General features: G+C 29.5%; 5 protein-coding genes and 1 pseudogene across 5 annotated transcripts in view; 3 read left to right on the top strand and 3 right to left on the bottom strand.

The window, feature by feature from the left end:
• Positions 1–5,370: 5,370 nt before the first annotated feature.
• On the bottom strand, positions 5,371–8,818 carry LOC100785125 (WUSCHEL-related homeobox 9). Its single transcript, XM_006594144.4, has 5 exons — positions 8,280–8,818; positions 7,699–8,078; positions 6,441–7,304; positions 5,713–5,915; positions 5,371–5,609 (listed from the first exon to the last, which is right to left on the bottom strand). The coding sequence occupies exons 2-5, from the start codon at positions 7,826–7,828 to the stop codon at positions 5,604–5,606; spliced, it is 1,203 nt and encodes a 400-aa protein (XP_006594207.1). The 5' UTR covers positions 7,829–8,078; positions 8,280–8,818; the 3' UTR covers positions 5,371–5,603.
• An 8,539-nt stretch (positions 8,819–17,357) lies between these two features.
• LOC100785660 (lysine--tRNA ligase, cytoplasmic) lies at positions 17,358–23,806 on the bottom strand. The gene is made up of 17 exons (XM_014764199.3): positions 23,646–23,806; positions 23,483–23,558; positions 23,255–23,332; positions 22,993–23,158; positions 22,817–22,910; positions 21,971–22,056; positions 21,356–21,474; positions 21,218–21,277; positions 19,995–20,120; positions 19,630–19,912; positions 19,425–19,524; positions 19,180–19,336; positions 18,542–18,685; positions 18,397–18,465; positions 18,151–18,294; positions 17,927–18,027; positions 17,358–17,600 (listed from the first exon to the last, which is right to left on the bottom strand). The coding sequence occupies exons 1-16, from the start codon at positions 23,702–23,704 to the stop codon at positions 17,989–17,991; spliced, it is 1,800 nt and encodes a 599-aa protein (XP_014619685.1). The 5' UTR covers positions 23,705–23,806; the 3' UTR covers positions 17,358–17,600; positions 17,927–17,988.
• A 3,969-nt stretch (positions 23,807–27,775) lies between these two features.
• LOC100786688 (probable pectate lyase 16) lies at positions 27,776–29,138 on the bottom strand (annotated as a pseudogene).
• Positions 29,139–35,439: 6,301 nt separating this feature from the next.
• Positions 35,440–45,629, top strand: PT11C (prenyltransferase family protein PT11c). The gene is made up of 13 exons (XM_003541408.5): positions 35,440–35,565; positions 35,697–35,747; positions 37,047–37,324; positions 37,477–37,560; positions 37,663–37,737; positions 38,108–38,191; positions 38,292–38,381; positions 40,304–40,405; positions 40,940–41,035; positions 41,140–41,211; positions 41,297–41,392; positions 43,999–44,103; positions 45,271–45,629. Exons 1-13 carry the CDS (start codon positions 35,514–35,516, stop codon positions 45,310–45,312), a joined length of 1,227 nt encoding a protein of 408 aa, XP_003541456.1. The 5' UTR covers positions 35,440–35,513; the 3' UTR covers positions 45,313–45,629.
• Positions 45,630–48,163: 2,534 nt separating this feature from the next.
• Positions 48,164–48,709, top strand: LOC102664269 (uncharacterized). Its single transcript, XM_006595301.1, has one exon. The coding sequence runs from the start codon at positions 48,164–48,166 to the stop codon at positions 48,707–48,709; it is 546 nt and encodes a 181-aa protein (XP_006595364.1).
• Positions 48,710–63,209: 14,500 nt separating this feature from the next.
• PT11B (prenyltransferase family protein PT11b) overlaps positions 63,210–72,089 on the top strand; it is a 13,064-nt gene continuing 4,184 nt past the window's right edge. The window contains exons 1-11 of the mRNA XM_003541409.4: positions 63,210–63,376; positions 63,466–63,522; positions 65,833–66,110; positions 66,263–66,346; positions 66,449–66,523; positions 66,894–66,977; positions 67,078–67,167; positions 68,518–68,619; positions 69,130–69,225; positions 69,327–69,398; positions 69,484–69,579. Of these exons, the coding sequence (XP_003541457.1) occupies positions 63,325–63,376; positions 63,466–63,522; positions 65,833–66,110; positions 66,263–66,346; positions 66,449–66,523; positions 66,894–66,977; positions 67,078–67,167; positions 68,518–68,619; positions 69,130–69,225; positions 69,327–69,398; positions 69,484–69,579 (1,086 nt within the window). The 5' untranslated portion in view covers positions 63,210–63,324. The remainder of the gene's footprint in view (positions 63,377–63,465; positions 63,523–65,832; positions 66,111–66,262; positions 66,347–66,448; positions 66,524–66,893; positions 66,978–67,077; positions 67,168–68,517; positions 68,620–69,129; positions 69,226–69,326; positions 69,399–69,483; positions 69,580–72,089) is intronic.

Raw genomic sequence — 72,089 nt, forward strand, 5'->3', positions numbered from 1 at the left:
AAGTAAAACTAAAACAAGTATCTTTTGAAACTCAATTTTAAATAAAAACAAAGAGAAAGTTATTTTTACAAACTCAATTTCCAAAATGATTTAGGTACGAATTCAAGTTTATAAACTTTGACCCATGCTTTTTCCATCTATAACTTTTATGTAGCAAAAAAAATTCAACATGATATTTATCCTAGCCACAAGTGTGTATATATATATATATATATATATATATATATATATATATATATATATATATATATAATTTAAAGCAAAGGAATCCAATTTAACAATGTAAGCTCCAGATATTTGGTAATGTGTATGTGCAGGATGTGATAAAGAGGTGGTAACCTGACTCACTGTATGCCATTTAAAAGCGCATCTTAGCTTGTTTACACGAATTGAATCAGAAAGGTCTGACCCGAAACGGAATGGTACCAACGTTTTCACACAAACTGCCAAATTCAAGTTTTGTCTTGAGTTAGCTAGCTAGCTAGCTGTAGCTGGTGCCTGATGGTGAGGAAGAAGAAAAATTAAGGACACTGCAAAAAAAGTGTTCCCAAAACACACTTACTGTTCCTATTTTTTTTTTTCCTATAAATTCATCAACCACATCAAACAGGAGAGTGGTTGTTGACGAGAGGTCACAACATAACTCAGATTACTGGTTTACGTGTTCCTCCATAACAACAGTGTTTCCTCTCCATCATGTTTTGATGCCTCGATTTGACACCACCGATTTCGATATGTCGCTGCTAGCTGCACACTCTTTATATATGCTTATGTCACACCCCAACATTATATTATATCACCCCTGTTCTTTGCCTCCAATCTTTTTGTGCTATGCTATATATGTCATCCCCCAACACCCATCTATTAATTTAATTCTTCTGCATGCAATGAACTATCACGTACACATGTATGGTATATACAATCACAAATTTATAATCATTACCATGACAACTTCAATTCTGGCTAGCTAGCTCTTTGCGAACTCGTATGATGTGAATGGTATTAATTAATTTCTCATTTCATTCTCTCTCTCTCTCTTTAATTTGTTTAGGAGAGGAATTGAAGCATGGTTGTGTTGGAAATAGGAAGAAGCATGTGTGTGTCTCAAACTTTTTGTGTGCCAGAGAGTTTCTTCTGACTTTGTTTGTGGTCACATTATTAGATGTGATGTTTGGTTTGGATTGTACTACAATTGATATGAGCATATTGCTAATATATAAAAAGGGTGACTTTATTTTGTACTTGCTGCTGTAGCTATATCCCTCCCCAACCAGGACGAGGGTGTTAGGTAAACAAACAGTCTCCTTGCTTGACTTTGATTCGATTCTTCTTGTCCATTAATTGGATTCAGTTCTTCAACTCACTTCGTTTTTTTCGGATAAAATTAATTAAACTTGTTCGTTCGGACTAGCTAGCAAGAGGTTGGAAATTCGTATCACTCTTTAACTTTCTTTTTTTCATGTTAAGGAATAAAAGACAAATATTAAAAATTTACAACAATTCATACTTATTATTTGTCCAATTAAGCTAAAACTCCTTGGTGTCACTGTTTAATTTGATCTCTAATAATAGTGTCATGCAAAAGCAAATTATAGGCTCTAATTTGAATATTTTTAAATTATTTTAGTATTTAAACTACCATTGGCTAAGGGGATTTTGTGACACGTACATTTGGTTGAGTCTTCACATTAACTGTGATTTGAAATTGTTTATCAGATTTCTTGGGTTGGTATGTGATATATAAATTCATTATACTATAAATTCTTGCTGAGGTTGGTAGTCTTCCCTGCTATGCAAAGGAATGCCTTCTTAAATAAACTTTTAACTAAAAAAAACTATCATTATTGGTCCTTAATATTACTCTTCTGAGGTCTTTACATGACAAGCAAATAAGTAGTGATTATGTTTAATATACAAAATTTGAAGAATAATTTTTTTCCACCAATAAATATGACTTATATTATCATTAGGTCACTAAATGCATCAATTTTACATGAGTAATGAATGGGTGTCATCCAACCTCATTTTTTATTTATGCAAAAGTTTATCATAACATATTTCACTTTCAATTAAAAAACATTGTTTTCTTTTATAAGGAAAAAGATTGGATCCAAATTCCTGCAGTTGAAAAAGAACTATAGGGAGTGCAGTTAAATCTTATACCACACACTTATTTTATTTTATTTTTTATTAATATTTTATTTAATTATTAATGAAAATTTTGTCGTGAGATATAAAAATACCCTCTTGCAGTTATTTTTTTAACTGCAGGGTATCCAAATCTGAAAAGAATATATCAATACTGGGTGTGCTAGTGGTAAAAAGATAAAACAACCGATTTATACGCACACACAATAAAAAAAAAAAAAGAAGATAAAACAACCAATTGATATGTTACAAAATCAATATGCAAAATTCAGAGTCATCCCTCCCATAGCTGTCGACCAAACCAATAGCCTTGCTTTGTTCCAGACTCTCAAATGACAAAATGACATTGAAACTTGGAATTTTTAGAGTTTAGCCTAGTTTAAAACACCAATGATAAAACAACAAAAATATAAGATTTAAGTCTATCGCAATTACTATTAATAATTCTAAAGTAAAAAAAGTCACATGTATTAACAAAAAGATCAAATAAATTGGTTGTTTAAGGTCCAACCTATTAGAAAAAAATTCAGCATATTTAAAATAAAAAAAATTAAAATTTATTTTAGGTCTCACTCATCATTGGGTTGGCTTTGCAAAACCTCAACCTTATCAACTTCATAGTTTTAGATTTAGGCCCCATTTGGGGAAGTTTTGAAATTTTAAAAAATGAAACTAGTTTTGATTTTCAATTTATTTTTTAGTTTTTAAAAAAATGTTACAAATTGAAGATAAATAAAATGAGTCAATCATTTCATCATATCTCATTCCATTATGAAATAATGGTGACAGTAAAGGTAGTGAGAGTGACAACAATAACAATGGTGGAAATAGTGGTGGTGACAATGTGACTATGATAGTTGTGATGGAATGAGAGTGACAGCAATAGTGGGAGTAAAATAATGATAACAACCATGGTGGTGATGACAATAATAACAGTGGAATATGGTAGCGGTTGTAACGCCCTTAATTGCAATAACAACTTGCAATAAAAATACTTTAAAAAGTTTGTAAAATCAGAATTTAGAAATTTCAATGGTTCAAAATACTTCAAAATATTATGATAAATGAGTCCTTACATAAATAAAAATTTTATTCTCAAATATGAACATCTAAAAATATTAACCAAACTAAAATAAAGTTTAACTAATAATGAATTAAGTCTTTCATATTCATGTAATAGTGTTTCACTGTTTTTTCATCATAGAGGTAGTCAAAATTTCTTTCCCATCTAAGATGAAGATATCTCATCATGCATATTCAATTATCAAAATAAAATATGCACTACCACCACTTCCCCGGAGATAATAACCAATTCACATATAATTAAAACATCATTCTAGATAATTACCAAATAAATATTCTAATTCCATACACACTAAAAACTCACAAAGTCATATATCAAATTATAACATCATATGAGTCAATTAATAATTATATTCTAATTCCATAGACACTAATAACTCACACGTATTAAAATATATTTTAGTTGATATATATGATAGTTAAACATAAAACTCGAGCAAGCAGATTTATGAATTTTTAAATAAATTTTAAGATTTAATATGCAAACAATAAAGATTTATACATAACAATACCCCTTTTTATAAAATTAAATTAAACCTCATTCATAGTAAAAACTACATGTTTTATTATTATATCAAATACTTAAATAATTTCATGCAAAAATACTATAAAACCTAATCTTTTTTTAATCATCACAAGGATTAATTCACATAAGAATCAATGTATCAATAGCCAGTAAATCCAAGAAGATGCGTTTAGTTCAACAGAAAAAATTATTTTACTTTTGGAGTGAAGTAATATAATTAGTGCTCTTCATTTGTTTTTCTTCTCTATCAGTTTCATCAACAAATTTTTTTCATTTTTTTCATTCATCTCAATTCTTGAACAGTTCACTAATTTTTTATTTGCTTAAAGAGACTATCCATGTGATTCTAAGAAAATGAATTAATTGTCTAACCTTATATAAATAGTATGCATAATTTAAGATTAGATTACTAGATTGTATAAGATTTAAGATTAAATCTTAATGGGATTTTTTTTCAACAGGTTTAGCTTGTCAAATCTTTCTCAATTACTTTATATCTAAAGCTTATCTCATTATTTATTATTTTACTTTAATTTGAATTTAATTAAAGACGTAAACCTCAACCTTCTCTTTTTATTCAATTAAAGTTGTGTAGTAAAATATCAATTAATTTTTAAACTGTATAAAACTTTATAAACTTGATCTATTTTAAGTTCATTTAATGTTGAATTTATATAATTTAATATTTATTAAAATTTCCATGTATGCATGTGTACTTTAAATATTTGTCTGACTTCCAATTATTTCTCAAGATTTGCTAATGATATATACTTTTCTATAATTAAAGAGTATTTTATATAACAAATTATATATCAAGTGTATTTTTTATAAACTAAATAAAGTTATAACTTCTAAACACATTTTTTCCTAAAAAAATAAGAGGTGCATGTTAGCAATCACGATACACTCATTTATTTTAATAAAAAAAAACATATTAACAAGTTTTTTCTTTAGGTACATTTTAAGAATTTTTTTTATAACTTACTAATATATACTCGTGAAACCAAAACATGCTTATGTGAAAATAATAAATCTCTCATCTTACAACTTACTTATATTTAAATTGAATTGGATTGAATTTTGATTTTTTTTATATATATATAGATCACATCTATTTTCCATAAGATACAATTTTGTTCAACTTGATAAGGTGATAAAACTCAACCTTTAACTATTTTTGGATAAAAAAACATAATAGTGTAATTTTAAATAAGTACTTTCTTCCACTTCAATTTTAGTGCTTCTTTTCATTCGTTATAAAATTTCAATGTATATTAATATGGCGATAATTAATACCGAACTAACTCAAGTTTACAATTTCACTGAGATGTAACATTGGCAGTGCCGTAGGTGACTTGAATAAAGCAGCGTCGTGAAGTAATTAATCATACGCAACCCAAAAGCAACGTATATGAGAAATAGTACTTCAAATTCTAAATTACTGTACGTACGTATCGTCGGTGCAAATTAAAATATAATAATATTTTTAACTACATTTTCAAATTACCAATTAAATTTTTTCCAATTGACAATACTATTAAAATGAATAAACACATCCATAATAACCCACACACACATCATATCATATAGGTATGTCATAATACGATCATTAATTTGCTTTAAACTAATTTAAGGAGAAAAGTTGGATATGATCTGGTCAACAAAGTCATAATATCCCATACTATTACTTGAACAACACAGAGCATATCTTAAGTCATTCTCATAATTAGCGGTGTCTACAAACCCCTATCTAATAACCCTAATAGTAAACATACGTAGATATAGATAAGGAGAAAAAAAAGACAGAGAACCTCGCATTCATCATCATTCTTCAGCTTTATACTTCCTATATCTGCAAAATGATGAAATAATAATAATAATAAGAAGTTATGATCAGAAAAATGAAAGAAAAAGAAAAAATTATATTAAACGAGGGATAGGGCTATCTTGCGCACCAAATAATAACAAGCGCCATGCTGGAGTGAATGAAGAGTGAGACCCCATTGGTTTGTTAGCACAGGTTGACCAGTGCTGGCATGGATGAGCACAGCATCATCTCCAAAGGCTTCACGCACATTGAAGGGCCCCAAAGCCACCTCGAATGCCACATCGTTAATGAACACCATTGATCTCGCCGCACCACCTGGATCTCCAATACCTGAGATACACCAGAACAACATCTCTCATGTGCAATTAAAGCCATGCACACGTGACCCAAAATCCCATGGTACCCTCCTATAAATTCAACCTAAATTTTCTTCAACTTATTATAGTCTTTCTTTTTCCTCATCTCTATCATAGAAAGTGTTACAAAAATAAAAACTATTTTTATTAAATAATATCCTACACTCTTCTCGTAACACTGGTAATTAAAGGTAAGGAAAAAAAATGCACTATGGATGACATTTCTGCAGATCATCATGCAAAACCATAGTCAATGCTAGATAGTAATGGATATTTTATAATCTCTTCAGACAACTTATTTTGTTAATCCTCCATTCATATATGTTAGATAAAAAAGTATTAGTATCATAAGTTATTTTTTTTTTATCTCAAATACTGTCATGCAAAACCATAGTCAATAATAAACTAACTAACTAGCTAGTAATTAATGTTTTTATAATATCTTCTGCAACTTATTTATTTTGTTAATCCTCAATTCATATGTTAGATAAAATTATACCTTGAAGTTGATGCATGAGGGGGGATGGAACAGTAGTAGAGGAGGTAGTAGTGATGGGAGGTACAACAACAGTGGTTGTAGTAGAAGGAGCTGTTGTTGTTGGAGTGGTGACACAGAAATTAAGCAGTGAGGGCTGGTGCATTATTTTCACCTGAGACTTGTCTTTCTTTGAGGCAGAAGCAGAAGCAACACCATGGCCTACGATCTCACTAAGCAAGAGGCTAGTGCAAGGACCAACGCTGTTGTGTTGATGAACAACATTGGACAGCTCAGAGAAGCAAAACCCTTGTGATGATGATGTTACTCCATGATGTTGTTGTTGCACTGGGAAGAAGAAAGCCTCAACTGGTGGTGGTGGTGACGGAAGCATAATGGACTCATTAATTCGGGTCTGAAAATAGGTCTGGTTCACAGAAGCAGTGGGAGAATTAGGCATCACATCGGAGAATCCAATGGAGAACACCTTGGTGGTAGGTATTATAAGCTCTTTTGGGGAAGATTTCTCAGACGATGAAGATGATGAGGATGAGGGTGCAGTAGTAGCGGTTTGAGGGAGAGAAGTGGGAGTATGATGATTTTGATCAACAAGGTGGTGATGGTGGTTCAGGTTCTTTGATGATGAGTTTTGGAGATGGCGAAGCTTGTGCTTGCTCCTGGACTTGCGGTTCTGGAACCAATAGAAGACATTGGCATCACCCACTTGCCCATACTCTTGCAACTGTGCCCTTATCTTCCTTATCTCATCCCTCGGAGGATTCACCATTCCAGAGTTGAATATAGCCTCCAGTATTCGGATTTGCTCAGGTTTTGGGTTCCACCTTGGCTTTGGCTCTGGACTTCTCTCCTCACAACCACCACCTCCTCCTGTAAAGTTTAAAACCAACATTAGAAAAAAAGACACATATATTTGTACATATAAATAACAATTTATTAGAAATTACAAGACATTAAAGTGTTACTTACAAATTTTCATGTGACTGTTGATAATTTTTGTCATTAATACTTGGGTCACTAAAATTTCATCCACAATTTTTTAAAAATTATATGTAAATTACTTTGTCATTATTGTTAAGGTTTTTTTTTTAATAAACCATGCATGATGTCTAGCTAGCTATTAATATTTTTTGTATGTATGTAAGAAAGTCAATTGCCAAAGTTAGGGTTAGAATATTGGAAAGGGTTTTGTTATCAAGTTGTGTGAATAGAAGGTGAGTGTGATGAGAGAGACTTTTGATGAGTGTGTGAGAAATAAACTAACCGGAAGAGTAAGGGCTTCTGTGGCAGCTAGTGGAGATGAGGGAGGAGTTGATGTCATGCTGCCATTGGTGGTGAGGGTTGCAGGGCTTGGACTTGAACATGCTTGGCCAGTGTCTATTAGAAGAAGCCATGATGGTGATAATGGGAAATTACTCAACTGAAAGTTGGATAGATATCAAAAACAATAATCCAGAAGCTAGAATGCAGAACTTTTTGTCGCTCTTGTCTTGCTTTTCGGTCTGAACTGAACCAACATAACTTGTGCCTTCTTATATAGCCTCTTCAGCTTCACCTACCCTACTACTACCCCCTCTGTGTAAGTAACTGTGCATCTCACCCATCTTATCGATCATAATGTAAATACTAGTAACATCTTGGCATCTGGTACCAAAAAAAAAAAAAGAAAATTATTCATACACATTAGAAACTCAACATAATAATAAAATGAAAGATAATAAATAAAAGGGTTATTAAGTTAAAATCAAATACATAAAAATGGAGGAAAGGGCAACAGGAATCGCCTGTGTGAAAGATGAACTAAAAAGGAAAGGGGAATTGAAATAAATAAAAAGAGAAGAGTACCATATGTCTCCCATCCCCTGCTATGTTGTAGCTATAGCTTTTGCATATATACACACAACTTTTGCATTAATAGTGTGAAGAAAAAAAGGGTTAGGTTGTGTTATGTGTGTGTGTGTGTGTGGAGAGAGAGGTTCTTTAAAGTACAAGGAAATTCCCCCCGGACGAGAAGCAAATGGAACATGGAAAGGAATACATGCTGGGGACTTAATTAGGAATCTTGTTGTCTCAGAGATGGCACAGGGAAGAGAAGAAAAAAAGGCTCTTAATGCTAGGGAAAAGGGGAAGGGGTGGGGCTCTGATCACTTTGTCTCTTTCTTTTAGCACAATTTCTTTGTGAGAAAGAAAGGGCTTTTTTTGTTTGTTTATCTTCCTCACTTGGGAGTGCTAGCAGTGTTTTAATAATGGGGGTGAGTGAAGAGTGGGGGAGAAATAAGTGTAGGATTATTCTAATGGAAGAGGTTGTTGAAGAAATAAATAAGGGTTGGGGTTGGGAGGATAGGATATGGGGTGATTCAATTTCAAAGTCAAGAAGTGTTTGGATTGGAAAGCGGTGGTGGTGGGCTAGTAATTGCAAGTATTTTTGGCTTATTATTTTGGGCAAAGAAAGGAGGATGAAGAGGTTTGGATTGACTCGAGGGAGCATATTTATTATCTACTATACTACTACACTTGTATTTTTGCCTCAATTAAATCCCTTTAAACAGACTCTTCCACAACTACAATTAAATTCAAATAGATTGGTTCACAAACCTCTTAGTGGTTGTAGATTTGGTTTCTTTAAACAAATTTTCAAGTTGAAGTCTGGTATATGAAATGAAAAAAATATGATTAAGAATAGAAATTTCATCAAAAGTGATCATCTAATTTTTTTTTGATTAATTATTTGATATAATCAACAAATACTTTACATTTATGGCATCATTAAAATTAAAAAAATTAGTTCATAAACTGAGAAGATGGAAACCAAATATCATGACAAATGAAATGGTTTGTAAATATTGATATAGGTTTAGTTCATGAATTATGAGTTGTTGTGTGAACTAATTGGTTTGTATTTATTTAATTACTTTATAATTAATACTTTTGGAAATAAGTACCACGTCAGTTGGATAGAAATTAACAAAAACATATTAAGGATTTCTATTTCTATTTTTTACATCCCTTTTTTTAAACTGTTAATTCTAAATTACTCCTATTTACTGAAAATATTCGGGAAGTGATTTGTCACTTCCATAAATTTAATTCATCAATTCTAGAATTAACCACTTAAAAAAAAACAAGTGATAATGCCATTTAATTAGTAAAAGAAGGCATAGTAAAAAGTAATCACCAATGTTAAAGTTTACTATCTCACTCTCTTACTCAGACAAGGAATCATATACAAATGCTAACCTGTATCAAGAGCTTATTCAATTTATTTATAAAGCTAAAGTAGTCATCCTTCTTTGAGTTAACTTTTAAAAGTAAATTAGAACTCGCCTGTTTTTAATACGAAATCAGAAACCTTATTAAAGAAATTATTGATGCCCAATTAAAAAAAAAACAACTAAAATAAAATTGAAAGACCCGACCAAAAAAGTACAAAGGCCGAAAATGAGTCTCGTTATATAAAAATTAGAAATAAGACTTCTAAAAACTTAAAAGAAAAAAATATAAGTCTAACAATTAAACCAAACCAATTAAACTTTTAAGAGTATTCCATATAACAAACAAAATGATCATGAATTTAAAATATGAAAACATTTTAATTTAAACAAATAAATTACTTCACTCTTCTACACTCACAGAGACAAGACCATTCACAAATTCTCTAATAACGGCTTTCAATACACAACTATATCCGGAGTTCAGTGCATTCTGATAGTTTACCCAATGTAATGCATTCCTTTTTATCCAATTACCAGTCTCTTCTGATATAAGTCCTGATCTTAAACAGTGTACTGTGAAATCTACTACTAATAGTTTACCAACAACATATCCATATGCAACTATCCAAATTAAAATTTGATTTTGGGGCCATAATATATATAAACTATATCCTATTTTCATTATATTTTTATGTCACTGTTTTTAAAATAATCAAATTAAAAACACGCATTTTAATATGCACTTACAATTTTTTTATTCATCTAAGTAAAAAAAAAAGTGTAAGACGTACATGAAATTTGCTGTACAAATAAAACAACCCGCCAAGATATCCACTGGAGCGAACACTTCGTGACAAAGGTGATATGACGTAGACCAGAAAAATGTCGAGATATTTCATATTGATTTGTCCTAATTCAAAGGAGCAAGAATATTCGAAAAATAAGCACATTAAATTTATTAGATGCTAACATAACATGCTCGCTGCTATGCTTTAACAATATTTTTTTTCTGATATTTAATAAAAATATTATTTAAAAATTATCATCAAATATTAAATAAATATTACTAATATGTTTTCGTTATATTTTATTAAATATTGTGTCTAATTGTTCTTGTTAAAACCTTTAGCAACATAAATTATATATAAAATTTGATAAAATGTAATAGAAACATGTTAATAATATTTATTTATATTGAATAACATTTTTTAAATGTTATAAAAGAAATTTAATAATATTTTTATCAAGTATTAGATAAAAAATATTTTTAAAAATCACAAAAGCAATAAAATTGAATATGTATATGCCATTACACGTGTGAACATTGGTAATATTTTTTTACTTAACATTTAATAAAAATGTTAAAAACTTTTAGTAACAATTAAAAAAAGTTATTAGATATGAATAAATATTATTAATATATTTTTATGATATTTTATTAAATGGTATGTATAGTTCATGTCGTTAAGTAAATTAAAAGATATAATTAAAGGTCGCATGTATAATAGTGATGATCCATTATTAGATATATTATTATTATGAATTTTAAATATTAAAAGAAGGTGCATTATTACACACCACGTAAAACTTCTATTTTTATTTTCTTCCTTTTTTTTTTAAGAGATTGAATGCATGTATTATACTCCACATCTTCTTTGACTGTGGAAATAAGTTAATCAGTTTTGTTTGTCTTTGTCTGGTAGAAAAATTGAATGTATGATACCAGGTTGCGATTCAGCTGTCATTCTTTCTGAATGACCACACACTGGCTTCGGAAGAAGCATGCATAGGTAGGTTTGAGACCCTATATACTCTTTATGCAAAATCGTGGCATGGAATGGAATAGACGTCAAGAAAAGAATCGGCACAAGCATGAAATCATACATTGCTTCTCTTTTCTTTTTTCATCATTTACCTTTTTTCTTCTTCTTTCTGTCTTACCAAGAAAAGCAAAATTGATACAGTAAATAATAAGAGTAGTTTTGACAAAATATTTTACAAATAATTGTAAAAATAATATTTGTTAATATTATTTTATCATGTATTTTTAAAGATTTATACATAAGAAAATAATTTTGAGAAACTAGTATATACATTGATAGTGTAAGGTTTTTACACTCTTAACCAATAAGAAATCATGCATGTATAGAAAGTTGATTTTTAAAATATTACTTTAAAAGTCTCATATCTAAACTGATTTTTAAATGATTGAATGCATAAAACAATTTACACTAATAATATACATGAAATTAATCTTTATTATTTTTTAAAAAAATTAAAATTACTCAGACAGTATATATTATGGTACTATACATTCAACTTACATTTAAGGGTTTGTTTAGTAGGTAGGAAATGGTGGAAAACTAGTGGAGAAGGAGGAGAAATAGGTGAGAAATGAAAAAAGTGGAGCTTGGTTGTGTGAAAATAGGTGAGAAGAGAAATAAAAATAAGTATGATACACACCTTTTTATTTCCTTACTTAGCGGAAATTGTATAGTAATTACCTATTTGTTACTGATAATTGATTATCATTGATTGTTAGTGCAATTTTACACCGAGAACGTAATTGTTTTACAATTCATAATCAATTATCTTATAATTGATTATGAATTCCTCACAATCAGTTATTTAACATAAAAATTGATTTTTAATTTTTTTTTCTTTTTTCCTCTTTTTTGTTTCTCTTAAACCAAACACTCATTTTTTCTCTCTTTATTTTTATCAACATTATTTTTCACTTATTTTCTTTCTTTCTATCAATCACACATTAGGCTTGTTAGTCATGTGTCATGCACCTATTTTCATATTTATAGAATAGATATGAATGTATATGCAACTAATAGAAAATTTATATATATATATATATATATATATATATATATATATATATATATATATAATATGGTATATATTTATTTTAAAAGCACATATACTATCCACTTTAGAAAATATGTTAATTATTTATGAATGAAATCTAATTCAGTTGATTAAAAATAATATGTGTTTTTTCTCCTAGTTTTCAATTAATATAGATAAAAAAAACGTTAATTATTATTTGGTAAAAAAAGTGTTTTCAGTAGCTCCTGACTACTTTAATTGATTAGGCTACAATTTTTTTTGATAAACCTGTGGTATCTTTCATTGGTTAAGATTGAATAATTTCATTCACATACTCAATAGTTTTAATTAAACATTCTATATTTTTTTAAATTATGACTCATCTATCATAAATTATATTATATAATTCAAAAAATGAAATTATCACTCTCTTCACTATTTTAATTAAATATTCTATTTTTTCTTTGGGAAGTACATTCATTTTGCATGCAATCCCAGCAATTGGCAAAACATATTTTATTTCAATCATCTCAAATTACTTGTTTAATTATTTTATTGTATCTATATGCTCAATATTATTAGTCGTATTTTTTAAATTTATGCCACTGTTTTATTTATACCCTTTAAATCAATTTTAATATATTTTTTTTAAAATATAACTAATGGATAAAAATAACCTTATATTATAATTTAAATTTTTTTATTGTAAATTAAAATATAATTTAATATATTTATTTATTATATAAAAAATTATTTATCCTCAGCAGCACAGGCTAAAAAAAACTAGTTTAATCCGAAGTGCAAATACAGTTGATATATATATATATATATATATATATATATATTATCTTGATCTCTGTACTGCCAGTAGGAGAGGAGGAAGAGAATAGAAAGAGAATAAAACTTGAATCTCAATCTTTAATTTTAGTTTAAAGCCAATATTGCAAAAATTAATTTCGTTTTAGAACTAGTGTAATTTTCTTCAACTTTAACACTTTTTTAATCAATTAAACTAACTGAGACAGGCAATTTTAAAGTAACATAACATGGGAAAGTGTGGATCCATGCAATTTTAGCATTAAGCTTCCACTCATGAATCTCTCACAACTACACCCCAAGTACAGAATCAGAATCAAATTGGTTGAGTTTCTTCGTTCCTATTAGAAGGTTCACAGAACGAAATTTTCAAGTTTCATGCAAGGCACGAGATAAGTATTTTGATAAACAAGCCAAAGTGAAAGGCTAGCTAGCTAGCATTATTTATGTATGATCGAATGGCATTTAATACAAAGTTAGGTGATCAGAAAGCAAGAAAAACTATATATTTTCATAGTATCTACATTAAATCTTTTCATAGGTTCTGACATATGACAAGGGGACCATGCATGGCCAACACTTTTTCTTCTTTCTCTGATCTCTCTCATCTCATGCTCTCTGTTTAGGGCAGACAGACAGGAAACTAGGCAGAAAATTGGGACTACAATCGCATCAAACAACTTTAGCAACTGAAGTAGACCTTCCTGAGAGGTAGCATTACTATACTTGTGCTTGCATTAGTCATTAGTGTAGTAGTGGCTACAACTTTTGGAACCCTATTTGGTGTTTTGGCCATAACTCTACTCCACTTTTTTTATTTATTAATTAATACTATAACCCTAGCAAAGTGCAAAACGTGCGCAAGCAAGTGTACCTTGTGTGAACAATAATATATGAATTGCAAAATCAACAATACCAACATGGTATAACATATTTGGTAAAAATAACTTTATTCCTTCAGTATTTGGTGAAAGTTGAATTTTTGACTCGAACATATGAAAAAATATTAATTTTTTAAATAAATTTTAATATTTTGGAAATTAATCTTTAATTTTCGAGTGAGGAATGCCATGGTTTAGAAGAAATAAAAAATCAACAATTATATATATAGTAAGTGTATTCGTACGGTTCCACATACATAGGTAAAGCCATTGCAGAATGCAGTGCAGCAGATACCCCATTCTCTTACCACCTATAATAATGGCATTAATTATCTCTTTGATTTGCACTTGTAGTTCTAGTTCTAGGGGCTTGATTCTCTGCACCAGTGGCCACGTATGTTTATTTATTGATTTCCTTTCTAATCATCTTTCCCTTTTGTCTGTTCCCACCGTTCTGTCTGCACCAAAAATGAGATGAAAATCAGTAAGTAATCTCTTGCTGGACCACTCTGATAAAGTCATGCTGTGATGACCACCCTCTGATGAGAGCTGTGTTAAAAGCTCTCTGTAGGTTTCTTACTGCTGGGATAACCATGTCCATGATTATGATTTTAGTTTGAGTATCAGACAAATACAAATTGGCTGTGTGTAAATGATTGGAGACAAAATTTAAAGTTGCCAACTCAGTCTATTGTTTACCCAGATGTGAATGAAAAGAGTAATGTAATGGAGTTAACCCAACAGGTTACAACACTAGAAAGCATAAGTAATTCTATTCTATTAAAGGGCTAATCAATTTTATTTTATTTAAAAAAAAAAAACATTACTACCAAGTACTTATCACTTTTTTAGGAGATAAAAAACAGTTATTTAGTAACAGTATAATCTAATCATAAATCACAATATCATAAATTTATTAATTTTTATAAAATTATCTTAAAAGTTATATTAATTATGACTCACGATGAATGGATCGATAATAATATAAAACTATTTTGTATTGTTAGTATATCACTATTAAACTCTTTTAAAAAAGGTTTGAGTCTATTAATATTTTGTAAATTTAGAGTACATATATATATAAGGTTTAAAAAAGGATTGAGTCTATTAATATTTTGTAAATTTAAAGTACATATATATAAGGGATAAAATTCTAATGATGAATAATACAAGAACTAGCAAGTTACTTATTTATTTACTCTTTAAATTAATCACATTCACATACTATTTTAATGTTGGTATTCTCTGTTTATTTTTCATTGTATAACATTGTAGTTTCAGTATAAGGAATTATGTTTCTTCATTATTTCCCTTACTGGATCAACTTGAATCCTCTCTAGCTACTATCCTGCTAAATTAGTTCTTGCAACAGTGGTTAAAAAAGATTGAATGTGATCAAAGGCTGAAATTTCTGCTGGACAGAGAAAGCGAGAGGATCTAGGTTCGTCACCATGGTAGAAGATGCAGATGGTGATCCCATAAAATTACTCTAAGAAGCATAAGATGGTGATGATATATAGAAAAGTATGAGAGAAATAAATTAAGAGTATAATTTGATTTAATTTTGACATTTTTTTATTCATACGAATAGAGGGCAGTATTAAGAAATTTACAATAATTTACGCACTGAGTAATATCCCTTGATTTAATTTTGACATTTTGGTGATGAGAAAAACAAAAATTACAAGATAAACGTGACAAAATCAACTTTTCTTAAATTATGATTATTTGATTCTTTTGTAAGTTCTTAAACTCACTATACGAAAATCAAATATTGATTCAAAGGTGATGGTTTAAACATATTTATTTATCCAATAAAAGTGACTTCAATGCTTTTGTCTATCATCATCTTAAATTGACTTTAAAAACTCTAGATACTAACAATTAATATTTACTCTCAATTTTTTTATATATACCAAGCTACTGACAAGTTAGGACAAAACATACTTTGTTAGAGACAGTATTTATATGGTATTTTGCTTAAAATGAAGCAAGGACACTAGAAGTCTAGAAACTAAATCTATTACCTTCGGATTAACATATACGCAAACCAATTATAAAAATGTACAACACATATACTTGATTATTATTTTTAGTTTTTTTTTTAAATGAGCTGAAATTTCACATGAAAATGATATCAATAAATGTAATTAGATTGTCATACTTCGATAACGATGGCCTTTGTAAAGAGGAGGCGCAAAGGTACATTTGGTTTTGCAGGTTGCTAATTTAAGTTCTCAAAATCTCTCCTCCGTGAATTAAAACAATACATCTCTTTGATCATGAATAAAAATTAAAAATCCAAAATTCATTCTTCCCAAGAAAATTGGGTGCCCATGCACATACACTCAATTGAAACCAACATAAATGCATAAGCTTTACCCGAAAATATTGTTGCCTAAGAACTGATATATCCAACATTTGTAGCCCTCCCTAACGAGGATCGATTTTTTTACTTCCTTAAGAACTAATATGGTCAACGTCTAAGTTCTCAGACAAATTTGGGGGTAATCACTATACAATGACTATCAATAAAAATAAAGAAAAAAAGGGTTCAAGCCATTAATTGAATTCAAAATAACTTGTTCACACTTCACAGCCTTTGTTGCTGCTAGACAGATTGATTGGCTTAATAAGGTTTTGACAAGCAAATTAGCCCACAAATGCCCTTAATTACATACGAAAGCTTAAAACATAGTTACACTTGCAGCATGTTTGGATCTGCCTCAGCTTGCTTTTAAAAGCACGTCTTTTTTCACTTTAGCCCAGCCAAATACGTGAGCTCTTGCTAGACGGACGCACACCAAACATATATTTAATTTAGAGCTTACACAAGCTAACCCGCATAACCCATCAGAACCAAAACAAAAAGGGTCAATCAGATTGACCTCGAAATTTTATATATCAACACACTAACCCACGTATATATTTTATTACATGTATTTTCGTAGTTATTTAAGGAACACCATTTTAACTTGCTATATGCTTTCTTTTAGCTTCATGAATTATCCTCATTTTCAAATAAAAAGTGCATTCGGATTGGCCTACCAACCCGCAGATTAAAGCCAACCTAACAAAATATAAGCTCATTTAGAATGTGGACTCTAGCGAGCTACCTCACACTCTTATCTATGGATCGAGAGAATAATTTCGAGCTTCAGCAATAAGGACGTTAGTTGGTGAGAAATCTAGCCATTCTATTGTCTCAAATCTCAAATATGTAATAAAAAAAGCTGGTATATGACAACACGTTCAATCCAATCACAAATAAAATCTAGAATAATGTCTCTCCAAACCGCCCTTAAGTAATAGATCAACAGATGTGGATGATGCATGACCAGTCCATGGCAAGTCTCCTAATCAAGTACATAAATCAAAACTGAGATCCCATGTTTAATCATCTGGCATTTCTCATGTTCCTGAAACCATTAAAAAGAAAAAAGGAACTTAAACTCCACAAAAAGATAGATTTTAAGTCATAAACAAGATTATCAAAATCAAACACTAATCAATACCAACAGGAAGCATTGACATTATACAAGTAGATATGAATTAACACCTGAACTCTGGATAATCAAGTAATAACATAATTTTTCTAGACTCGTTTTCATTAAAAATAAAAATGAACAGAGCCAAATAATCATTTATCAATTGTGGTTGAGCAGCTTACAGAAATACCAAAACCTACTTGCAGAGTGTTAGAGTTATGTGGAATATACATTTGACGGTTTGAGGCAGAGCATACCTGTGTAAGTGTGTCTGATGATTTTACTGCTATGAGATTTAAACATAGCTTTGACTGAAGGCTCAGTCTTGAGGTTTCATGGCAGGGAAGAGAAGAACCTCCTGTCACCAAAAGGACAAAAGATAGTAAGAAATTGTGAAAACAAAGTAAGCATGTCACCAAAATGACAAAAGAGTAAGAAATCATGAAAACAAAGTAAGCATGCAGATAGAGAGAGCAAAAACCTTGATATTCTGTGAATCTGTCAGTAACATGGTCAACCGATCAATACCCAAACCCCAACCACCAGTAGGTGGCAAACCATACTCCAGAGCCGTACAAAATGTTTCATCGAAGGCCATTGCTTCATCATCACCTGATTGTCGATCCTGACATGTAAAACAAATAACAAACAGCTACTAATATTTTCTATATAAAAAGCCCAACAATTAGAGCATAGTACATATTACCATTGTATCAATTTTCATTACCTTGAGTTGTTCTGCAAATCTTTGTCGTTGTACTACAGGGTCATTCAATTCAGTATATGCATTGCAAAGCTGAAAAGTAACAGCGATCAGAAGCATGTTTCCATTTTATTTTAAATAGTAAATCACCTAAATTTCATGATCTTACTTCATGTTTATTAACAAACAATTCAAAACGTTCAGTCAGGCCAGGTTTTGATCTGTGCCACTTTGCTAAAGGACTCATGATCTCAGGGTGGTTTATTATGAATGTAGGATTTACACATGTCTCTTCCAAAAAGTGACCAACAAGCTGCAATATGAAAAGAATATAATTATATTTCCTGCAGACACTTCATAATAAAAATACATTAACGATGCATTATTAGAATTGTGCAAAATTAAAACTGAAATTATATCTATAATTTGCAAAATTAAAACTGAAATTACAACTCACTAAATAGAAAGTTGGAGCTCTTAATTGGAAATTACAGTTATATTACTACAATGGCTCACTGTTGTTTTACAAAGTCTAGAATGTCTGTAGACTATAGTTCTATCCCCTCCCAACCATTCATGTATATTTCATTTTCCCAACCATAACACACAAAACTAATGCTTTTAAGTCCATCAGAACTCCTTGTCCTGGTCTTAAATCAGACCAGCAACAACAAAACAAGTGTGACAGAAAAACAAGGCCATCAAAATTTTTGATACATTCTGACAAGGAAAAGGAATGTAAATAATCTTTTAGATAAAAGCAAAATTTAAAAACAAAGTAGATAATAATTAAAAAAAGGGGATTACTTTATCCAACAAACGAGCAGTTGTCTCAGGGGGAGGACATTTGATCTCATACTTCAAGCACACGTCCTTCAAATATTGATTAGCTTCCTCACTCGACAAGTCTTTGGGAATACTTAGGCCTGCCATCTTCTCTAATTCATCAATCATGTCAATCCTTCTGTAACAATTAAAAATCCAAATCTATCATTCAAAAATAGAATAGAATTATAATGAACATTAGTGACCAGATAATGTACACTACACACCTAAAAGGAGGAGTAAAGTCAATTTCAATAGGTTCCTTGTCAATCCCATCAGCATGATACTTGATTTTATAGCTCCCTTTGGTAAGTTCCTTAACCATACCTGTTTTATGGTTTTCACATCATGAGATTAAGAAACTGATTTGATGATGATGATGAAAGAGAATCAATATTAACATTAAAATTAAAATACCCATTAAATTCTTACCACTCAACATTTGCTCTGTTATATCCATTAAGTCGTTGTAGTCCTTATAAGCCATATAGAACTCACAGGTAGTAAACTCAGGATTATGGGTCAAATCTATGCCCTCATTCCTAAATTGTTTACCAATTTCATAAACACGATCCAGTCCACCAACAACCAACTCCTTAAGATAAAGTTCTGGAGCAATCCTCATGAATAACCTCATGTTAAGATCATTGTGATGTGTTACAAATGGACGGGCTGCAGCTCCACCAGCAATCATGTTCATCATTGGTGTTTCAACCTGAAAGTGATGCAAAAAGTAGATGAATGGAAGAACATAAACCACAGGATCCAGCATCAGAATACTCGGACATAGAACAGACCTCCAAGAAATCAAGGTCATCAAGGAACCTCCTAATATAAGAAATGATTTTAGACCGGGTCTTGAATATTTCTCGAACCTCTGGATTAAGCATCAAATCCAAATGGCGTAACCGATACCTAGTTTCCTTAAGAAAAACAATTAATTGAATAAAACATATTATTGTCAGTACATGAATATTGAGAGACAGATTAACCAAACATGTTTATTATACCAAGCAAAAAATATAGCTGATAATCTAATACAAGTTTCAAAATTACAATTTACGATGTCCTTGTACAATCTTGGACCAGGATCCTCTAAAGTGAGAGGAAATCTTAATCATTGAATAGATGAATGGTTCAGATTATTACACCATTATTATTTTTATTAAAATTTCAAAAACTGAACGAGAAAAAAAATAAAAAAATCTCCCTGTCAACTGTCAAGTATAAGGAACCTCATTGTAGACCCTCTTAGGTTAGAATCATTTATTTGATGCAATGTGGGATGCTGTAAAGTTCATGTACAAAGAATCCATTCACATTTGCCTGTTTTTGGATGCTACATTGCCCTCAGTCACATTCACAAGGCTGTCAGACCAAATGAGATAAATCTCCTACAAAGATCCCATCACCAATCCAGTCATAAATATCAAAAGATGAATTTGTGAGTCAATTTTTCAGGAGACTGGGGACATAGGTCATTAACTTTTTTTAGTTTATAAGATTTTCAATAAAAAAAAATAATAGTGTGATAATCAGAGCCATTCATATATTTAATGGCTGGATTATAACAATGCATTTTGTGTCATGGGTGCCTTTGCAAGTTGCAACCAAGTTAGTTCATAAAGAAAATCACAAAAAAGGAGGAAAGGGATAAAACAAATAGATATAAAAAAAAAACCATTTAAGAATCAAAGAAATATAGAATATACTTAACAGCAACAACAATACATTTCAAAAAGAAAAGACACAAACATGCACACTGCACACAGGATAAGTGAATAATAATGACAAGCATCCACCTATCACATTTCATTTCCTACCCTTAACCCTAACCACCAAGGGGAAAGGTAAATTGCATTCCTATATTTTCTCAAATATAAAAGTGCATCCACCCCATTACCACTGTCCCAAGACTGGTTCCAACAACATGAGAGTGCATACAAATCATTAAAAAACATTAAAAACAATGAATGTGTCTATAACAATACACGCTTCATGCCAATAATACGGTTAATACCTGATCTTTCAAAATATATGTTTCAGGATTCCTGGTACTTCCTGGTACCCATGGATTTCTCTGCAAATCATTAAAGTAACATCATTGCCTATGATCACCAAAAAAGAAAAGAAAAGAAAAGAAAAGTATCCTATTGACCTTCAAATTTGCATTATCAGCAGCAGCAGCAGACTTTTGCCTTGGCATCATATGCAAACAATGAGACAGCAACACAAAAGTCTTGGGGAAAATACTAAGTTCACCCTTCTTACTTTTGCCTGGATAATTAAACAAGAGAGAACTGAAAAAGTTGATGATTATAGAGTGAATAAACTTGTAATTCAGAATATAACACTGCAGAATGCATCCTAACTATGGAGAATCAGAATAGAAAAATGTATGCATGATTAGCAGGATTTAGCCCTTTGCAATGAATAAAAAGCACAAGTGTACAGCAAATATGGTCCTAACGTCTAAATTTTGGCAATTAGCTAATATTTACAGAGTGATTATTGGGCTTAAAATGGTTTCCAATTGCTTACAATGAGACACAACTTTCCTGGTTGAGGCAGAAATCATTTAATAATATTGAAATAATCATAGCAGAATTTATATCTTTACACTTTCCTATTCACCTAGACTTGATTCATTTTAAAAAAATCCTTATTCTGCTAATTGCATGTATTATTGTCAAGGTCATAGAATTGGACACAGACCTTATATGCGTGAAAGACAGTTAAAAAAAGATAACCAAAAGTTTATAGCATCACAAACCTGGAAACCCAGTGATACCAACTATGTCCCCACGCTTCACATTAGAATGGAATTTGGAAAATTCAGCCTCATCCAAGTCCGATTTACTGCATTGCTAAGATATCAGTTATTTCATCTATCCAACTAAAATCAAATAGGGTAAAAGAAAAGAAAAGAAAATATAGGTTCAACAATAAGAAAAAAACACCGTTCAGAAAGAATTACAAATACAAAAAAACTATCTTCATAAATTGAAAATACAATCAGCTACATCTAAGTCAAACACCAAGGTAACAAGGTATGCCACAGAACTTGACATTATAACAAGGGGTACCGTAGAATATGGCATTACAGAGTAACCTCTTAAAGTTACATTTTCCATATTTGAATTATTACCACTAAATATTTACCTTTTATAATGCACTGTAGCACCTAACCGAAGTAGTATAAAGAACATAATGCAAAATCACCTAGCGGGATAAGGCTTTGTTGTTGTTGTTGTATGCAAAATCACCTAGTGGGATAAGGCTTTGTTGTTGTTGTTGTATGCAAAATCAATATATCAAAAGACTTCATTACATATTAGCCTACAGTATTTGTGTAACAAAATTATAATAAAAGACCCAAAAGGTTAATGCAGATTATTCTAGAGTGTAAAAAATCGAATTGACTTCCATGAGACACTATTTCAGATTATTCCTCTAATTTAACTATTCCACAAAAATGTTCAGCCATGGCTAATACTAATAGGCTTTTTCACCTGGTTCGAAAACATCCCTATAAATAATTTATCTATATTATTTTGATTCATAATGTTGCACCACCATCATCCCTACATGCACAAAGTTAAACAACAATTTTGGGTACCTCGCGTCGGCCATAAGCTGGACCTTGAAACCGCCACCGTGCAGGTCATAGAAGACAAGCTTAGAACCAGAGGTACGTTTGTGCATGATTCTGCCTGAAACGCATAAAGATTATTAGAATCAGCATACAGCAACAGAAGCAACAACCAAACTATCAATGCAGAAACTGCCAAGTACCAGCCAAAGACACAGAGACATCCTCGAGGTGCTGCCCGTTGCTTAAACCTCCATATTCCTTGATGTATTGATCAAGAGACATAGTGACGGAGAATTTGTGAGGATAAGGGTTATTCCCTTCTGCCTTTTGAACTGCAAGATACTTTAGCCTATTCTCAAGGTATTGCTGCAATGAAATCACCCCAAAAATTACAAAAAAATATATAAATAAAAATTGTAATTAATCAAATATTCCACTGAAATGACAAAAGTGGAGCTTTACAGTAGGGTCCATATCATCTTCATCAGCAGGTGCAGATTTGTTATCCTTATCCTTCTGCATTTCAAGCTTTTCAGCTGCCTAGAGAAAAAAAATATAAAATGAATTACATTATAAATAAAACTCCATTTTTTATAAGAAATTGAAATCCTAATGCAATGAATAATAAAAGAAAAAAAAACAAAGAAAAAACGCTGCATTATCGTTGGGGAAGATGGAAATGTGATTTACCTTTTTGGCCTTCTCCTCCTCCTTGCGCTTGCGATCTTCTTCTCTCTGTTTGTTCTTGAGTTCCCGCTTCAGCGCACTGCGCAAACAAAAAACAAATCAATTATTTGAGGTAAGGCTATTGCGAATTGAAATTTTCATTGAGAAAAGGGTTTCGAGCACTGACTTTTTGCTTATGGTTTCACCGGTGCCGGTAGACGGCGGCGCTTCCGAAGGAACTTCCATTGTTGGAGAAAGACGGAACGAGAGTGTGAGAACAACTAGGGTTTTGCTGAGTCACTCTAATCGCCGACGTGTGTTAGTTGTAACTTGTAAGGAGGTGGAGTTACTAGTACTCTTCGTGTTAAAATTATTAATTTTTTATTTTATTTTTAATTCGTTTAATTATTTATCTATTTAAAAAAGTAAAATATGATTCTTCTTATTATTATTATTTAAACCGGCATAATTAGGAGTAGATGGGACAACCCACCTATAAGTGGCAGCAGGTTTTCGGATGAGTTTAAAAATCTCAAGTCCAGTCAAAAGATACTCCTTTTCAATTATATGAGAAAAAAATAGGTTAAATTAGTTTTATAATTTCACGATTCTTATATTCTTATATTCTTAATCTTTATGGTTTAAAAATATTTTTTTAATTCTATTGTTTATATCTTAATTTTTTTTATTCTTTATAATTTAAAAATATTATTTTTAGTCCTTATATGTTGTATTTTAATTTTTTTTAATCTTTATAGTTTGAAATTGATTTTTATAGTCCCTATAATTTAAATTTTAATTACATTTTAGTTCTTACTAAAAAGATATATAAAAATAATTAGTTACAAATTAGTTATAGATTATCAACTATTTTTTTATTATAAATTATCTTGCGATAAATTAATTACGAATTACTTGCTAATATTTTTGTAATTAATTATAATTGATAATATTATTCATATTTTTTGGTAAAGACTAAAAAGAAATTAAAATATAAAGTGTAGGGACTAAAAAGACCACTTTTAAACTATAGGAACTAAAAGGGAATTAAAATATAAATTATAAGAACTAAAAAAACCACTTTCAAAACGATATGAAACAAAAGAGAATTAAAATATAAAATATAGGAATTAAAAAAATAGCAGGACTAAAAACATAAGAATACTGAAACTATAAGGGTCAAATGAATAATTTAACAAAAAAAAAATTAAGATGATTGCATTATGAAATTGCATTAAAAGTAGAGTAAGATTAGTGATTTAGTTAGTGGGTTCAGTTTCTATGGATTCTTTGCATGTTCTTCTCCTAATTATTGCCTATTCACTCACAACCTGTAGCTTTATCTCTCTACTTTCGCATCTCTCTTTAGTTTACTTCCTTCTTTTTTTATTTCACCCTTTGGTATTATTAGGTCAATTTTCATTATAAAATTATTTGCTGATTAATATGAGAAAAACCGAAGGTAATTAATTGTAGGTGGAAATCTTCGGCGAAGTAAACAATCCACTAAGAATATTTATTATGCAAGCATGGGTCACATCCTCAATTCCCTTATCCTTTGTTGTTATTATCATTATTTTTTTTTACAGACTTTGTTATTATTACTTAAGCCCTAATTTTTTACTCGTGCCATACACATGATTAACAATTTGTTTGTGTATGTATAGAATGATTTTTTATGTAAATTTTTTATATAAGAAATAATCATTTAAAAAATGTAGGTTTTTTTTTTTAATTATTTACCATGATATATAATAAATAGAACATCTAAAAAATAAGTCAATGTAATAAATATATAAAGATAACATAAAAAACAATTGAATTATTATATAAGAAATTGATTTCTCATCATTATTTAAATTTATTTTGTTTTTACTAAATAACTATAAATTGTTAAAATGTATCTTTAAATCCTCAATTAACATGCATGTTAAAATTAATTCAATATAATGAATTTGATAATAAATTATTGATTAATTAAGTTAAATAAATTTAATTTTTTATAACAATTTTACATGATTAATATTGACAATAACGGAATATATAATTAAGATAGATATTATATGTAGTAATACTTTTAAAGTTTAACAAAATACAAATGTTTATTGTAATATGTTTTTTATAAGAAAGATGTCGAAAGTTTCAATTTTATGTTACATTTTTGTTTCAATTTGAACCAACAAATTAATTGATATTGAAGAGTATACAAATAAATAAATAATGTGCTAATAAATATTAAAAAAGTAGATAAGAAATAAATGATAGAAAATAAATATGATTGTAAATTTATCATTCTAAACTCTAAAAAAAAATATATACATTCATTGTGTAATTTTCAATATAATTAAAATCATATTGTATAATCATAAATTTTCCACTCTAAAATGTAACAAAATATAATTATAATTTACGCTTCTTATGCATACGCTTCCTATTATAGATATTACATTTTTACTATATATGATTACCTAATAAGAATCTTTCTGTATAATATTACAAATTAATAAAATAATTTGTAAATTTTTATTTTTAATTCAGAATTCACAATCCAACAATATGATTTATCTTAATAAAAAAATTAATGTAACATTTCAAATTTTGAATTAATTTATTTCTTAAATTAAAGTTTGCAAATATTAGAGTTAATGATTATGAAAATATTTGAATATCAATTAAAAAATTATTTACAGCATGTCAATTTAATTTTTATTTTTATGCAATTATATTATATATATATATATAATGTAAAAGATAATATAATTTTGATTGGACAAAAATATTTAGTAAAAATTTTTATCCATGTGAGTTAAGTATAAATTTTCATACTTGTTTCATTAAAAAAATTTCATCTCTTTGTGTTATATTTTTATATAATTTATATGATAAGTTAAATCTAAATTTTTCTTTATACTTTTAAGAAAAATATTTATTCCCATTTGTTATATTCTGTTTTGTTTTACTTATTTTTTTAAAATCAAATAGCATAACATTATTTTATTTTTATCTATTATATTTCTCTCCACTAAATTGAACACAGCCAAATGAATTAGTGATTATGAGAAAAAAAAAAAGAAAAAGAAAAAAAGAAGCAATCTGTAGACTCGCCTTCTAGACTCTCCTTCATCAACAATTTTAGTCCTTGTCATCAAATTTTGCCGCTAAATGTGAAAACTAAAAAATTTAGGGACCAAAAACCTAATTAACACTTTTTATAAGCAAAATGTATTTTTATTAAGAAAGTGAACAAACACTTATATAATTAATAGATAATTGAGTCATTTAAATATGTTGATCAATATTTAGTTCTTGATTATATATTAAAAAGTTTTATTCAAAAATAAAAAATCATTTCAATATTATTTACTCTTTAAAATAGATTATTAGTCTCTTATTGTTATTTAAATGATATCTTTAGCGCACAGTAACATTGATCACTCTATTAAAGTAAAGAAAAAATTAAACAAATTTATTTGAGTCTATGTCCAAAGCCAAAGCTTCCTTCCCCCATTAAAACCAAAACAAAGAAAAGAAACATGATTTTTATTAAAGCACATCAGAGTGAACGGGGTCTTGTATATATAAGTATATAGCATCTCAAACCCCAAATATCATCCCAAACAAAAATGAAATATTTGGTCTGGGCAAAATTCTTGGACGTAATGAGAAGATCATTTGCTTAACTATTGAGTTATTTTTTTAGACACCCTAATCTAATTTATTTGATCGTAGCTAGTTTTAAATTGCTCCTTTTTGACCAAATTTTAATCAATATATTAGCGATATATATAAACTCATCGAGTTCACCGTCAAACGAAATGGGACTCGTATAATGAATGAGATTAATTTTTATCACTTGGTTCAATATGTTTAGATGAACATTTAAAAATATTCAATAAAAAATTGTATGAATAAATATTTGTAAGTTTAATTGTGAAACTTAGCAAAATAAATTTTCACAAATATTGGTTGTATATTTAAATTATAATTTCACGTCTTACATATTTGTAATATGAAGTTCTCACTCATGCTTTTAAAGTGGAGTACACGTACGCAAGTTTTTTTTTTATATATTCCTTGAACTTAAATACTTTTCCTTCCTTAAATTATAATTGTTATATCTATTCCTACTATCCTATTTATAAAATATAAAAAAAAAGTTTATCATAACATCAATGTTGAGAAATCAAAATTTAAATATATTGGAGTTTTAATACATTTGGCAGGAAATTAAATCTTCATCATCCGATAGGTTTAAATCCTAGGTGATGCAAACCTCACTTCAAGAACCTTTTTCTTTTATTTTTATTTCCTAGTTGATCAGCATATAGAAGTTTTACTGCATCGTAATACACCTGATGAGTGTGTTAATGATCTCACAAATTTGACATCAACAACTTTAAAGTATTGTTTCTTGCTATAATTGGCTTTGGCACACGTCCTCCTTTTGTTATTGTGAAGGAGGCTCCATTTTCAAAAGCATCTTTCACTGAATGAAATTCCCATGTGTTTCCATTTTTTTGAGTACTCTTTCTCCATGTTACCTACACACATTAAATAATTAGAAAAATATTGATAAAATCACTTTATAACACACACACACACAAAGACAAATACTAAATACCCAACTTTTGTGACCTATTATTAATGGGATATTAAGTAGTTGAAATGGAATTGCAAAAAGTAATTACCTCTTTACTCCCTATTGTTGGTGCTATAAAGAGGTTAGCTTCACTTTTGAGGCTAGGTCCCATGCTTCCACCAATGGCATATTGCACCCATCCTAAGTAAAGGTTGTTGGCTACATGTGCATATCCATGGCGAATCCTGGGTTTTTATTTATATAAAAGACTAATTAATATTGTCTAATACATTTACATTTGTGTATCTTAACTTCTTAATTGATCGAGCAATTAATTACCTTGGCATGCGTTGATTACAATTCGGTCCAAAGTGGTTGTACACAATAGTAACCTTCATGTTCTGGTCTCTCACATATCCATCATCATGCCCAAGAAGCATAACCTTGTCTTGGTTTCTAAACCAGTTATTGGATACAGTTACATCAGTGGAACCTCGCGTTACATCAAGTAGACCATCTTGACAATTATAAAGTGTGTTATGATCAATCCAAATCTTTGAGGCTGTAACTAATCGAATTGCATCACCATCTACATGGCCCAAAGGAATCACCTTGCCTTCAGGCCCCATTACAATTCCTGGGGCTTGAGGTTTGCAATGATGAACCCGAATGCCATGGATGATTACGTTGGTTGCCTAAAAATAAATTAAATAATAATAGTTGAATACAAAGTATTAACTCATGTAAACAATATTTGAAATGTTTGTTGTGCATGCATGTTTAATTAATAAGAGTTGGTGCCTCTAAAAATACTAGTAGGAGTTGGTGATCAATTACCTTAAAGATCATTAAGCATGCATTATCAGCAATGTTGACATTAACACCTCTACCATCAATGGTAGTAAAACTACTAATAAGAAGAGGTCTCTCAAGTTTAATGTGCATGTCTCTTTGGAATGTGATCCACACTTTACCTTGAATTACAGAAGCTCCATACCTCAAGGTTCCAGGTTTGGGGTTTATAGGATCATCATTGGGGTCAATAACTTTATAATGGATAAGGTCCTTACCAATATTGTTTGTCATCTTGCCAGTGTAGCCCACAGAACATGTTGCTAGTTGAGGTCGATGCCTCCTCCATTTAGGATTCAGTCTCCAACATTGATCGATCACATTCAAGCCATTTATTTTAGATTGTTTTGCAGCACTAATGTTTGGAGTGTAAAGGGCGACAACAATAATAACCAAAACAAAGCACCAAAGGATATGATTGGTACTATGAGCGGCCATCATGATAGATACTTTTTCTCAATGATTGTAAATTGCAAAGAAAAGAGAGATAAAAAAAAGAGATTTTTTGCTAGTATATTTTGAAAAAGTTGTAGTATAAAAAAGTGGTTATATAGAAAAGGTTGATCTTGGAGTTAGTTAAGTTGTTTTATGAGACTATGGCCAAGAGAGTGTCCTTTGTTAGAGAGAGACTATAAATATAAATAAGTAAGTAAGAATGTTTAACTAATTTTAAATCTTCCTCTTAAATTGTAACAATAGTCTAAATTTATGCAACAATAAAATTGAAATCAGAAATTCTGATATGCTCTAACTATAATAATATTTCAATGACTGAAAATTAATTTGGAAGTTATTAAACAATATTTTTAGGTTAATTTAACATCCCATAGGATTATATAGCGTTTGCGTTATTAGATTGTGATGACACTATCATAATACATAAAATGACAACATTTATATTTAGAATTTTTTATACATCTATATAATTTTTATATTTGTTAGAATCATATTCGTCAATTGATATATAAATAGAAAATCTCAATATTTTTGTAATTGTTATGAATTATTTATTTGTGTTTGTCCATATCTTTTATAATATTTTTTTATTTATATTTATCTTATGTAGGTTTCTCAATTATTTTTTTACCTATAAATAGGCTATTTCTATTTGAAAGAATATATACAATTCACATTTTCTCTAAACTCTTGTACTTTTCTCTCTATTTTTTGCTTTGATTTATATTTTATTTAATACGTTATCAACACAATTGTCTTTATTCCACGGGTTCCACGGGTTATCAACAATTGGTATTCCAACTTGTAAGGAAAAGTGATGTGAAGAAATCAGTTCAAAAAAATTATTCTTTTAAATTCATATTTTAAGATAAGAGTTTTTTACTCACTAGTTTCGTTATCCATACTATGAGTTTGGTAGAATATTTTTGTTCTACTTACATAATTGTGAATTTGATCATTTGATAGTCTTGAAGACTTTATCATAGAAGGATATTTTTAGAATATTTTTCTCATCTGAAGTGAGAAAATAATGCAAAAATGAAAGTAAAAGAAAAAATTTTCTCACTCAAAGTGAAAAAATAATGCCACATGATTGAGGCCTATGAATTTTATTATAATTTGATCTTGTGCAAGTGTAAGTCACATTCTTTTGAGTTCACATTTCAAGGTAAGACTATTCTCGTCTCCCTTATCATATTATTAATAAGTATGATTTGTATAGTTTTATTGTTCACATAAATGTGAAATTTATTTAGACATAATAGCTATGCTTGAAAAAACTATCTTAAAAGCTAGCTGAAAGCTGAAAAGCTAGTTGGTAGCTGAAAATAAGACACTGACAGTTGGAAGTTGAAAAGGTAGCTTATTAAATTATAAGTGTTCGGTAAAATTAACTGTTAAAATAGTAGAAAAGTGTAAAATCACATAAAATAGATGTAATTAACATTAATTCTTATGATTTAAGTGTTTTATATGACTACTTTTTGATTATTTTGTAATCACACTTATTCTCACGTTATGATTTGATTCATGCTTTGTTTGAAGACGTATTATTTGACTTAAAAAATTTTGTAAATTCAGGAAACCAACAATATATGAGTTTTATATAATTATTTCTTAAATGTTTTATTAAATTAGTCTAAAGATCAATATATGAAATATGACATTTTTCACGGTGATTGAGATTCAAACCACTTTGAGCTTCATCTCTCTCTCTCTCTCTCTCTCTCTCTCTCTCTCTCTATATATATATATATATATATATATATATATATATATAAGTGGATTCAATGGGTTATCATTGTTCGTTTTGTTTATCATGGATATGATTAATTATATATTAAAGAAATATGAAATTGCTCTAAAGTTGTATATTGTGCATAATTGATTTTATATAGACTAATTATAATAATTTTTAAATGTGTATGACAGTTTATCCCACATCCAAAAACTATGGGAGAATGCACAATGTTATTAGAGTCTTGAGCATCATATGACATGTCATTCATTCAACCAAGGGTCGAGCGTCAACCGTCATATCCACTTGCAACTAGGTATACAAAAATTTCTCACTCAAACAGTCCATTTTGATAATGTATTTGACAGTAACATATCACATTTCACTAGATGGAGCGGCAGAGGACTATGGTTTTCTGGAATCCCACATAGTGATGTTGTAGGCTACATGTCAAGATTTGATAACATGTGTAATGAGAAGGTTGGACCATTTGTTTTTTGTTTTATTTATTCAAATGTCAATTACATTGTTTTAAAGATCACTAATGCAAGTTATTTTTTTAGTTCCATTGGATGCCTTACAGAGGGTTTGAGTCATTTCTATCAGAAAATGCATACAAAGATTCCAAAATATGGAGTGCTTGTGTGACTTTAATATGTTTTCCAGTGGTAGTATGGCATCAAACTAACAGGGTCATGCTCCAATTTGAGCTTTGCCAAGACATATCAAATCCACCACATAATATTGACAGTCCATCATACTAACATGAGAGGACATAGTGACATAAATTGAGTAGAGAAATATTAATGGCGAAATGAAATTTGGAAGGAAAACGCAAATATGTGTTAATCGGCAAACCAATTCTAGGAAAGACCAAACATATGAGTCACTACATGAATTTGTATTGAGTAAATTCAAAAATTTTTCTAACATAGTTTGCAACTCATCCAAATGTTGTCATTGCATCTTGTTCAACTCCAAATATGGAAATTGAACAACATCCTCCATAACAAAGCCCACCAGTCATTGACAACATACATGATGAAAGACTACAACCACATGCTCAATCATATGAATTCACATCACAACCTCATCATCATCAAGAAGATTATGGGTACAATCCGCAATTCTTTAGAGCTAGCGTTGAAGACTTTACAAACAATCTCATGGGTACGTATCTTCGAACATTGGAGTCTGCTTATGCGTACATGCAAAGTATGCCCATACTTTCATTTGCATCCTTTCACCAAGGTATTGCTGACAGTTCTTCCACTAATGACTTTGTCCATGAAGAGCAACTTGTTGTTCTTAATGAATAACTTGAACCACAAGAACATGGACGAGTACCTCGACAACTGATAAGAAATAGACAACCTCCCAGATGTGAAACTAGTTGATACAAAGGACATTAATTACTTGCCCTTGTTAATTATGTCCTATTATGATGAATGTCACTTTGTCCTTGTTTAATTGAATGAACACTGAACAATGCATTAATTGACTGAGCATTGTATTTTTCTGATATGAATTGAACATTCATTTCTTCGAGACGATTAGACCTCACATTGCTTTTTCCCATACAATTTGACCTCACATTGCTTGTTTTGATATGATGTGGCTGCACAATATTTTTTTCCGAATAGCACAAACCAAACATAATTAATTAAGATTCAATCTAAACTATTTATATTGTCGATATGATCTCAGCTGTTGATATAAGTCACAAGAAAATAGTAGATCATCTAATATATATATATATCATGTCAACATCACAATACACAAGAGCGGATACACTCTCCATATTTTAAGCAATAATGTTATTGCTTAAAATATGAAGAGTGTATCCGCTCTTGTGTATTATGATGATGACATGATTCCATCACATGAAGGAATAATGTTTGAATGTCCTACAAATCCAAAAATCATTACAATAAGTGAGGATATGTCGCTTGCTGCCTTAAGGAAAACAATTGTTGACACCAACAGGGGTTGCAAAATTTTAATAATTTTTTTTTACCGTCAACCAATCTATGTGGGTGATGGTTGTGTTGAATATGACTATATAGAGATCAAATGCGACAACGATGACGGAAAAATGTTTTTTTTTGTCTATTAAGAATTTAGTACTAAATGTCCGATTGAGTTAAATATAACTTTTGGGCATTCTTAAGATGAAATTGTTGCTCTGCTATGCAAACCAATGAAATCATCAAGAATAGTTGATGAGATAAGTGCTCTGATGCGTGATGAATCTGTGTAGCTATTGTACAAATTACTTGTTACTTTTTTAGGATAAACTTGCAATTCATCATTTAGATTCTGTTGTTACTTCTTAAAAGATTTTCTACTTTAATCGTGTTAGTTTTAGATGACTATGATGTTTAGCTAAGCTTTATTTATATAAGTCTTCTATCTTTTTTCGTCTTCTTCAATCTAGATGAACCTAATTTCATTTAATGATTAATTATTTTTTTAAAATAATACTATTCTATATAAATTACATTTAAGTACTCATAGTTTTACATCAATCATCAATACATACTATTAAAATTGAACATGTTTTATTTATTTAATTTTTTTAGGTAAAATAATTATATAACTTAAATATATGCATTTTTTATAAATATTTAACTATATTATATTTATATTGAATATTTAAATATATGCATTTTTTTATAAATACTTAACTAAATTATATATATTGAATATTTAAATATATGTATTTTTTCTTAAATGCTATTATAAATAACATATGCCTTTTTTATAAATTAATATATATAAATTAGTAAAATAAAAAATAAAATAAAAAAAAGTCAAAATTTTTTAAAAGAAACTGTAAGAAAAAATAGAAAGACAATTTAAAAAAAACTAAAAGAAATAACAAAAAAATAAGAAAATCAAATAAAAAAACTCAATTCATTTTTTGAACTGAGATTTTTTTAAAAAAATAAACCTAATTTAAAAATCATTCCTGCAAAATAAAAAAACAAAAATACACGTTAAAAATTAGTTTTGGAAAACCGATTTTTAAAGTGCATAAAAAAAAGACGGTACAAGCTAGTGAGAAATCTGTATAAAAGAAACTAATTTCTCACCTAACATAATATTTGTATCAATGTAAATATTTTTCACATATTATTTAGATAAATATTTTTTTTTCGTATTTTTGGAGTGAAAAATTCGACTCCAGAGTTTATGATATAACATATAAATATTGGATGACCATGAGAGAATAAAACAAAAGGAAACAGCTAAAGAATAAATGTCCACCCGTAAGCCCCACAAATGTCCCATTTTCTGGCTTGATAACAAGCCACATACAGCAGGCACAAGAAGCAACCAGAACCCGACTATAGCCAACGGCTAGCTATCACCTCCACTTAGACATGCTGTAGTATTATATGCCCATTAAAAGAAAATAAATATATCAATTAGAAGTTAAAAATTAACATTTAAAAATATTATTTTACATACTGTCTCAAAAATTGTTAGAAATTATTAATTAAAAAAAATTTGTTAATTAAATAATTTTTTCAATTAATAAAAAAAATTAAAAACTAATTAAAATATCTTCTCAAATACACTCTTCATTACGTCTAAATTGATTACTACGATAATTTTTTTATTGTTGCAAATTGATTACTACAATAATACTCAATTTGCATATTGCTGAGTTCATCTAATATTTTTTAAGTGGACTTAATTAAGGGGAGATACTTAAAAAGGAACAAGTAGTTTCTCTATTTAAACTTGAACAAAGATATCATGTATACCATGTCATATTTTTCATTTTTATTAAGAAAAAAATTAAACAATGTCACAGTAAGCATTTTTTTCATTGACCATTTACACTGATTTTTTTTATTAAAATATATTTTTTGTTCTCATAACATTAAAATGTATATTTTTTAATCCAAACATAAATTTAGGTAAATTCAAATCTATGATAATAACTTTTTATATTAATTATACATATAATTAATATAAATGTGATATTATGTGATATTTTATATTGATTGTGCATATATATAAATGATGCAAAAAAATTATGCATATAAGGTTTGGATGTCCAAACCTTGTTATGAGAAAAGAATAAGATTTTAATTTTGTGAGAATGATAAATATATTATAAATTTTATTTACATTGACAAATTCTAAACATTTTTATATTGATGAAGACAAAAATTATATTTTAACTTTTTTTTTATCATACTATTGTACTAGCTGACAATTTCTTTTAGTTTTTTAAACAGTGTTCTTAAAGTTAGTTGACCATGTAAAAACTGTCCGGCCATATTCAATCCAATTTTTAACATAGGTCTGACTACGTCTAAGGCTTTAATTAACATATTGAGTCTAGCATATAAAATCTCTTTCCCTTGTCTTCTGTACAAAGTGCTTTGTGTTGTTAGTGGCCGGGTTCAGTTTCCATGGATTCGATGCATGTTATTATGTCTTCTCCTAATGCTCCAGTCACAACTGGTACCCATTACTTTCTTCTTTGATTTCACGATTTCATCCATTTTTCGTGTAAAACCTTGGTTATTTGGTCATTTTCTCATTACAAATTATTATTTGCTGACAAATTAATGAGTAACCATGGGTAATTGTAGGTGGAAATCTCTGGAGGAGTAAACATTCCACTGAGAAAATATACCATGCAAGTATGTCTCGTATACCCCCGGCCTATTCCTTTAATTAACCTTTATTATTATATATTATTATATTACTTTACTACTTAGTATCTCACTCTTTGACATTTTTGCTTGGTGAAATATATTAGCAGAAAGAATCAATTTTTCCATTAATTTAGAATCCTGCAATATTATTAACTATTTAGTACTTTTACTTTGCAAATATTGACATTAATTAATATAGTAGTCATAAATTACATTTTAACTATGAAGTATATGATAAGTTAAATAGTAACGGTAATAAAATAAATTAGAGCAAATTATACTGTAATTCACTGAAATTTTGTCGAACTACATAGGAATTATTTTTTTTTTTGAGTGTATTTAATCATGATTTCAAATTATTTTAAAATTTTTTTTAAATAATTTTTTTGTGATATCCAATTAAGACAATTAGGATTGTTTTAAGAGTACAATAAAATTTAATGATATTCAAGATTTTTTAGTGATTCTGTTACTTGTTAGCGTTATTTAATGGAATTTGGATGTTAAGGGTTTATTAAATAGTAATTTTTTACCAGTATTATACAATAATTTGCTTATTTCAATTTTATGCAAATATATTTTTTTTTCTGAGTTTAAAAAAATTTCAAAAATAATCTTAAAAAGTAATTCTCATTTCTAGTTTTTAAAAACTCTTTAAAATAATTTTCCTCTCAAAATTAAAACAAACCATTAAAAAGAAACATTCAGAGAAAAACCATTTTTTCCCAAGTTGAAGTTAACCATCTAACATAGAACTTTTCAAAATTACGCGACTTTGATTTTTCAAGCACCTAAAAAGTCACTTGTTTAGAAAAAAGAAAATCCATCCATTTTTAAAATACTAAATTTTCTTTTATTTATCTATATTTCAAAAAATGAAAAGGGTGTAATAAATAAAAATTAAGAAAAATAAAAAAAAAACTATTTGTTTTTTTAGTTAGCAGGTAACATAAATATTCTCTAAATTGTTAAGTCTTGCACGATCAATTAGAGATGTTTGTATAACAGATGTTACTTATACCTACTAATATACTTTATTATGCGTAAATGACTCTAGAATTTGACTCTAATTTTTAGAACAAATTTTTTAATATTATCAAATTTTCTTAACATTCTCTTAAAATATAAATTTTGGTAGTGACTTTTTTTTTCAATTTTTAAATTGATTATTCTTTCTCGATTTATCATTTCATCGTGATCTTGGTTGCAATAATTTCAAAACAAAAATCTACTCTTTGTTGTGCGCATGATCTCTAATAAGTACATCCAAATTTGATGTTCTAGGTTCTTGTGCATCAAAAGCTTCGCAAAACAAAAGGAAAATTCAAATGGAATACAATCTTTTGAGGTTCCAACACCCAAGTTTGAATCATCATTACAAATGTATTGAAGGAGGGTCTGCATATCAAGAATGGAATAAAAAATATGTCGTGAAAGCAACCTCTAAACCATCTTTTGATTCTGGACTTCCAACTTCTAATTCCAAAAACATGTTGGACTCTGTAAAAAATTTCTTGGCAGCTTTTTATTTGTTTTGCTACCCTTACATAATGATTGGCCGAGTAAGTTCAAACTTTTCTAGTATTATGCTCATAAATATACATCAAATGTTATGGTTAATATTTAATTCAATTCATTTGTATGCAACACTATTTTGGATGACAATAACATGTTTAATGTTTTAAATGAGTCAATTTTATTGGTCTTTCGCCAGACGTTAAGCACAATTTCTGCAAGTCTCATTGCCGTGCAGAAACTATCAGATATATCTCCATTGTTTATTATTGGTTTGTTACAGGCAAGACTCCAAATATGTTGTTTCTCTTTAAATAGTCAATTGTAAACCACCCTTTAATTGACTTCATTAATTAATACTTTTTTAGTTTTTAAAACGTTTCAGGCCTTGGTACCTTACACGTTTTTGGATGTTTATATTAATGGACTGAATCAGTTGTCTGACATTGAAATAGACAAGGTATGAAACTTAAAATTATAAATAAATATATAATATGGATCGATAATAAATTTCCTTTTTATGCCTTTTGGATCGGCTTTTGTATTATTCCTTTTAAAAAATTAAAAATGACATAATTGTTGTACGGCTTATCTAAAGTTGAATATTCATAAACATGCAAAGACCATAGTTATACATGAGTATTTATTCATTTGCAAATTTTAAACAGTTCATACGATTTTGACTACCAGGTTACTTTTTATATTTTGGTTTATCAAGTCTAATTAATTATTATATCCTTTGATATGGTGGAAAAAACATACATTTTATAGCTTACATACTTTTTGGAGGAAGTGCCTTATACTAATCTATATTACATGTTTTATTGCAGATAAATAAACCATATCTTCCATTGGCATCTGGACAATTGTCCTTTAGAACTGGTGTTATTATTGCTGGATCATCTTTAATTTTGGTGCCATATAAAACCATCCATTTTACGACAATATTTTTCAAGATGAACTTCATTGACAAAGTAGAAGGAGGCTTATTGTTTTATTCTCTTTAATTTGCAGAGTTTTTGGCTTGGCTGGATTATAGGTTCTTGGCCACTGATTTGGAGTCTTGTAATGTGTTTTTCACTATGGACCGCTTATTCAATCAACGTGAGTTATTTTAGATTGCATCTAAACTTCCTTTGTCCCTTGAACAATGTTTTAAGATAGAATTATGTATGTAAAGGTTATGGAGGGAAGCCATGGTGCAATAGTTGGATTTGCTATCATGGGACCTAGGAGTTATTGGTTCAATTGGTCATGATAAGGCTGCTTATAGTAGATCAATAATAATATAAACTAGATTAAGGAAATGAAACAACCGAGTTTTTTTATCGAATAAATAACATCGTTGGCTCCTAGACTACTCGAATAAATTATATACATGCTAACAAATTCTACAAGCATTTGTTAATGTATATAGAGTTTTTTTTAGTATCAAAATGTTATCAAGTTTTTTTATACCAAGAATGTTAGCAAGTTATGTCTATCATATTTAGTGGTATTATCAACTGTTGGGTCAAAATTCTACTCATACAAATATGATATTATTCTTTTTTACAAAAGTTGATCCTTTTAACCTTTATTAATTTGTTTGTAAAAATGGCAAAAAAGAAATAGATAAAGGACTAATAGAGAAATATAATTTTTCTAGTGTAACCAAGAATAATTTTTTAACCATGTTATTATTTCAAAGTATTTGCTGGCATTGTGAAAAAACTTGGTTAATCATCTTTAGTAAAGTCTTTTTTTAATTACATTTTTTAATTCATAAAATTTGAATATAAAATTTTGCTTTAGGAAATAAAAAACCTAGATCTACTTGGACCAATGAACTATTGATATAGTTAAGAATAATTTAATTAAAAAGAAAAATAAAAAAGTACTTAGCAATTATAATTTTTTAAGAAAGAGAGAGAAAACCATTAATATTAGTAAAAATTGCTTATTTGCCTACTAGTATATAATAAGTTTATAAAATTCATTTTAATTAATATTCATTTATTATAATTTTCCCTACTTTTTAATGATAATTATTTTTTTCCTTCCTCTTAATTTTTGGCTTATATATTTTCTCTCGATTCCTATTTCTCTCTACAAAACATATAATTCAACATGGATGTAAGTATAGAATTATCATTTTACCACTTCTTTTTTTATAGTTTTTATATGTGAAAACAATTAAAAAATACAAAATTGATATTTGGTGAGTTATTCTTCTTTATTATTTTTCTAAAAAAGTAATTTTCTAATTCAAATATGAATTAAGAAATTTATAATTATTATGTTAATTATAAATTATTTATATGTTTAAATCTAAAGAAACTAATTGATCATTAATATATTGATTAAATAAGTTTCTTGATCTAATAATTAGGCAAGATACTGATATTAATCATCATAATATGTCACTTTCTGATCCCATGTCATATGGCTACCATGTAAATCCCAACTCCCAAGTGACACAAGATGTCCACATGATAGATTGACATGCATATTTAGTGCACACATCAACACTTAGTTGTCCCAAATTAGTGTTAGCGACTAAAATTGTTGACGAAAATAAGGTAGGAACAAAAAGTGTAACTTTTTTATAGGATTAAAATAAAAAAAATTGCATATTTATAGAGACAAAAATTATTTAATCCTAAACATAAATATTAGAATTAATATGATAATATCCTTTGATATAATTTATGTTATTTAAATTTTCAAATTTTACCATTAACTATTATAATTGTTAAATGAGGACTATATATAAGAGAGATATATAATCCTCCTATTATCTTGATGCTTTTTTTATAATTAGGATAATCTAAACACCTTATTTTCTATAAAAACAAAAAACAACTGAAATTGAGAAATTTAAATTTTCCCAAACGTGCTTCTACTAATTAAAATTGGTTATTCAAATACAAACTAAGTTATTAGATAGACATATATGAATATATTCAAACAAGAACACTAATTAAAAAAAGCTCATTTTGAAAAATATTGTTTGATGGTGATAGCGTTGTTTTGAAACTTTTCAGGTACCGTTGTTGAGATGGAAGAGACATCCTCTACTTGCAGCAATGTGCATTTTTCTTAGTTTTACAATTATATTTCCAATTACATTTTTCCTTCACATGCAGGTTTTATTCTATAGCTAATTATGCTTTATATATATATATATATATATATATATATATATTTATTTATTTATTTATTGTATTAGCTTGTATGCGTATAACAAGAATAATAATGCTCATCCCAAGTTTTTAAGGTTGGATTTAACTATTTGAATTCAGAATGAATCATGATGGGATATGAGTAAGAAAGTTGAAAGAAAAGCTAAATATGAAGAGATAAAATGAACTCACTTTAATTTGGCTAGTTTGATATGTACATTTATATTGAAAGATAATTATGCCAAGTATGACTATCTCACCTAAATAATAAAGAGCTTGTAATTAATTATCAATAAATAATTACATACAATTACATTTAAGTCATAAACCATCAAACAAATACCATCTTTTGTATGTACTAACATATTTTCGCCACATAATCCCAAGAATGCTATATTCTCTAACAACCCTTCCGATGTTATTAATAAAAATAATAAAGATGAAAGGAAGCTAAATACTTTTTTTTTTATTCTAACTAATTCATGTAACAATGTCCAGACTTTTGTGTTGAAGAGACCATTTGTCTTTCCGAGATCACTGGTTTTTGTTATTGTATTCATGAGCTTCTACACTGTAGGCATAGCGTTGTTCAAGGTAAAGGCCTCTAGTTTCTCAAAACATATGTTTGTTTCTAGAATCAAGCTTTGGGTTCAATATGTCCACTTAATGTAAAACCTTTTATTGGATTTATTATATAGGACATACCTGACATTGAAGGAGATAAGAAATATGGCATCCATTCTTTTTCAGCACGTTTAGGTCAAAAACGGGTATGTGTTTCAAATGCAACATCTTAACAAAATTGCTTGTGCCTTCTTGCATGACCTTTGGTTGTTCCTGACTAATCATTGTCAGGTATTCTGGATTTGTGTTTCACTTTTTGAAATGGCCTTTGGAGTTGCCCTCTTGGCAGGAGCAGCATCTTCTTGCCTTTGGATTAAAATTGTCACGGTAATATGCTTATTACAGTATAGGTAGCAATTATATATAAGTGTGTATCCTTCTTTCACTTAGGGAGTTATTCGTTTTGCACCCAGGAATAGGAGTTTGATTTTGATTAGCAATTTTTAAAATATAAAACAAATGTCTTATAATATCTTGGTTGTATAGTAAGTAATTTGGAGAGACTTATATTACCTTTAAGTTTATTTTTTTCCTTAAATATAATGAATTATATATTTTTCTAACTAGGAATAAAGGCAGGGCAGGTACTGACATTTTAGAGACCTAGGCTAAAGTCAAAAAACCCCTTATTATATGTAAATATTAAAAATATATAAATATATATTACCTAAATCCTAAATGCATACGTAATTTCTTTAAAATAATATATATTTTATTACATTAAGCGAATAGCATGATTTTAATAAATCTCAAAAAGAGATATAACATTTTTCATTCAATTTACTCATGTCACCATCTATCATTTAATTTACACATTAAAAATTCATACGCAAACATTTATACATAAAGACACCCTTATAAAAAAAATACAATATGTATACATAATTTTTCTATGATGATATTAAATAATCTTGTTTTTCACAACTTCTCAAATTTTTTCTCTTTGTTTATCTTCCTTTTTCATCAAATTTTGTATTAGACTCTACATTTTCTCTTTCTCTCTCTCCTGTTCATTTGTTCTCTTATCATGAAGATGATACACCTCAAAAAAATATACAACCATCATTTTCAATAATTTTTAAAGTCTCTATTTTTCCTAAATGCTTTAATTAAAAAAATAAACAAATGTTATTCCATTGTTTGAAGAAGAGAATATATTATTCTTAAGTTAAAAATAAATTTCCCTTTAATAAAAATGGAGAGTCAATTATACTTTAAAATTTTTAAGCATGATATCTAAATAATATAAAGATTTTCTGTCATTGGAATTGTTATTATAAATTTTATAAACTAAATATCTTTTCTCCAAATGCAAGTCTATAGTCTTGTATTTTTTGTTTAATTTATATAAATATGATATGATTTTTATGATATGTGATCAATTATAGTGATAATTTTAGTTGTTGGTTAAATTTAATATATTAATTTTAAAATTATAATTTATATTATATTTGGTTCCTAAAAATTGCTTTGCTCTATCCCTGTCATCTATTATCTACAAACTATCATTATTTTAATTAAAGCTTATATATTTATGTTCATTATTAATATTACTAACTTTTAGTTTTAATTCCTTTATAATTAAAGTTTAAGTTTGTGTTTTTTATCATTTGGAAAAAAAAGCAAACAGGTCTGTTATTAAAGGTCTATTACATGTTAATATGCCACAATTAACTAGAAATTTATTTAGCATTGGTTTATGAATAAAACCATTAGAAAAAAAAGAAACCAACAAATAAAAGAATGATACTTTTTGATCATATATCATGTTTCAATTTAAATAAAAAGAGATATAAAATCAAACAATAATTTTAGTCTATTTATGAAAATAATATAGATCTTTTTATAATACACCTTTATATTTTTCTAAAAATTTTGGGTCCCTTTAAGTCATGGGTCAAGGGTCATCATCTCTCCCATCAAAGTTCAAGGTTGACCTTGATTAGAGATCTATTATTAATATTATAAAAATTACTTTTTATAATTTGTGACTCATCATTCACATCAATATATTAGTGTAATATTTGTTGTTATAACTATTATATTTGTTTTTCCTACTATTGCTACAATAGAATCTTTAGTCTTAAATATGTTTTGAGTTGCTGAAAAATTATGAAATTTTGTTTGGGATCTTAACAAATTATTTTTTTCATTGAATCTCTAATAAACAAAAATTTTATTTTTCATCCTTGTTTTTTTCTATTTAGTCCTTCTAATATGTCTATTTTTTTTTATTTCGTTCCGTATAATTTTTTTTTTCATTTTGTATTAATCACTTCGATAAAAAAATATTTGATATAGATTCAAAATAAAATTTGCTAATTTATCAGGAACCAAAACAAAAAATAAATATATTAGAAGGACTTAAACATAATAAAAAATACTCAATATAATTTTTTTGTTTTATTAAGGACTCAATATAAAGAAAAAAATTTATTAGAGATCCCAAAATAAAATTTGTTAATTGACCTAAAACATATTTAATTTGAGTCTGACACCACCCGACAAGTGAGACTATAGACTATATTATTGATAAGAAAACAAAACCATAATTTGCAAAATAAATTATCCCAACCAAGGCCTTAAGCTATAAGCCGAAAAATTGACAAAGAGTACACATATTCTTTCTCCCCTTGACCTCTTTGTATAGTTTACCGGAGTGTAGTAGACTCTATTTTGTTTAATATTGTCACCTGATAATATGGTAGATATTTATAATTAAATGAATAAATATTTCCCTAGGAGATATGTCTATATTGCATAGATTATTCCAACTTTATAATCTTGATAGTATTGCGAAGGGTACAAGATGATCTTTAAAGGAGATACTCATTTAGGACAAATCATAGGTCTATTGTTTTATGGATCGATATACATGATATGAAATTGTTTAAACTTTACAACAATGTTTGAATTCATTGCCAATGTTTTAGGGTCTGGGACATGCTGCTCTTGGTTCCGTTCTTTGGTATCAGGCCAAATATGTAGATTTGACAAACAAAGTTTCCATGAGATCCTTCTATATGTTGATTTGGAAGGTAATCCTATTAAATACTAATTTTCATTTTAGGAGTTGAATATCAAGATTATTATTTAAAAGAAATAGTCGTATGTTTATTTTTCCCATGTTTTGTGAAATAAGGTAGTTATTTCTGTTGATTTCCGTTTTCCAATTCAAATACGAAACATGAGGGTAAATTGTAATGACCCGTTAGCAACAGCATTTAGCCACTTACGAGAATATCCTATGTACAACCATTAAATTTCAACAATCAAGTATGACCAAAGAAATATTCCACAAAAGGGTATAACTTTGAAATAATGATAATAATATCATGCAAGGAAATGCATACTTGACTCCATGAAAATTTTCACCACCACATGAGCGATATTCATAGCCCCCATATCCCTTAACACAAGATACTCATCTTGGACCATTGGGGACTTGTCACAATTCCTATTATTTACTCACAGGCTTCCTATGGAGTTCATGAGGCCAATAATCGAGATTGGTGAGGTGGACGCACAATCTGAAAGCTTATAAAAACAATTGCTTCCCTTGGAAGCTTTAAACATCTGCCACCCATTTTTATAATATAAAAATATACCCTTCAATATCTTTTTTTTAATCTTTTCTTTTTACTATACTTTTTATTTTTACTTTACATTGTATATATAATAGAAATCTAATGTTTTATTTTAATCAGTAATATTTTTCTTCTAATAATCATTTTAATCATTAATATTTACTATACTTTTTCTATGTATTTTATTTTAAGTATTAATAAATTCCTAACTCATTATTATTTTTGGGTGTTACAGCCTTTCGCTTGTTATTCATTCTTCATCTTAGTCTTCAATAAACTTTTCTTATGATTGCCATGGCCTTTTTTCCTTTATCGATGTGTCGTTGGTTGGCTTTGTTTTCATCAAAACATTAATATTTTATATTTTGACATTTAAGATCTTAGCACAAGAGGTCATGATTCACATTCTCTTTTCTTTATGAATACCAATGTCGATCTAATTTCATCCTTTGATGAAAAAATTCGACAACGTTAGAAGTGAAGAACATATTAGGATGTGACGTATTTTAAATTTATCTACATATTTATTTTCAAATTGTTTGCACTGAATTCTTTCACTTTTTTCATACAAATTAAGTGGAACCTAATCTCGTATTGGAGTATTGTTTCTTTTTGCAGTTGTTGTCCGTAGCATACTTCCTCATGCCTTTAATCAGATAAGGATGACGTTGAAGGTTAAAACCGTGCTCGTGACACATACATCAGAATAAAATGGATATGTTTTGCATCTAAACTTTATTAAAATAGAAAAAACTACAAAGATATGTGTTCCCTGGATATTAGTTCTTGTATTATTAAGATCTTTATTTAAATGTGTGAAGGTTTTATGTATATCCAAACTAACCTCTATTGTCAAATCTTTAATATGTGGAACAAGAAAATAGAAGCAAATTGCTATACTAGAATTTTTGAGGAAAAAATTAGTTCTTTAGGAAAGAGAATAGTGATAGTAATTGTGTGTTTCTTTGTGTTGCATAGCACGAAATATTTAGTGCACGAAAGGCACAAACTCTTAAATGGATGACACTACTATAAAAGTGTATTTCTATGTCGTCGTATTTACGTAGGTTATCAAAAAATCGATGTAATAAATGATGCTGAGACATTTTTTGAAATTAATATCAACTATTTTAAGCTGTTAACGACGGTTTTTATAAAATCACCTTTGATGTGAACATTACAAAGGCAGTTCTATAATAACCATCTTTGTTAGTTGACCTAACTATTATGATTTTTAAAAACCGTCTTTGATCGAAGTCATAACATTTTTAATTATTTTATTAATTTTTACTTTTCACTCGATTGTCGTGCCCTTCCTTTTGCTTTAGTTTGCAATGCTTTGTGTGACTCCTGTTCCACGTCACAGCTAGTTCATCCCTTCCATTGTTTCCGGTTGCCTCCGTCATGCAGTAAGTACCAATGTCACTTTTCTCCTAAATTAAATTTGTTTGTTGTTCATGCTCCCTCATCAATCATTCCCAAGTTTGGTTCCTTTAGCAATTCAAGCAAGGGTGTGACAATGTCAGCTTTAATATCCAGTACTTTAGTTGCATGATTGATAGATAAGTTAAAAATAGCTATCACAACATCTTTCTTCCCTGTAATTGTTCCATTCCTTAACAAATCCACCCAAGGTGGGAACTCATTTGATTGACCAACAATCTCTTTAATCTCATTAAGCATTGACAAGCTCAATAAAGTTACGGCTGAGTTCTCCTTAGCCACACAACTACCATTCTCCAAAACTTCTATGATAGCTGGAATGGCACCTTTTGTGGATATAAGACTCTTGTTACCCTCATCAATTGATAAATTCAAAAGTGTTTTCACTTTATGTTCTTGTATTTTTGAATTTGTATAGCACAAGAGCTGCACTAGTGGTGGTATTCCTTCATGTTCAACAACCAAAACCCTATTCTCAGGAGTTTCCTTTGATAGCATACGTATCTTCTCCATTGCTTTTGTCTGCTTTTCTAAATGAATAGATGATAGGTTGCCAACCAAAGCTGGAATTTCCTTTTTTCTGTCTATAGAACATGTTTCTTAACCTGAAGAATTGTATTTTTTACGAAGTTTGAAGTTGCTGTCACACTATTCTTCAATCAAACTTTTCAAGGCACAGTTTGGTGCAAATGCCAAGTGTTCCAAAGGTTGCCTGGTCTTTGGGCATGTATTAGGGTTGGATTGGAACCACTTCTTTATGCTTTCCCTTTCATATGTCTATGATAATCACAAGAAAACAAGTTTGGTGATGTCATATATAGAAAAAAGGCATCAGATTTCTTCATTGAACTCTATCTACCAAACATTAGCTGTTAAAACAACATGCTTGATGCCTTTTCAACTAAGTGCATGTTTGGTTAAGTTTATTTTGAAGTAATATATCTTCAAACATTAGTGTTCTTAAGTTTGGGTTTAGCCTAACTCAGCCGAGAAAGTTGGCTTGTGAGGTGAGGATTGTTCAAGCCTTAAGTAGCTCTACTAGCAATATATATAATGATGTGCCATAAGATATTGTTTGATTCCTGTTGAGAAGAGTGTTAAAATTATTTAACTCACTCTTTGTAACTTATTCTCTTCTATTAACTAAAATTTATTGAAAACTATAAAATAAATTAAGAATGAGACTTACAAAATAAGAAGTCAGACACACAATTTTGTGATTTTAAATAAAATTCAACTAATAATAGGTAGGCAAAGAAAATTCATTCAAGAACTACATGAGTACCTATCCACTTGTTACAATGATAGGATCTGTCATGATTTCTAGTGTAATTGGGCAGAGAAACTCATGAGGGATGACCAAAGAGGTGCACCTCTCAAGCATCTTGGGCACGACAGGATCATCAACGATGCCGATTTCTTCCATGCATGCAATTCATTTGAATTTGTTAAGAAGGTAAATTATTTTTTGAGTACTGTTGGGATTTTGTGACTACAGCAACATGTGGTTGAAGGAGTTAAATCAGTTAAATAAAGACATGTTCCTATGCTATATTTTAGGAGGATTTTATGCATGGTTTAGTTAATTAGCTTAGCAGATATCTCTCAAGTTTGTTTACATTTCTATTTTTAATTTGTAGTATAAATATTTGTTGTTTATGCTCAATAAAATTATCAGTTCCCTTTCATCTTCTTGTCTCTTATACTTTAAATCCTACAAATTGGTATCAGAGCAATAAGGTATCTTATGGGATCTGTGATATAACCCACAAACACCTACAACCACCAAATAGCCACCACACATAAGATGGAATCTGAAACCTCCTTTACTACCATTTTTGTACTCGTATTTGATGGACTAAACTATCAAATGTGGGCTGTCAAAATGGAAGCATATCTTGATGCTAACGATGTATGGGAAGCAGTAGAAGAGGACTACGAAGTTCCTCCTTTGCCAAATAATCCCACTGTTGCCTAAATGAAAAGTCACAAAGAAAGGAGACTTCAAAAGTCCAAAGCTAAATCAATTTTGTCCACAGCTATATCTCCAGTCATTTTTAACAGAATAATGACGATGAAAATGGCACACAAAATCTGGAATTTTGTGAAGGAAGAGTATGAAGGCAGTGAGAAAATCAAAGGAATGCAAGCTTTGAATCTGATTCGAGAACTTGAGATGCAGAGGATGAAAGATTCGGAGACAAGCAAAGATTATGTGGACAAGCTTCTCGGCATTGCAAACAAAATACGTCTTCTTGGCACTGAAATTCCTAACTCTCGAATTGTTCAAAAAATACTTGTAACAATTCCAGAAAAATATGAAGCCACATTGACTTCCTTGGAGAACTCAAAAGATCTTTCTACTATCACCTTGGTAGAGCTTTTGACCGCACTTCAGGCTCCAGAACAAAGAAGACTCATGAGACAAGAAGGTACTACTGAAGGGGCTTTGGTAGCTAAATCACTGGACAAAAAAAAGAAGGGCAAGTCAGGAAGTTTCAACCACAAAAATGGTAGCAAATCCTCTCATGATTTTCCATCATGTCCTTTTTGTAAAAAAAAACAATCATCCACAGATGAAGTGTTGGTGGAGGCCAGATGTGAAATGCCATAAATGTGGACAATTAGGGCATGTGGAGAAAATCTGCAAGTCATCACAAAAATAAGAGAATGTACAAGCTGCTGTTGAAGAGGTGGATGAAGAAGAACTTTTTGTTGTTTCTTGCTTTGCTACCGCAAGATCAACAGAAAGTTGGCTAATTGACAGTGGGTGCACGAACCATATGACTTATGATCAAGAATTATTCAAAGATCTTGATGCAACCTACAACACAAATGTCAGAATTGGAAACGGAGAAAAAATAGCAGTGAAGGGCAAAGGAACCATCGTGATCGAGGGTTGCACAGGTCTGAAATTAATTCCTGATGTTCTATACGTTCCTGAAATTAACCAAAACTTGTTGAGTGTCGGCCAACTTCTAGAGAAAGGCTATAAAGTTCTATTTGAAGATAAAAGTTGCATGATTAAAGATTCAGATAATAAAGAATTATTCAGAGTTCAAATGAAAGGCAAAAGTTTTGCCTTGAATTTGATTGATGAAGAGCAGCTTGTTGTGCACAAGGTTGAAGACAACACGCTGGTTTGGCATAAAAGGATGGGTCATTTTCATCATGGCGCTTTGCTCTATTTGAGGAAGAATGATCTTGTACAAGGGCTGCCTGAATTGGAAGACAAATCACCCGTATGTGCTGCTTGTCAATATGGAAAACAAACGAGGTTGTCTTTTCCAAAAGGCAAATCTTGGAGAGCAACAAGCAAGCTACAGTTAGTACATACGGATGTCGAAGGACCTCAGAAAACCCCATCTCTGAATGGCAGTAATTACTATATTGCTTTTATTGATGATTTTTCAAGAATGTGTTGGATTTATTTCATGAAAAACAAAACTGAGGTTGCCAGCATATTTTACAAGTTTAAAGCATGGGTTGAAAATAAAAGTGAAAGAAAAATGCAGATATTAAGATCTGATAATGGTACAAAATATACTTCTGATAAGTTCAACAAGCTTTGTGAAGATGCAGGGATAGAACATCAATTGACAACACCATATACCCCACAACAAAATGGGGTTGTGGAGCGCAAAAACAGAACGATCTTGGAAATGGCAAGATGTTTACTTCATGACAAAGATCTTCCAAAAAAATTATGGGCAGAGGCTGCAAGCACTTCTGATTTTTTGCTGAACAGATTGCCAACAAAAGCTCTTTCAAAATCGACCCCATTTGAAGCTTGGTATGGTTTCAAACCAAAATTGATGAACTTGAAAGTCTTTGGCTTCTTGTGTTTCTCTTATATTCCACAAGTTAAGAGAGACAAACTTGATAAAAAGGCGGAAGCGGGAATCTTTGTAGGCTATAGCTCAACATCAAAAGCCTATAGAATATTCTTGCCACAAAGTAATAAAGTTATTGTTAGCAGAGATGTGCTATTATTTGAAGAAGAAAAATGGAGCAAGGAAAGTGAGAAGCTTCAAGTTCAGGAGGAGAGCGAAGAAGATGTAGATGACCAGCTAGTCAGAGGAACTAGACCTCTCTCTGATATTTATCAAAGATGTAATGTTGCTGTAATGGAGCCTGTAGACTACAATGAAGCTGCAACTGATTCGAAGTGGGTAAGTGCAATGAAGGAGGAGCTTGATATGATTGAAAAACATCAAACATGGGAGCTCACAGAGAAACCTAAAGATAAAAATGTCATTGGAGTGAAATGGGTTTATAGAACCAAGCTTAATGCTGATGGTTCTGTAAACAAACATAAGGCGAGGCTTGTTGTGAAGGGATATGCGCAGATGTTCGGGGTAGACTTCTCAGAAACTTTTTCTCCGGTTGCCAGGTTGGATACCATAAGGCTGTTGTTAGCTCTTGCTGCACAAAAAGGTTGGATTATACATCACATGGATGTTAAATCAACCTTTTTGAATGGGCACTTGGAAGAAGAAATTTTTGTAGAGCAGCCTGAAGGATTTGTAGTTCATGGACAGAAGGAGAAAGTCTATCAGCTGAAAAAGGCCTTGTATGGCTTAAAGCAGGCCCCAAGGTCTTGGAATGGCAGAATTGATGCACATTTGATAAGCTTAGGCTTTGAAAAATGTCTAAGTGAGTTTACCTTGTATGTCAAGAAGACGGATGTAGGAATAGTCATTGTTTCCTTGTATGTTGATGACTTACTTATGACAGGAAGTTCAAAAGAGTTGATTGAAGAGTTTAAAGGAGGAATGAAAGAAGCCTTTGAAATGAATGATCTTGGAAAAATGCCATTTTTCCTTGGTATGCAGGTGCAACAAGATAGAGGTGCAGTCTTTGTAAGTCAAGAAAAATATGCAAAGGAAATTCTTAGAAAGTTCAAGATGGAGGAATACAAGCCAATTCCAATGTCAATGAATCAAAAGGAGAAATTCAACAATGAAGATGGAGCTGAAAAGGTTGATGAAAAACTGTACAGAAGCTTAATAGAATGTCTGATGTATTTGACTGCAACCAGGCCAGACATTACCTATGCAGTAAGCTTGCTGTCACGATATATGCACTGTGCTAGTGAGATTCATTTTAAGGCAGCTAAAAGAATCCTGAGATATATCAAGGGTACTATTGGTTATGGAGTGAAGTTTCAGCCAGTAAAAGATTTCAGTCTTTATGGATATTCAGATAGTGATTGGGCTGGGAGTAATGATGACATGAAAAACACTTCAGGCTACTGTTTCACATTTGGTTCTGGAGTTTTTTCATGGCGTTCAAAGAAGCAAGATGTCATAGCACAATCTACCGCTGAAGCAGAATACGTAGCAGCTGTTGCAGCTGCAAATCAAGCAATTTGGCTTAGAAAACCTATGGCTGATCTACACATGGAGCAAAAGGAGAGTACACAAGTTCTTGTTGATAATCAAGCTGCAATTTCAATTTCTAAGAACCCTGTGTTTCATGGGAAAACAAAACATTTTAAGATAAAGTTGTATTTCCTAAGGGAGGTGCAAAAGCAAGGTGACCTGCAGCTGCTATATTGCAAAACTGGAAATCAACTTGCTGATTTTTTAACAAAATCACTTCCTCAAGCAAGATTTGAGTATCTTTGACAAAAACTTGGTGTATGCTGCCGTTGAGTCAAGGAGGAGATTGTTGGGATTTTGTGACTACAACAACATGTGGCTGAAGGAGTCAAATCAGTTAAATAAAGACATGTTCCTATGCTATATTTTAGGAGGATTTTATGTATGGTTTAGTTAATTAGCTTAGCAGATATCTCTCAAGTTTGTTTACATTTCTGTTTTTAATTTGTAGTATAAATATTTTCTGTTTATGCTCAATAAAATTATCAGTTCCCTTTCATCTTCTTGTCTCTTATACTTTAAATCCTACAAGTACTCTCAGCATGTTGCCCTTTTCTTTCTGCAACAAGGTTCCTAATATCCAATGTTTCTATATTGAGATCCTCAATACTATGAAGCTCCAGCTTTTTAGCTAGCCTCTCAATGATAGCACTATCAACATATCTATCATCATTATAAAAAAAAATAACCATCATATCCCGTGCAAGTTCTATGTCATGTGTATCAGTTCTTCTCCTGGCTCGCTTTGGATTCCACGTGCATTAGCTCAAGCTAAAGCACACAATATAATGCCAACTAAAGATGTATTTACACAAAAACACATTACTTTCATCTATATCATTCGCAATTAGAAAGAAAGAATTATTCAATAGCATATAAACAAAACTCACGAGATCTTATAATTAATTTCATAAATATATAACCTCAGAATTCATTTCTAAAAATTAAGGTAGGATCCTTTTCATACAAGGCTTTAAAGGGCGTCATTTGTGTTGAACCAACATTTAGCCCAAGTCAATGATTGTGGGCACTGCTTATACCTTATGAAACATGTTAAAAATATCCAAACATTTATTTACCACCTTAGTTTTCCCATCCATTTGTCGATGCTAAGCATGGCTGTACTTCTTCATTTTAGTAAACCACTCCCTTGGATAGTTTTGACTAGAAATGCATGAGCAACATGTTGTCCCTAATGGAAGTAGGGTACACATGATGCTTTACATTTTCAGACATAATATTGTAGGCTATCTCCTTGGCTTTGAAAGGATGAACTATAGCCAAAAAATGGGCATATTTGAGGAGTCTATGCTCCATGCCAAGGTGTTATCCTTCCTCTTGGCTGTGGATATACCATTGATGAAATCCATGGAGATGTGACTCCAACTTTGGATTAGAATAGGCAATGGCTGCAGGAGACTGGTGAGGTACTACCTTTGATGCTTATTTCTTGTGTGCTTCACATTCGGCTATAAACTGCTGGATATCCTTCTTTGTTCCTTTCCAATAAACCACCCCAGATATTGTGTTGCATGTTATGATTTGTGAACAAAGCTAAGTTTCCTATGGCTAATTGTAAAGTTTCAAAGGCCTGTTGTGTCTCTTCCTGCTTGACATGAATGAAACTTACCTTTTTTCCCAATAATTTTGTAAAGGGATTTACTATTTTCCCATAGTTCCACGCTAATTTTCTGCAGTACTGTACAAATCGGAAAATCCCCTGAGCCTTTTGAAAGTCCTTAACATGAACAACATGGAACTCAGATAAGTTTAACTTCTTACGATTTGGAATATTAATTATTTTAAATTCCATTTGTTGTAGTATGGCTGGGAATTATTTCTGCTGTAAGTTGAGTTGCGACAATGAACTTGGTTGGTTTTATTGCAATATGCAGTTCTTCTTTTAAACTCTGATGTTAACAAGTTAATATCATTTAATAACTATTTGTATTTGTGTCTTCACATATGTTCCACTAATTCATTTCTTTTCAGGGAGAGTGATTTTTCTAAATTGTATTATGTTGATGGTCCTTTTTTGTTTTTTTTTTTTTTTTGCTAGCCATGTTGAGCTGAGGCAAACATTAATGTTAGTAAGTGCAAACTGCCACTTGATAGAGCGTTTGTTTTTTTGAGTCTTCTAAAACAGGTAACTCACTTTGTTAGCTATATTTTACTTTGTAGGGTTTTCCATATCTCTACTTATCTATTTTTTATTATCAGGTAGAGAGGACAGCTTGAAAGCGCAAACTTGTTTTGAGCTACTACACAATTGTCATCATCTAACTTATTTATCCCTTAGTGGATTTAAGCTACGCGATTGCAAACGAGGTATCTGGTTATGGTATGTTTTCATGAAAGTACCAATTTTCAATGTACTATTTGAAGTTCTTATTTTGAACATATTTTGCATTGTGCAGTGTGCATCCATTGGAGCTTTTGATTAACTATGACAATGTCTTGTTAATAGAGAGAATTTCCTTTTATTATTTTTATTCATTACAAGATACATGTTTATGTAGTGTTCAATTTTATTGAAGCTTTGTCTTGTTTTTCCTTACCAACCTATGAAATCTCCATAAATAATGTTAGAACACTAACACCAGCTGAAGAAATTAGAGTTGAGCACGAAGATAATATTTATACCACCAGATTTATAAGATCAAATGCAACATATAATAGGACATTCAAAATATTATGTTTTCAACAGTAATAATATTTGAAAATGGATTGTGTCTCTATGGCTCATATTTGATTTGTTTGTGGAACTTTGCACAAAATGCATTGTGCAAAAATTATCATTGTTGTATTAGAAATTATATCTTCTTAGCTTTTCAAGAGAGGGTCTTTTGTTGTTATGTTGTGATTTTTGTCAACAAAATTATTAAGCATCAAAAGAAAAAGAGGACAATAATACAATTGCTTTTATCTCTCCTAAAGTTCAAATGAGGTAAAGGTAGCACACATAAACAAAGGATCACCACAATATAGGGAGAATTTTAAAAAAACCATAATTGTCCACAACTTAACATGAACTGTACATGACTTTTCCCTCAAATGCAACATACAATAGTCTATAACCATATTATAGTTGTCAATTAAAAAAAAAATTACTCAAGTGCTGCCCATAGCAATTATAACCAACTAGATGTGAGTTAAAGTTATAATAAATGCCACTAGCACTCCAAACCACAAAATACTCACTCTTGGCATTTTAACATATCGCTGGCTGAAACCCCTTCTGCACCTATAGTTCCCTCAATGATAAGTCCCTCCTATTACAATATAGCAGTCCAATCCAAATGTTAGTCCTATTAACCATAAGGCATCAACAGCCTGCTCCACATGAGTTACAAAGGAGAAAACAAACCTTTGGCATGTAAAGATTGCGGTGGTCATCAACCTCATTTTTTGCTTTCTGCAGTTCCTTGTCATCTGCTGATTTGTTATCCAAAGCCTTGAAAACTTTTAATGGTCTACCATTCAATAAAATATCCATCCCAGAAGTAGCACTGGCAGTTGAAATTACAGTATTAGTTGCTTCTACAGTTTTAAATTTTAGAAAACCAATCCCTCTTAGTCGCCTGCATAGAGAGTAAAAGGAGACTATGCATATATGCCCTGTGAATTACAGACACATAAAATTTCAAACTGCATATACTTGGTAACTTGGTGGAGAACAGGAACAAAATATTCTACTTCCCCAAATCCAGAAAATTGTTGTTTCACTTCTTCATTATGACATTGAAAGGGAAGATTACTTATAAAATTTGTTCTCTGAAATCATTTTCTATTCTCTTATGATTTGATAAGTTGTATCTGCTGGAAATTTCAGGCTTAGAAACACCTGAAACCTTTTCAGACTCATTAGATGCTTTTTCATCTGCATCCTTAACAATTTCATCAGATCTTCATCCCTTGTTTTCTTTGATCAACATAGAATAATTGTTCACAGATGTTCCTTTACTAGAGGATGTAAGCAAGTTGTTAAGAACCTTTTTTGCAATGTTTGCTTCCTTATCAAAATTATCTTCACAAGGAGTGCGCTATTAGTTTGGCTACTCTTAGCTAGTAATTTCTAGTATTTTTTTGTATGTTTGCAACTGAAAAACAAAATCTTCAATTCTGCAATTCTTCCAAGAGAGAAAAAATGTAAAATGCAAAATATAATGTACTAAGTTATTATATAATGTGACCAACATAGATGTAAACTAGAGAAAGGTCCGTTCTTATATAATACTCATGTTTCTAATTTTAAATATAATGTACTAAGTTTATCTTGTTAATACTCATTAGTTTGTTATGGGTGCTATGAAAACATTAAAGTGTATATAGAATATTATACATCACCAACAATAAAAAGCACAATTACTTATATTATCTAATAAGGACAACTAGTAAAAAAATGAAAATAAATGCTTCATGAGAATTATAAAATGTCTTATAAAAATGACCATCAATTCCTTCTATGTCTTATATTAAGGGCCGAAAGGAGTACTTTAATAGCAATTAGCTGGCATCTTGCATACACTTGATTCATTTCAATCACCTCCAAAATACGACTTAATCTTTGATATGTGCAAACTTAACAAGGAAAAATATTTTATTATACAACCCAAAAGAGAAAACACAACAATTGATTGTAAAGGATCATTTTCAAATGTAGGTCGACATAAATCTATAACTGCTAATAAAATAATGGTCATCATGGCACAACCATAAAACGGATGCAAGCTTCAAGACTATATCAAACTCATTAATTTATGCAGTACTACATTTAGTTGCAAGAAAACACAAATGGATGATTTGAACAGGAACAAGACATTCAACGTCTTGGCAGAAGATTAAACTACCCGAACATCCATTGCTCATCTTCTTTCTACACTTCTTTCAGAATTCTGCGTGGATCCTTTTCCCCCTGCTGGGTTTCTATAACACATATAAAAGGCCAATTCCTCTCCTCCATTCAAGTGTGTTAATTGAACCACAAGGTTCAGAACTAGTGCCTCTTTTTCTTCATACCTTTAATGTGTGATTTTCCATCTTTCCTTGTCTTATCATCAGAGGGTAACTGAACTTGCTTTGATTTCATCTTAATTGATTTAACCAATGATGATAATTCATATTTACCTTTGTTTGACTTCAAAGCATGTAATCTTTCTTCCTCACCCTTCTTTATCATTCCAGAATCATCAGAAGACAATTGCATTCCTTTTACTTTTGTAGGCTCCCTTTTTCGCTGGTGGATCCTCATTATCATTCTGTTGCTTCGGTGCTAGCTGGTTGGCATATGTTGCACTCATACAAACATTTTTTGGAAGAACAAAATGAAATAGTGAGTTTACTACATTAAAAACAGCATATACGAGCTTCTTGAACCAATGTATAATCACAGAGACCATGAACATCCAATCTTGGCAATTATAACTAGTGTACCACAAGTTAAACATACAAATATTAGCAGGGCAACCACTTAATAATAGTCTTGCTGTCATCACAAGATACCTAGCACAACATTAATTCCTAGAGAAATTAATTTGTAATTAGTACTCTCAATGCAATGATCAAATATTGACTATAAATTCTATTAAATAATAGTTTTTCTTTGGATCGACTATTATTCACATAAAAACACCTTTATAATTGTCACACATTTATCACCATAGGTACAAAATATTATTTGATCAAATTGTGTCTTCCTTTGGATTGAACACAATTCGCATAAATAATTTCATAAAAAATTTATGTAATTTTAATTAAATCAATTTTCACAATAATGATCACTTTTGCAATATATTATATCAATCAATTTAATTAAAAAAAATACTAGACATACAAATAAATGGGAAGGATCTGTTATTACTAAATTTACACTCAATCATGATAGAAAAAAATATAAAACATTAATTATGGCAAGTAAATATCATATTCTTAAATTATATTTAATGCTATCATTGATTTATACTTAAAATATCCCAAGTAAATATTGCATCCGTAAATAACGTTATCACAAATTTATGAAAGGAATTAAAAAAAATTAAGTATAAATTCCTAAACGAAATCTTTAAAAGATTTTATATAAATAAAAAATAATAATAAGATTATTCATAAAAAATATTTCCTTAGTACCGATTTATGGTTGTGATGTTTGTGAGATGCACCTTAGAGATCGGAGAAACTTCACTTCACCGTCAACTTTAATTTGCTCTCACGTTAGAAAACTAGAGTTATATAAATAAAATGTGTAATAATGTTTCTCCTTTAATTTATTAGCATTACAAGTAACGTAAAGCACAAATTTTATCCAAAAGGAAGTGAAACAAACCAATACACGGTTAGATGACGTTAAAAGTCAATCGTCATGAGCCATGATCATGAAAACAACAAAGCAACATTAATTTTTTTGACGAAATAGAAAAATAATCCAATTCCTACAAACTAGTCTATTGCAAAAAATAAAAACTTTAAAAATTTCGTACCCCATTGCCCAGAGGCTCTTCGCTATGCGAAGGTATGGGGGAGGGATGTTGTACGCAGCCTTACCCTTGCATATGCAAAGAGGTTGTTTCCGGATTCGAACCCATGACCAACAAATTACCAAGACACAACTTTACCGCTTCTGATACCACTTGTTGGAATTTTAGGGGATAATGAGAACCCTATTAGGTTAACACACTATAAGAAGGCTATGGTCTCCAATATACCGAGTCATCACATATAGTTTCTCTTCTCCCTATCTGAAGAGTTGCGAAAGTCCTATTAAGGAATAAAAAGGTTCTAGTTGAGAAAGAACCATGAAACCACTAGTTACGCTATTAGTCGGTTATCCGTTCCATATTAGATCCTAAGAAGAGTCCATAGATTAGAAATCACCTACAGATTCAGATTCCACTGCGTTTGTTTGATCAATTATTATGGATCCAGGTATTCCTAAAACTCTTCTTGATAATCTAACATAATGTGTTCCTGTTAGTTATATTGGTATTTTATAAGGATCCCATAAAATTTTAACACATCTTGCTCACTGTAGTAATTTGAATTGAATTGTCAGTCTTTGTCATATTCACAAGCCAAGATGAGTTGCCCCTATACTACTTTAACAATGGACACTCCTTGAAATGACCCTTTTTGCCATATTTGCAGACCGGGATGAGCGGTCACTACAACTTTCCTAACAAATTTGAGCTGTGAATAGGTTTTCAATTCTTTAGTTTATTAATTTTTTTTATTTGTTTAACATGATACTTATTTTTGGAACACAGAAAATAATGTTATTGAAAATCCACATGAACACAAGTGTTACAAACACAAGAATAAGACGAAAGAACAATCTAGTTTCGAGGACTAGGAACCTCCAGAAAAAAAAAAAAAAGAAACGTAAGAAAAGAAATTTGTATTAATTTTCTGCTTGTACATTAGAATATAACATTCATTCTAATATAAACAATGCTCTAACAAATTTCTAACGGAATTTGACGCTACTTGCCTCAGTGGAATTCAAATATAGGGAACTAATGAAATAATTCCTAACAAAAAAGTAAATACGACACACAGCTAATCTTGATGATCACTAATCTTTTGTCTGCTCATCCTTCTTCTTCAAAGACAATTATCCGAAGTCCTTGATGTGGTGAGGTTTGTTGATTTTCCTTTTGGCCTTTGGTTCTTTTCTTCTCCTAACAATAAGACATGACCTTGATATAGAGAATAAACAAAATACAAAAGATATGCAGCATTTATTCCTACAATTACAAAGCATACCCCACAAAATAACTTCTACGTACCCAAGGTTTCCCAATGTTATATTTGCATGCCTTTGGCCCCACCTGTACTCCAAAATAGAAGTGATAACGTGACCGATTTCAACACACGGAACAACTTCATGAGATTTGAAATGTTGGATAAGATTTGATCAAGTCGGTTCTTTATTAATTTAATCATAACAATGAGCTAATTAATTCACCGACTTTCAAATTAATTGAACAGGCCAGTTTGATTCAGTCTGATTTTGATGACTTGGGTCTAAATTGATTACTACAATATAACAATACTCAATTTGCATACTGCTGAATTCATCTAATACTACTTGTCACATAAAATTAGAATCAAATTAATATAACTACTTTGTCCTAAAAATAAAAATATGCTTAGTGATAATGAAATATATTCAATACCACGGCGCTGAAGTTTCTTTTTTCTTTGTTTGCATGATTAAATTGCTTTTGACGATTATTATTTTGTTTTTTATCAGTTATTAATTTTTGTTAGAATATTAATAGAAGAATTTGAATTCTCGATCTCTCATCTTTTTTTTTTCAACCGTTAAACTTTAAACCTGCAAGTCAACAATATAACTCCATTATTCTTTATTTCTTTTGTTATTATTTTGTAATTAATTTGCCTTCGAAAGGTTGACCATGAGATTTACGATGGAGTGTATCAATTTGTAGATAAATCAAATCATGCGTATTGAGTACGTCTAGTATATAAATCTCTCTTCCCCTCGTCTTCTCAGATGCAGCATCGGAGTGTTTGTTTATTTATTCTATATATAGAAAGTGCTTTGTGTTGTTACTGTTAGTAGGTTAGTTTCCATGGATTCGTTGGATGCTATATCTTCTCCTCATTCTTATTCAGTCATGGCCGGTATCTCTGCTTAATTTCACATCACCCATTAATTACTTTTTTCTTTGATTTCACCCTTGGGTATTTGGTCAATTTTTCATTATTATCAAGTTATTTGCTGACTAATATGAGAGGAACCATTAATTGGTATATTTATTTTGCAAGTATATATGTACGTGTGTCACCCATTCGAATTTCTCACAATTTTCTGCTCACGTTTTACGAGAATTCACACTTTTCAAACTGGATTTTCAAAAACAATTTAGTTCCATCAAGACAGCCTATTTAAATATTTAACCATACCATATTATAATATTAATTTTAGTAAACGCATTGACTAGGAAGCACAAGTTGCACTTTGTACAGGTTCATATTGAACCTCAAAATGATAGTTTAATGTTTGAACGGTAGCTGAACATGTGTTAGTAAAAAAAAAATAGGAAAAGAAAAATAATACAAAAATAATATAATATCATAATTATACAATAATAAAAATTAAGAAAATAAAGCATCATATTTATTGGTTCTTAAAATTTAAAGGAATATATTACAATATTCAGGTACAAACTTCAACAATACAGAATAACATCATCACAAGTTCCTTTCCAAAAAAAAAAAATAACAATAATAAACAACTAGGGTTTATTTTTATATTTTTTTTAAAAAAATCAATATAATATTGCATTAGATATTATTTATTGTCATATTGTGAAAATATTTTTTTTTATAGAAAGAATATATTTCTTGTTAATTTTTATCTTTTGACAAGTTTCTTCTATTTTACTTTTTGATCAATTCTTCTTATAGCCGGTTAATGTGATTTATTTATAGCATGTTAATTTAGTTGAGTATTCTCATATCAAGTTTATATATTAATTTGAAGCAAATAAAACAAGCTTATCCGCTGAATCCAGAAGGGCCAAGATATTGGAAACAATGTTTCAAAACTCAAATCAATCTGTTCGATGAGACTGAGTAGACCATGAATCAAAAGTCTGATCGAGTCATAATTTGACCGTCCAGGTTTGTGGTTAAACTAGTGATTCACACACTTTTTTTTCCCTCAAATTATCAAAAATGACATCATTTTATGCTTGTAACTACTAAAAAAACAAAGAAAGAAGAGCTCACGTTTTTGGCTCATTGTCTCATGTGAATCTCCTCCTTCAAATACAAGAAGGAAATTAAGAAACCCTAAGCATTCTTCCACTACACATCGTCAATGACATTCTCCAACTACCAAAGCACCATCGACAACACCCTCCAACCACTAAACTACCATCGACAGAATCCTCTGACCATTGAACCAACATGTCCATCCATTATTGCTCCAAGTCACACTAGCTTTAACCACCTTCGAATCAGTCATGGCTCCTCCTTCCCTGCCTGTGTTTGCGACCTTTCTCCATATAAGTTGGTCACATAATCGAACAGTCATATTACCCAATGATCATAGCTTTTTTTTTAAAAATGATATTTTTAACAAAATAATTATAAATTTAAAATACCAAAACAAACTTGATTAACATTTAAGAGACAAAAAAATAGGGTTAAATATAATTTTGGTCCCCGATAAATTTATGTTTTTGCATTTTGTCTCTGATAAATTTTTCTTTTGGATTGAATTCTTATTATTTCAATTTTTTATTTAGGTTCCTGCTGTTAGTCCGTAATCGTTAAGTGTTTACGTGACTGTTAACTGGCCACACAAGCATGTTACATGTGATTTTTTTCTGATAGAAATTACATGTGAAAAAAAAATTAAGTACAAAATGACATTGTTTTGTGTGTTAAAAAATTTCATTTTTCTTTTTTTTTCTTTTTCCAATCTGCTACCCCTTTCTCTGTTGAGCCTAAACCCTAACATGCTCCTACTCATGGCCACCAGTGTGAAGGTGTGCAACTCGTCATTCATTCCTTGATTTAGTCAAATGTGTTATCTTCACTCCCTTAGTTCCCTTCATCTTCACCTATTCTTTTTTGCTTGCAGCTTCGGCAACCTCATTATTCGTCATTGCCGAATTTGCCGTCTCTCATCTCTGAATACCAACAATGATATCAAAAGCCCCCAAATAATCACAATGGAGAGTTTGGACAGAGCAAGAATGCTAGGTCTCTTTCCCTCATCCTATAGCAAATCAATATAATGTAAGTGTGAATGGGAAAGTATACCACATTCGAATAATAGAGGAGGAGAAATCACAATCTAACCATTGTTTGTGCTAGCCTATGAAGTACTGACACTCACATAGATACCGGGCACGACATGGACACGGACACGTGGACACCTGTAATGTCCAAAATATAAAACGTAGTACGAGTGTCGTGTACCCGAACGCGTATCAAACACCAAACACAACAAAAAAACTGGAGTATCCGTACTTTATATACTAGCTTTGGAAGCAAATTGAATTGGCCAACGACGAAGCATCCTCAAAACAAAGTTTGGAAGATGCCGAAATACGATCCTCATCCTAGAAATGCTCCTTTTGCTGAGAACGATGCCAGCGAATGCCCAAATCTAGTCGGTACAGATTTTTGGTAAATGGTCCTAGCTTTTAACCAGTGGTTACGCAAGTCCATTTTGGAGCTATTGAAGATGGTGAGGGATTTTGACAGGGGAAGATTATCGGAAAAAAAAAAGAAAAAGAAAAGGGTTTAGCTCAAGTTTGAGGGAACAAGAATGTTAGGGAAAAGGTGGGTCCTAGCAGGCGGGGTCATTTGTACTTTTTTTTTATAAAAAAATTCCATGCGTAATGCGTGGCTGGATATTAAGGATTACAGACTATATTTAAGTCAAAATTTCTGAAATATTAAGAATTCTATCCGAAAGAAAATATTATCAAAAATCAAACATAAAAAATATATATTTAAGAATTAAAAATATATTTAAATCAAAAAAATATTTAAGTATTTTGTTTTACTTATTCAGTACTGCAAAGACAAATATTCTTTATATGCACCAAAGACTGTCATACTTTATTTGATTATATATTTATATTGCGATTACTTTCCTTGGAAAACTTGACCAAATGCTATGTGTATCAATTTCTAAATATCTAAGAAATTTTATCTCTCCTAAAATAAAATAAAAACTCAATTTTTGTCAAGTCTAAGTCTATAAATTAAAATATCCCATTCCTCTCGTCTCCGCTATATATAGGGGTGTGTTTTCTTTATTTGTTTTATAGAGTACTTTGTGTTGTTAGTGAGTTCCGTTTCAATGTATGGAGGGCTTGTTATGTCTTCGCCTAATTCCTGTTCACTCACAAATGGTATACCTGGATATCGTAGTTTAATTTGGTACATTTTTTCATTACAACATATTTGCTGACTAATATTAATTAGAGGAACCATGATATAGTTGTAGGAGGAAATCTCTGGCGCAGGAAACATTCCACCAGCAATATTAACTATCCAGGTATGTCACACATGCATATTCTCCCTACTCCTTTAATGAACCTTTATTATCATTACTTTTTGCAAATATTGACATTGATATGGTAATGATAGATTGCATGTTCACTTTGAAATGTGATAAAGTAAAGAATTACTTTTCTCGATCACAGTAAGAAAACGAACTAATAGAAAAGGTTGAAAATATATTCGGTATCCAAAACTGCTTTTCACCTTCTACGTCAATGGATGTTGAACCCGTGTCTTCCTTGGCTTTGGAGGTTTCTAAGTTCAAAGGACTCGATGCTAATTTTCTTATTTAAAGAACTTTGTTAAAATAAAATTAAAAACAACAAAGTATTAGAACATTAATTTATGTTAATATATTATTTTATATACTTTAAAAATTGATAAATTATAAGATATATTAACTCAAAATAAAGACTTTTTTTTTTATCTCCACTCTTCAAAAATTATATCTCTTAAATGATCTCTTATGATAAGATTGAATTAATTAGGGCATCAGTCAACTCCAATTTTGATTGTTTCTTAGTAGTAAATTGTTATTTTATGTAGGTTGGGCTTTGAATATCTGGAAACTACTGAGGATAAGACTATGGGCCTCTTTTTTTCCTTAATAATAAAAAAAACAAAGGGTAAATAATTTTTTTAAAAAAAATAGGAAAATAAAAATCATAAAATATGCATCAAGAAATGGAAATTAAGATTAAGTGACCAATTTTGAACTATATAAAAGGTTAATCAGTGTTATAATGATTAAAATAAAAGTTAGAAAGTATATAGGAATTTGTGTATGCTTCATCCCCCGTTTACACAATATGAATATTTATTCATTTTTCTTGTTAAATAGAATTTTGTGCTTCTAGTTCATTTGTGATTATTATCTTTAATGCCATTTGGATGTTAAGGGTTTATTAAAAAGAAATTTGTTAGCATAATTTATACAAGTGGGATTATTTTTCTTAATTTAAAACTTTTTTTTTTCAAAATCAAAGTTAGAGAATGTTTGAATAGCCAGTTGGCCTCCTCCAAAATAATTTTGAACCTTTAAAATCAGTTTTATATCATCTTTGGGAGCCTCTAAAAGTCATTTTTCATCAAAGTTTCACCAAAAACTAAGTTTCAGTTGGAAGCATCATATAGGTTGCTTTTCAAAGTTCATTTGTCATTGCCAGTATTAATTTAACAACAACATCAAATAAAAGTTCTGTTAATTATTATTATTAAAAAAAACGAATCTATCATCATCCTTTTGAACAAAAAATACCCAAACATAAATCCCATTATATTAAACTCATTTTTTTAAATCACATTTGACTTTACAACTTACTTTTAATTCAAATTTATGTTTGCAAACGTAAACCAAACATACACTCTATTTTCAAAACTAATTTTCATTTTTCCTTTTTCCTTTTTTTAAAAACCTTCAAATGAAAATTCCTTTCAAAATTAAAGTCAACCTTTCTAAAAATATCTTTTAAAAGAAAAAAAAAATTTCATGTTAACCAACCAACAATAGTATATATATTGTCAAAACTGTGACTTTTCAAGTACCTAAGGATACATAGAAGCAATAATTGGACCCATCAAAAGAAAAAAATTATTAAAAAAAATCATTTTTTTACTATCTATATATCACAAAATAAAAAATATAATAAACAAAAAATAGGAAAAGTCAAAATCAAATTCTTTTTCTTGTTAATGGGATAATATAAATATTTTCAAAGTTTTTAAGTCTTGCATGACCAATTAGAGACCTTTTTATAACAAACATTTTCAATAAGGGATCTTACATGGATATTTATTTAATTTCACATAAAAATTATATAATGTCTGAAGAATTTAAATAATATAATTAAAATGAAAATGAAGTGTTAGAAAATTAATTTTATGTTAATATATTATGTTCATTTTATGTTAGAAAACTATTTGTTTTTCTAGTTAGCAGGGTAACATAAATATTTTCTAAGTTGTTAAGTCTTTCACGATCAATTAGAGATGCTTGTATAACAAATGGTACTTATACCTACTAATATACTTTCTTATGCGTAAATGACTCTAGAATTTGACTCTAATTTTTAAAACAAATTTTTTAATATTATCAAATTTTCTTAAGAGAAAAATATTATCAAATTTTGTTAACATTCTCTTAAAATATAAATTTTGGTAGTGAATTTTTTTTCAATTTTTAAATTGATTATTCTTTCTCGATTCATCATCTCATCGTGATCTTGGTTGTAATAATTTCGAAACAAAAATCTACTCTTTGTTGTGCGCATGACCACTAATAGTACATCCAAATTTGATGTTCTAGGTTCTTGTCCATCAAAAGCTTCGCAAAACAAAAGGAAAATTCAAATGGAATACAATCTTTTGAGGTTCCAACAATCTAGTTTGAATCATCATTACAAATGTATTGAAGGAGGGTCTGCATATCAAGAATGGAACAAAAAATATGTCGTGAAAGCAACCTCTAAACCATCTTTTGATTCTGGACTTCCAACTTCTAATTCCAAAAACATGTTGGACTCTGTAAAAAATTTCTTGGCAGCTTTTTATTTGTTTTGCTACCCTTACGTAATGATTGGCCGAGTAAGTTCAAACTTTTCTAGTATTATGCTCATAAATATTCATCAAATGTTATAGTTAATATTTAATTCAATTCATTTGTATGCAACACTATTTTGGACGACAATAACATGTTTAATGTTTTAAATGAGTCAATTTTATTGGTTTTTCGCCAGATGTTAAGCACAATTTGTGCAAGTCTCATTGCCGTGCAGAAACTATCAGATATATCTCCATTGTTTATTATTGGTTTGTTACAGGCAAGACTCCAAATATGTTGTTTCTCTTTAAATAGTAAACTGTAAACCACCCTTTAATTAACTTCGTTAATTAATACTTTTTTAGTTTTTAAAACGTTTCAGGCCTTGGTACCTTACACGTTTTTGGATGTTTATATTAATGGACTGAATCAGTTGTCTGACATTGAAATAGACAAGGTATGAAACTTAAAATTATAAATAAATATATAATATGGTATAATAATAAATTTCCTTTTTATGCCTTTTGGATCGACTTTTGTATTATTCCTTTTAAAAAATTAAAAATGACATAATTGTTGTAGGGCTTATCTAAAGTTGAATATTCATAAACATGCAAAGACCATAGTTATACATGAGTATTTATTCATTTGCAAATTTTAAACAGTTCATACGATTTTGACTACCAAGTTACTTTTTATATTTTGGTTTATCAAGTCTAATTAATTATTATATCCTTTGATATGGTGGAAAAAACATACATTTTATAGCTTACATACTTTTTGGAGGAAGTGCCTTATACTAATCTATATTACATGTTTTATTGCAGATAAATAAACCATATCTTCCATTGGCATCTGGACAATTATCCTTTAGAACTGGTGTTATTATTGCTGGATCATCTTTAATTTTGGTGCCATATAAAACCATCCATTTTACGACAATATTTTTCAAGATGAACTTCATTGACAAAGTAGAAGGAGGCTTATTGTTTTATTCTCTTTAATTTGCAGAGTTTTTGGCTTGGCTGGATTATAGGTTCTTGGCCACTGATTTGGAGTCTTGTAATGTGTTTTTCACTATGGACCGCTTATTCAATCAACGTGAGTTATTTTAGATTGCATCTAAACTTCCTTTGTCCCTTGAACAATGTTTTAAGATAGAATTATGTGTGTAAAGGTTATGGAGGGAAGCCATGGTGCAATAGTTGGATTTGCTATTATGGGACCTAGGAGTTATTGGTTCAATTGGTCATGATAAAGCTGCTTATAGTAGATCCATAATAATATAAACTAGATTAAGGAAATGAAACAACCGAGTTTTTTATCGAATAAATAACATCGTGGGATCCTAGACTACTCGATGAACTTGACCTCTCCAAATTTTCATTTAGAACACTCATGACAAGATAAAGTTTTCATATTAATTTATAAGGATCAATAAACTATTTAACTCTTAGATTTATTATTAATTAGTTTTCATAAGTTTAAAAATGTAATATAAATTTGTGAAAATAAATATAAAAACAAACATTATTTTAGAACTATTTAAAAATTATAAATTTCTTAATTCATATTTTAATTAATATTCTAAACAACTAAAGAATATACAAAAAGATAATTTTAATCAGTATTTATTTTTGAAATTATTTGAAATATTTTCTGTTTATAATGGGATAATAATGATAATTTTTAATTTTTTTACGAAAGAAAAAAATTTTCAGTAGTAAAATTTTAATGATTAAATTTAAAAATAGTTTAACTGAAGTGCCATTTTATCATCATCAAAATATTAATATTGATTAAAAAATTTAATAAAAACACATTAAAAGAAAGAAAAAAAATTTCATGTGACTACCATGTAAATCCCAACTCCCAAGTGACACAAGATGTCGCATGATAGGTTGACATGCTATTTAGTGCACACATCAACACTTAGTTGTCCCAAATTAATGTTAGGGACTAAAATTGTTGACGAAAATAAGGTAGGAACAAAAAGTGTAAATTTTTTTTATAGGATTGAAATAAAAAAATCGCATATTTATAGAGATCAAAATTTATTTAATCCTAAAAATAAATATTAAAATTAATATGATAATATCCTTTGATATAATTGATGTTATTTAAATTTTCAAATTTTACCATTAACTATTATAATTATTAAATGAGGACTATATGTAAGAGAGAGATATAATCCTCCTATTGTGTTGATGCTTTTTTTATAATTAGGATAATCTAAACACCTTATTTTCTATAAAAACAAAAAACAACTGAAATTGAGAAATTTAAATTTTCCCAAACGTGCTTCTACTAATTAAAATTGGCTATTCAAATTAAAACTAAGTTATTAGATGGACATATATGAATATTTTCAAACATGAACACTAATTAAAAGAAAAGCTCATTTTGAAAAATATTGTTTGATGGTGATAGCGTTGTTTTGAAACTTTTCAGGTACCGTTGTTGAGATGGAAGAGACATCCACTACTTGCAGCAATGTGCACTTTTCTTACTTTGACAATTATATTTCCAATTACATTTTTCCTTCACATGCAGGTTTTATTCTATAGCTAATTATGCTATATATATATATATATATATATATATATATTGTATTACCTTGTATGCGTATAACAAGAATAATAATGCTCATCCCAAGTTTTTTAGGTTGGATTTAACTATTTGAATTCAGAATGAATCATGATGGGATATGAGTAAGAAAGTTGAAAATAAATGAAGAGATAAAATGAACTCACTTTAATTTGGCTAGTTTGATATGTACATTTATATTGAAAGATAATTATGCCAAGTATGACTATCTCACCTAAATAATAGAGCCTGTAATTAATTATCAATAAATAATTACATACAATTACATTTAAGTCATAAACCATCAAACAAATACCATCTTTTGTATGTACTAACATATTTTCACCACATAATCCTAAGAATGCTATATTCTCTAACAACCCTTCCGATGTTATTAATAAAAATAATAAAGATGAAAGGAAGCTAAATACTTTTTTTTTTTTTTAATTTCTAACTAATTCATGTAACAATGTCCAGACTATTGTGTTGAAGAGACCATTTGTCTTTCCGAGATCACTGGTTTTTGTTATTGTATTCATGAGCTTCTACAGTGTAGGCATAGCATTGTTCAAGGTAAAGGCCTCTAGTTTCTCAGAACATATGTTTGTTTCTAGAATCAAGCTTTGGGTTCAATATGTCCACCTAATGTAAAACCTTTTATTGGATTTATATAGGACATACCTGACATTGAAGGAGATAAGAAATATGGCATCCATTCTTTTTCAGCACGTTTAGGTCAAAAACGGGTATGTGTTTCAAATGCAACATCTTAACAAAATTGCTTGTGCCTTCTTGCATGACCTTTGGTTGTTCCTGACTAATCATTGTCAGGTATTCTGGATTTGTGTTTCACTTTTTGAAATGGCCTTTGGAGTTGCCCTCTTGGCAGGAGCAACATCTTCTTGCCTTTGGATTAAAATTGTCACGGTAATATGCTTATTACATGTATAGGTTGCAATTATATATAGGTGTATATCCTTCTTTCCCTTAGGGAGTTATTCGTTTTGCACCCAACAATTGGAGTTTGATTTTGATTAGCAATTGTTAAAATATAAAACAAATGTCTTATAATTTCTTGGTTGTATAGTAAGTAATTTGGAGACACTTATATTACCTTTAAGTTTATTTTTTTCCTTAAATATAATGAATTATATCTTTGTCTAACAAGGAATAAAGGCAGGGCTCCTGACATTTTAGAAACCCAGAGTAAAATAATTAAAGAAAAGCCCTTATTATATGTAAATATTAAAAAAATAGAAATATATATTACCTAAACCCTAAATACATACGTAATTTCTTTAAAATAATTTAATTTTATTACATTAAGTGAATAACATGATTTTAATAAATCTCAAAAAAAGATATAACATTTTTCATTCAATTTACTCATGTTATCATCTATCATTTAATTTACACATTAAAAAAAATTCATACGCAAACATTTATACATAAAGACACCTTTATAAAAAAAAATACACAATATGTATACATAATTTTTTCTATAATGATATTATAAAATCTTGTTTTTCATAACTTTTCATTTTTTTTCTTTCTTTCTTTATCTTCCTTTTTCATCAAATTTTGTATTAGACTTTATATTTTCTCGTTCTCTCTCCTCTTCATTTTTTCTCTTATCACTGAAGATGATACACCTCCAAACAAATATACAACCATCATTTTCAATCATTTTTAAAGTCTTTATTTTTTTTCCTAAATGTTTTAATTAATAAAAAAATAAAGAATTGTTATTCCATCGTTTGAAGAAGAGAATATGTTATTTTTAAGTTAAAAATAAATTTCCTTTTAATAAAAATGGAGAGTCAGTTATACTTAAAAAAAATTTAAGCATGACATCTAAATAATATAAATATTTTCTATCATTGGAATTGTTATTATAAATTTTATAAACTAAATATCTTTTCTCCAAATGCAATTCTATAGCCTTGTATTTTTTGTTTAATTTATATAAAAATGATATGATTTTTATGATATGTGATCAATTATTGTGATTATTTTAGTTGTGGATTAAATTTAATATATTAATTTTAAAATTATAATTTATATTATATTTGGCTCCTAAAAAGTGCTTTTCTCTATCCCTGCCATCTATTATCTACAAACTATCATTATTTTAGATTAAAACTTATGTATATTTATGTTCGTTATTGATATTTCTAACTTTTAGTTTTATTCCTTTATAATTAAAGTTTAAGTTTGTGTTTTTTATCCTATGGGAAAAAAAAGCAAACACGTCTGTTATTAAAGGTCTATTACATGTTAATATGTCACAATTAACTAGAAATTTATTTAGCATTGATTTATGAATAAAATCATTAGAAAAAAATAAATCAACAAATAAAAGAATGATACTTTTTAATCATATATCATATTTTAATTTAAATAAAAAGAGATATAAAATTAAACAATAATTTTAATTCATTTATGAAAATAATATAAATCTTTCTATAATATACCTTTATATTTTTCTAAAAATTTTGGGTCCCTTTAATTCATGAGTCTAGGGTCATCATCTCTCCAATCAAGGTCCAAGGTTGGCCTTGATTAGAGGTCTATTATTAATATTATAAAAAATATTTTTTTATCATTTGTGACACATCATTCATTTCAATATATTAGTGTAATATTTATTATTATAACTATTTTATTTGTTTTTCCTACTATTCCTACAATAAAATCTTTAGAATTAAATATGTTTTGAGTTCTTGAAAAATTATCAAATTTTGTTTGGAATCCTAATAAATTATTTTTTCTTGTGTTGAGTCTCTAATAAATAAAAATTTTATTTTTCATCCTTCTTATTTTGTTTAGTCCTTCTAATATATCTATTTTTTTATTTTGATCCTTATAAAATTTTCTTCGTTTTGTATCAGTCCCTTCAAAAAATATTTGATATAGACTCAAAACAAAATTTTCTAATTTATGAGGAACCAAAAGAAAAAATGAATATATTAGAAAGACTTAAACAAAATAACAAACACTCAGCACAAATTTTTTACTTTATTAAGGACTTAATATAAAGAAAAAAAATTATTAGAGACCCAAAAATAAAATTTTCCAATTGACCTAAAAACATATTTAAATCGAATCCTTAAACTAGTGAATCTGACATGAACAATTACCACCCGACAAGTGAGACTATAGACTATATTATTGATAAGAAAACAAAACCAAAATTTTCAAAAATAAATTATCCCAACCAAGGCCTTATGCTATAAGCCGAAAAATATTGACAAAGAGTACACATATTCTTTCTCCCCTTGACCTCTCTGTATAGTTTACCAGAGTGTAGTAGACTATTTTGTTTAATATTAATTGTCGCCTGATAATATGGTAGATATTTATAATTAAATGAATAAATATTTCCCTAGGAGATATGTCTGTATTGCATAGATTATTCCAACTTTATAATCTTGATA

Source organism: Glycine max, chromosome 13 (assembly GCF_000004515.6).
Source record: "Glycine max cultivar Williams 82 chromosome 13, Glycine_max_v4.0, whole genome shotgun sequence".
In the NCBI taxonomy this organism is placed as follows: domain Eukaryota; kingdom Viridiplantae; phylum Streptophyta; class Magnoliopsida; order Fabales; family Fabaceae; genus Glycine; species Glycine max.

Bases quoted from the DNA above. Each gene is read 5' to 3' on its own strand.
- LOC102664269 (XM_006595301.1), top strand. From the start codon at position 48,164: ATGACGATGAAAATGGCACACAAAATCTGGAATTTTGTGAAGGAAGAG.
- LOC100785125 (XM_006594144.4), bottom strand. From the start codon at position 7,828: ATGGCTTCTTCTAATAGACACTGGCCAAGCATGTTCAAGTCCAAGCCC. The intron at 7,305-7,698 runs GTTAGTTTATTT...TAAACTTTACAG, and splicing joins CAGAAGCCCTTACTCTTCCG to GAGGAGGTGGTGGTTGTGAG. The intron at 5,916-6,440 runs GTATAATTTTAT...GGTGTATCTCAG, and splicing joins CCTCATGCATCAACTTCAAG to GTATTGGAGATCCAGGTGGT.
- PT11C (XM_003541408.5), top strand. From the start codon at position 35,514: ATGGATTCGATGCATGTTATTATGTCTTCTCCTAATGCTCCAGTCACA. The intron at 37,561-37,662 runs GCAAGACTCCAA...AAAACGTTTCAG, and splicing joins TTATTATTGGTTTGTTACAG to GCCTTGGTACCTTACACGTT. The intron at 41,212-41,296 runs GTATGTGTTTCA...AATCATTGTCAG, and splicing joins CACGTTTAGGTCAAAAACGG to GTATTCTGGATTTGTGTTTC.
- LOC100785660 (XM_014764199.3), bottom strand. From the start codon at position 23,704: ATGGAAGTTCCTTCGGAAGCGCCGCCGTCTACCGGCACCGGTGAAACC. The intron at 23,559-23,645 runs GTCAGTGCTCGA...TTGTTTGCGCAG, and splicing joins GGTGAAACCATAAGCAAAAA to TGCGCTGAAGCGGGAACTCA. The intron at 19,913-19,994 runs GTCTGTTCTATG...CATCACTTTCAG, and splicing joins ATGACCTTGATTTCTTGGAG to GTTGAAACACCAATGATGAA.